The 72,089-nt window shown below is 37.4% G+C and overlaps 1 protein-coding gene across 1 annotated transcript; it reads left to right on the forward strand.

Annotated features, from left to right (window-relative positions):
* The first annotated feature begins 24,512 nt into the window (after positions 1 to 24,512).
* Positions 24,513 to 26,493, forward strand: LRRC4C (leucine rich repeat containing 4C). The gene has a single exon (XM_027114961.1). The coding sequence runs from the start codon at positions 24,549 to 24,551 to the stop codon at positions 26,469 to 26,471; it is 1,923 nt and encodes a 640-aa protein (XP_026970762.1). The 5' UTR covers positions 24,513 to 24,548; the 3' UTR covers positions 26,472 to 26,493.
* The last annotated feature ends 45,596 nt before the right edge of the window (positions 26,494 to 72,089 follow it).

Raw genomic sequence — 72,089 nt, forward strand, 5'->3', positions numbered from 1 at the left:
TAATAATAATCGTTCCTATTATCTTAGAGCTTACGATATGCCAGGCTTAGTGGTTTATGGCAACACCTCATTTCATGTTCAGAACAACCTTCTGAGGTTATCACAAGTATTATCACCCTCACTTTATAGAGATGAGGGAATTGAAGTCTCAAAAGACTATGGGACTTGCCCAAGTCACAAAGTAACTACATCTAATGACAGAATTCATCAACTTAACTTCTGTAGCCTATCACATGCACAGATCTACTGAATTCATCATCATTTCCATCTTTGTACTCTCCTTTCTGTTTGATAATCCCCATTTTTGCCAGAGAAGTACTCAGAGAGGCATTCAAATTTTCTGGGCTTTAGTTTCCTCATCTGTCAAATAGGACTATTATGGGGCTCTATCAATAAACAAATCATTCAAACTCCATGTCTTCATATCGTTGGAGGAGACAGAAAATAAATACATATACGTACAGATATATATATATACATACATGTGTATTTTCTCTAGTTGTGAGAAGAGTGCTAAAGAGAAATAAAGAAGAATAAGGGGAGGGGATAAAGAGAGGTGGGGAAGGGGGCAGTTATATTTTAGGCAGCATCTCCAGGGAAGGGAGGTCCCTCTGAGCAGGTGACCTGGAGGAAGTGAAGAAGCAAAGCATACAGGTATTTGGGTGAAACATGGAACAGTTGTCATGTGCATGCATGGCTACAGGTCTGTCTGGGTGAAGAACGTTTCAGGCAAAAGGAAGAGCAAGTGCAATGTTCCTGAGAAAGAAGTGTGCTTGGTATATTTGAGGAACAGCAAGGAACCTGTGTGTCCAGAGCGGAGTAAGAGTGATAGTGGTAGCAGGATAGGATGAGAGTAGGGGAGATGCAGAAGAAAACTCTAAGTTGCCTCCTAGGCCACTGGAAGCATTGTAATATTACTCTGAGTGACATCAGAAGCCATTAAGCATTGAGCAGAAAAATGAATGTGATCTGACTTTCATTTTGAGAGAATTCCTTCACGGTGTGGAGAAAAGACTGAAGAGGGGCAAGAATAGAAACAAAGACACCAGATACTGGACCAGGTTATTGGAATCATCCAATTATTCAGAGAGATAATGGACTAGGATGTAGCAGTGGAGGTGAGAAGTATTGAGACTCTTGATATACAGGATTTCCATTGTACAAGCAATAGGATGTAAAGGTGATAAGGTATAAAATGCAAATTGGGGATGAGACCAAAAAATAAAGTTTCAAGGGGGCTTTGTCCTGAGCTCTTACAAGGATGGTTCCTGGAACCAGTTTCTTGACACGTGGTAAGAGGTTAAAATTTTTTTTGAATGAATAAGTGAATGGAGTTGCTATTAGAAAAGTCTTTGTCAGGGATGGAAGTTGAGTTGGAATCAAGAGTTTTATTTTTGGACAGGTTGGCTTTTGATGCCTTCAAGTGGAAGTCTTGCATTAGCAGTTACATATGTATACTGCAAGTCTGCGTTGCCAGCTGGAGATAAATGTTTGGCAGTCTTCAGTTTGTAGACGGTGTCTAAACTCACTACGGGATTCACTTAGAGAGTGGTATAGACAAAGGAGAGGTGCACTAACTGAGCCCTGGTGCACTCCAAAGTTTAGTGGCCTGAGATAAGGCAGATCTAGAGATGAAGTTTGAGCAGAGTGACCAGTGAGGTAGAAGAAGAAGAGAGAGTGTAGTTTCCTAGGAGCCAAGTGCAGTGAGTGTTTCAGGAAGGACAGAAGCGTCACCATGTCAAATGTTGCTAATTTTTGCCTAGTTGAGAATTGAGAATTAGCTACTGGATTTAGCAATGAACATAAACTTTCCACCTCCCACCTCTTCTTTAACCTCTCTACACACACTCATGGTTACCCACTGCCTTCCTCTCACATTGTTATAAATCCCAGGCGTGTTAACTTCTAACTCAGATTTCATATTTCTTAGTGATGGGTTGTTAATGGTTCCTGGAACTATGAGATTTAGGGAAACTTCATCTAAGTTTGAGTTACATGTTTTTGAAATCCAATGATGGAAAATCCACACATCATATCTGAAATAAATGTTAATCATATTCAGTTTTATTTATATAGTAATAATACTATTTACTAGTGATGTATTGCTTTGAAGTTTGAGAAGGCCATTTACTTAACATTATCTGTTCCAAACAAAACTATCTAACACAGTAAAATGCCCAGCTTTGAAGCTTACACCATCAGACTATACCACCTGCTAACGCCTCCTTGTTGGAGTCAACCACAGACCCACACTTCCCTCCTCCTTATTACTTGAAGAGTTTAACACCTGCCTCCCTGATGTTCTCTCCAAACCTCCTCCTGATATAATTCTTGGTGATTTCAGTATCTGTGTCAGTCGCTTGATCTTGATTGCTAATTTCATGGGCTTTTCCCATCTGCATTTGCTAGGGGCTTCCTCTTTGTACAGTTCGCACCAACTGTATGTCTAAGCTTGGGTTGGAAAGATCTGTAGTTTGTTGGAATTAAAAATCATTTAGGTTACTCATTATGCTTTGCAAAACGCCAGCTCTATTGCTTTGCTCCAAATACTGTGTGGCCCTCAATCTTTGATTCTAATATTTAGTCTGCCATTGGCACAGGAGTGTTGGGAGGGGAATATTGGGGAGATGAGGGATGGGTAGGAGGAAGAAATGTTAGTATCTCTCCTGTTTCTGGATGTGGAAAAAAATTCCCAGTTAGAGTTTGTAGCAAATGCCTATGTCAGATTCTTAACATCCCATTTGATTTTAATAATTCAGAATGTTTCTTTAACTATTTCCTCTCCATCTTCAAAATACATGATCTCCTTTGATCTTAAGAGGTGGTTCTGAACAAGGCGGTAGATCAGAGAGAAAACATGACTTGCTTAAGGTTATGCATCTAATAAGTCAGAAGTAAGTGTAGACCACAGATCTTCTGACTCTAAATGCATTCTTTTTTTATTGGCATTAAACAATACATTGTTCGATATGGCCAGTGGTTAAAATAGCTGCCTTGGCTTTCAGCCCGGGAGAGTGTTAAAATACAGTGGCAATTTGATAAATATTGTCACCAGTGTTGTCTGTGGTGATGGTGGTAGCAGCAGATCGAGAAATGTGCTGAATTGTTCTAATGGATGCTCTCTTTCCCCTTAGCTTGGCAAACACATTGCCTGTTTACAGCATAGAGACCACAGTGGAGAGCTAGGTGAGGTGATGATTCGTGCTAAATCTTTGCCACGATATGCTGGACGCTACAGCAGCAGCTAATGTGAAGTGGCTCATTATACACTGTCAAATCCGATAACAGCCAAAGACTGGCTTTGCTACGGCACGAGCAACTGGTGGGTAGCCCAGCTACTGCAAACCACAACTGAATTGCAAAAATTAGGCTGCAGATGAGTAGGCAAGACATACTCCTAGTCCCTGAGTCATGTTTACAAATTTCGGGTAGGTTTATCTTTGCCACTTTAGAAACAGCCTTCATGGTCCCAGCTTGACACCAGAGATGACTCTCCTTGGGATCCTTCTCTTGTGAGTGCCTCTCCCTTCAGTCATATTTTATGGGCTAAAGATGATCTCGGGGCCACGGTGGCCCATAGACAGAGGTGGAAATGTGTGTCTCTTGTGGAAATATTCCTGAAGCTGCCCACCCTCCACCAGCCAGTGATGCCATTCACATGAACACAGTTACCTTCTACTGTAGCACAGCATCCGTGGGTGGTAGTTCTACCTATATAGAGAGAAGATTGGGAGGCAGGAGGCAGGATCACTGCTTCCTGGCTCTATGAGTTAGGGTCATGTGTCTTTTTGTCTCTATTAAATTGTAAGCTCCTAGAAAGCAGGATCCTAGATTTATTTATCTATTTAGTCTAGTGCCTATGAGCCACAGTTTCCCCCTTACAAATATCTATCAACACAATTAATGTATTCCCTTCTCAAAGGTCCGTAATTAAGCTACAGTTTAATCTCCTAGCCTCCCCTGTCCCTAGCACAGTGCCTGACAGTAGTAGGTGGAAACTATGTGCTTGTTTACTGAAGGAACAAAGATATGAATGAGTCCATCAATCAGATGCTTCCCTGAGGCCAAGTTTAAGTCTCAGCACACCTCTTCCAACCATCAGAGACAGAAAAGTCATGGCTTCCAGTCATTCTTTGACAGACCACCAGGAATAATGCCCTCAAAGTGGTTGCTTATTTTGGAAAGCAAAAACTAATCTGAAGCCTGTTTTCGTTACTTTTATATTCAAATGCCTATAAAACAGAATAACACCAGAGACCTATTCATTGCTCACAAATGATCTATGGGGTCATAATGTGCTTGCTCTTCCAGCTGTGCTGCACTTTGGTGCTATCCTGGGTTTAATTGAAAATATGCTGTGACCCTGGTTTTGTTCGCTGGGCATGCAGGAAGGGATAATTGGTCTGAGGCCTCCGAAGAACTCCCTCGTAACGAATGTCACTTGGCTAATTTGGGGTTCGCCAGCGGGAAATAACGTGTGAAGTCCTGGAAGAACGAGATGCATTTTATTTGCATGCAACTCACGTGAAGCTAATGATTTATTTTTAAAATTAACTTTTTATTTGGCCATACCTGTTCGTTGAATTCTAAATGCTGTGAGGATGATAATAGTATTGTACTTACAGCTTCAAGTCTCATCATAATTAAATAAACAGCTTATGAATTGCAGTCCAAAACAAGGTCTGTAGTTCCACTCTTAACTTAAGGGGTTTCCATAGAAACCGTGGGCAGTGAGTTTGACGTTTATTGGACTTGAGGCTATATGTAGCATTGACAGTGCTCTGTTTCCCTCTGCCAGTCTGTGTATATGTCTTTCTCTTCCCTTAACCTTCACAGCCATCTCTCCTCCCTCGGTCTTCCCCTCCTCCTTTTCCTCCCTCTCCCCCTCTCTTATTAGCAATGAGGAAGTAATCTGGACTCAGTTAGATTTAACAAATGCAATAATACTAAAATGAACTCTGATACTTAAGTGTAATTGTGTTATTAGCTGGAAATGTTTTTCTTCAAAAACAAAAGAATTGAGAGTGAAGTTTACTAAAGCGGCACGTGCTTGTAAGAAGGAACCTTTGGCTGCCAGTTGAAAGTCTGCAGCCGACATATCATATGGCTCTTCCCTGATTTAGTTACCCCGGACTGACTGATGTGTCTCTTCCATCATAATTTTCAGACTTCTAAATGGAACATATAATCATTGCACCAAGGAGGGGGAAGCGGGGGTGGGGTGGGGAGGTGGTGGTGGGATGAATATTGGGAGATTGGGATTGACATGTACACACTAATACGTATAAAATAGATAACTAATAAGAAACTGCTGTATAAAAATAAATAAATTAAAAAAAATCATTGCGCTGATCATGTTCCAAGAGAAAGGAGGAGTTTATTTAGAAAGAAGACAACACACTATCTATTGTGTACCTACTGTGTGTCAGACAATTTACTAGGTACTTTCATTTAGGTCATCTTAGTTCATGCCGCAAAATTTACTGCCAGGCCATGTGCTGGAAGGAAAATGGATCTGGAGCTGGTGGTTGAAGTTCAGGCTCCATCACAGTCTGGCTGTAAGCCTTGGATAGAGTGTTTAAATACTCTGTCTTGGTTTCTCAAAGACAAATGAATATGACCACTTCTAAGCAATGGCGTGTTATTAGGATTAGATATGATAATGCAGTCAGTACACCATTGTAGTGGTGCTTTTCTTCGTCCCTTTATAAATGAGGAAAATGAGTTGCCAAAAGAGTGAGTCAGGTATCCAAAAGGTTACACAGCTAGTAGAACGTGTGTTCATACAGTACAGTGATTAAAAGGGGTGGACTTAGAGGGACCTGAGGTCAGTAAATAACTGTGCGATTTGGGGTAAGTGACAAACTAACAGAGTATCTACTTCGTGCATTTATTATGAGGATTAAATAAAATTGTGTACGTAAAGTACTTAGAGCATCTGCCACATAGAAAGCTGTGTGCTGTTTTTTGCTCTGTCTTCCTCTCCCCTACAACTTGCTGATTTGTTTTGGTTTTAGTATGAATTCAAAATAAAAAATGATCTGTCTCCTAAGTCTGTGTAATACTTCTGGTTTTAAATTATCTCACGATTCATAAAGTATCTCAAGTTATCCTGATAACAGGGACTTCCCTGGTGGCACAGTGGTTAAGAATCCGCCTGCCAATGCAGGAGACACGGGTTTGAGCCCTGGTCCGGGAGGATCCCACATGCTGTGGAGCAACTAAGCCCGTGCGCCACAACTACTGAGCCTGCGCTCCAGAGCCCGCAAGCCACAGCTACTGAGCCCGTGTGCCACAACTACTGAAGCCCGCACACCTAGAGCCCATGTTCCGCAACAAGAGAAGCCAACGCAATGAGAAGCCCGCACACCGCAACGAAGAGTTAGCCCCTGCTCGCCACAACTAGAGAAAGCCCAGGCGCAGCAATGAAGACCCAATGCAACCAAAAAATAAATTAAAAAAAAAAAAGTTATCCTGATAACAATAAGGAAAGACAGATAATATCACATCCATTTTATAGGTTGAGAGAAATGAGATTCAGAGTTGTTATTTACAAGATCTCCGTATAGTGAATGAGGAAATGGAGTTTTTACCTAGTTCCCTAGGGTTCTTTTTATAATTAAAACTCTCAAAGTCTATTCTTCTTAATTTGGGTCCCATGTTCAGGAGTTTTAAAGCCTAAACCCAGCTAATTCTAACTCTCCATCTAATAAATGGTGAGAGGAGGAGCACTTTAGCAGGGAAGGAGGAAGAAAAGTAAGGGTAACTGCAAAGTCTGCAGACTGTTTTAAGGTCATTCTCCCAGGATCTGAAGGGGCATGCAGAAATATAATCCTGAGTCCCAGGCACAGATGAGGAATTGATTTTGCACAGCAATGTGCTTCAGTGTTGCTGGTTAGAAAAAAGGGCGTGAGTAGAAAAATGCAAAAGAAGCCAGGTATCAGTCAGAGCTGCTGGTGGGTACCTAGTGAGTTCAGAAGCGCGTATACAGCTAGGACAAGAGTGTGATGGGACAGGATTGCTGGAGAGAGCGATCTTTACTCTCCCTTCCCCACACACATGTCCACATGCACTCGCATGTATTCAAGACTAAACAGAACAAATATTTCTTTGATATCTAATCATTGTATGGCTTCAGAGAGCTCATACCAGGAGCTCTGCCGTTTTTATTTGTTGTGTGCTTATGCTTGTTTTATGACTAGAATATTCGTTCTGTGTTGTCTTTGGAAGAATCCCTTTAAGTCCCTTTCTCCATTTTGTGAGTGTTAGTTTAGTTAAAACTAAATAAAATAATCCCTGAAGTCACTGAGCTAGACACACAGAGATAGTAGTAGATCACAGTGTGCTGAAACCATAAGGACAAGTAATGGCACAACAGAAAACCCCTCTGTGTTGTGGAACACCCTCTCCTGCTCAAGATTCCCATGTATGTTACAGGACACATGGCACTGTTGCCAAATTAGCGGAACTTAATCTCTTATTTCTTAGATGAAAGTGAATTACAAATAGAAATTTTAATATTTTTCTTTCATGTCCTGATAGAGCATCCTGGTAGCTTTGGGATTGAGGAGAGTGGGTGAGAAAAAGAATCTCTCCACGTGCTCTGGAAGAGGGTCAACAAAGTTTTTCTATAAGGGGCCAAAGAGTAAGTATTTTGGCTTTGCAAGCCATATAGTTTAGCACCCCTGTACAATTTGGCACATTAATATGAAAGCAGCCATAGGAAATACAGACACAAATGGGTGTGGTAGTGTTCTGACAAAACTTTATTGACAAAAACAAATGCTGGGCCAAATTTTGCCTGTGGGCAGTTGTTTGCCAACTACTGATCTTAGAGTCTGGCCTACATCTCCACCCACCTTCTGCTTCTGCTCATGTGGCAGCTACACTTAAAAGATGGGACTGGGAAGTGTGAGAGTGACAACCGTATCATAATTGCCCTCATTTGTGGACTTTACTCTTGATCATACTTATTTTTGAATCAACTTTATCTTTCCAGTATTCCTTTGGCATAGTAAGAGCACATATTCTGTCTTCACTTTACAGAGGGCGCAGAAAGTTTAAGTGGCTTGTATCAGGTGTCACCCTGCATCTGTAATATCTATATTGGAATATGACTGTCAGCCCTGTGTTTTTTCAGTTGGACTATTCTTTCTAAAATGCGTTCTTTAGAGAACAAAGGAAGATGGTGGGAGAAATAACTGAGAAGCAATTTTCATTATCTAAACCAAAAACAAGTCGTTAAGTAATAGCTTAAACAGGGAGGCTTCCCTACTTTCTTATCCCATGGAGACACCATAGGGGATCCCGTTCTTTATTGCTTTTCATGTATATTCCTGAGTTTTTTTCATGGTATATTTTTGGAAATGATGCATTGTAGGCAACTGAATACAGGGAGTTTTGGCTTTGTGCAGTACTGTGTTAACGGAAGCTTGTGCATGTTGGAAACAAGTCCTCATTTTGCAAGGTTCCATGGTAACTGAGAGCAAATCAGTTGTAAAAGAACTGTGCAAAAAAGAGGACTTGGTTTCGATATGCATGACCTCTGGTTAACAAGCACGGTGCAAAATAAGGACTGCCTCAAGTAAATAAATAAGAATCCCATTTCCAAATGTCTGCATTTGCCATATAATTCCCCCTTTTGTGGTCATTAGGGGGAAACAAAGAAATCGCTGATTACAGTCATTTCCATTATCTGACATGTCATCTGCAAGGTTTCCTCATTATGCAATGTTAACAGTGTTGAGGTTACTTGAAACCAGTTCCAGGTCCAATTAGGAGGCCATCCCTGCTATCTGCATTCCGATTAAATGACATTGCCTGGAAATCAGAGAAAGAGTCTACTCTGTTTCCTTCCCTTGCTCAGAACTCATAAACACAGACTCAAAGAGTTTCCTTATCAGGTTTTTCTGGGTCATTTGGGTGAATTTATTAAACTCTTAAATCATGCTGAAAACTGGAAGGCGGTGGCCCCGAGATCTTCAGTAGGAGCCAGGACCAGATGTATAGGACTTGCTCTGATGTTTTCCATAGTCCAAACTATACAGAAGAGAAAGCAGCCAATGAGGGGTCAGGAATCAGGGGAGTTGGTGAAATGGAAAGGGAGTCTCACCAAGTTAAGAATTGCAGACCAGAGATAGGAAATCATGCTATCGTGTCAAGCTGTATTGTAGCTAAAAAGCAGAGCTTAGCCCAGACCTTCATTTTCTCAAACCTCAATTATTGAAATAATTTTGTAGTTGACCTTCAGGTCTCAGAGTGCCCTCTTTCCTATCCGTACCCCATATTATTGCAAATTTGCTTTTCCTCAAATACTCTTCTCACTGTCCTTTTCCCTTCCAACAAAAGGAGAAAAATCAAGTCCCCACAACCCATCCCAGGAATCAATATAGAATTTCCATTTCTTTGGTCTATTTTTCATAGTCTGGTGCTATTTTACTTATCCTACCTTATCCCACTGGTTTTCAGTATATATTCCTAGTGGAAATCAGGTCGTGCATCTCTTTGCCCTGTGCTCATATTCACTGCCATACATTTCCCACCTACCACATGCCTGTTTCCAATAAACTCTTTCCTCTCTCTCTCTCTCTCTCCCTCTCTCTCTCTCCCTCTCTGTCCCCCTCTCTCTCTCCCCCCTCTCTCTCTCCCTCTCCCCTTCTCCCCTTCTCTCTCTCTCTCCCTTCCCTCTCTCCCTCCCTCTCTCTCCCCCTGTCCCTCTCCCTTCCCTCTGTCTCTCCCTATCTCCCCCCCTCTCTCCCTCCCTCTCTCTCCCCCTCTCCCTCTCCCTTCCCTCTCTCTCTCTCTCTCTCTCTCCCCCTCTGTCCCCCCTCTCTCTCTCCACCCCTTCTCCCCCTCCCCCTCTCTCTTTCTTTCTCCCTCTCTTTCTGTCTCCCTCTCTCTCCCTCTCTCTCTCTCTGCTAGTATGTGTTTCCTATTACCTGCTCCTAAACCACACTGTGTATTCTTCCCTAGCACTTTCTGCTGTGTTATAGTTCCTTGTTTATTCACTTAAGAATCACACTAAACTTTAAGATTCTTGATGGGAGAACTTGGCCCTAAGTGTCAGGAATTGAGGACCCTGCTTGACACTCAGTAAACACTCAGCAAATATCACTGAAGGAATAAATGCCTATGTTTTTCTCTCTCTTGGAATGCCAGACCTTTTGCTTATCCAAATGCACATATCCTACTAAATCTCATGTCTGCATAACCTTCACTGACTGTTTAAACCTTATTGGTTCCCTCTGAACACCAGCCTCCTTGTAATTATCCACACAATCACATGCACGCTCAGGATACACACCGGCATTGGTTCTTGACTGTTGTTTATGTTAGGGATGTCTTAGCACAGTGTTTCAAATGGTCAGTGACAGGCAGTTACAGAGTGGAAATAGTTCCCTCAGAGGTAAAGTTCACACAGTGCTGGTGAGCATACTTAGAATCATATATTATTAGAGCTAGAGCTAAAATTACATTAGAGATTCTTTTTCCCAGCATCCTACTATGAAATGAATCCCAGATATTTTTACATATATATATACATACATATATGTTTGTGTGTGTATATGTGTGTGTGTGTGTGTGTGTGTGTGTGTGTGTGTGTGTGTGTGTGAGACCACAGTCTAGGAAATTAAGGCTTTGCACTGTTTAATAATAGCGAAGAAAGTACTTGGTGAAATATTAGAAGGTGATTTAAAAATCTGAATGGCTTTGTATATGTGATATTTATTCTTTTCAGAATAAATAAATAAATTAATAAACAAATCTGCATGTCAATTTAAATTGCATTACAATTAATTACAAAAATCCATATGCCTTTTGGATGCTATTGTTGGTTTGTTTGTTTTCAACCTATAAAGGCAATGATCACCTTAGCACAGGGCATTTCCTAAGGATTCATGAGCAGTTGCGGGTTAATGGCTATCAACTCTTCCCAGCTAGTCATCAATCCAAAGGAAGCATGGGAAGCAAGGTCATTAACTGTATTAACAACTTTTGGATATCAAATCCTTCCCTCCCTACCTTGCCAAGGACTTATGTTTAAGATGGACCTGTTAGATTTTCAAAAGCCTCTTTAGTTACTTGCCCTTTCATTAACCTGGACAGAAAATATATGTAAATATTAATGTTAATGTACAAACACATGTAGAAAGACAAAAGAATAAATATTAGCCTCCGTGGACCAACAGGAGAATGTCATGAGGAGAAAAATAAATTTTCATATTTTGACTGAGTATAATTGGAAATGTTCTCCCTCTTTTATTTGTTTTCCTTTTATTCCCTTTTTCAAACTGAAAGTCTAGAGAAAAACATCGTGTTGTGCATCTTGAGAGGCTAAAACATGTGTCTAGTTTTTGCAAGTCAACCTTATTTAACATGATTTTTTTTTGGCAGTAGGGTATTCTTATTGGGGCTTGGTTGTATTTGTTTTAATGGAATATTATTTTTTCTCATTCTTGTTATGTAGCTGACTTTCACTAATAATAATAAGCATGATATTTTTTCCTTTGGCATCTGTCACGATTACCCAAAATATTCTAAGAGATAGATAAACACAGCAATTCACCTACACTATCTCCGTGTATTCTCCTTTGAGGAATAAACTATGGCAAAATGAAGGAAAGTTCTGGATCAGAGAAGTTCCCGTTTCCTTTCTGTGGAAGAAGCTCTGGATCCCATTGCATCGTGCAGCATTCTGATTCTTACACTGACAAAAATTCCTTAAAGTAATGACATGGAGGGACAAATTTTCACTGAGTACCAAGTTTAAGGTGTGTGACAAGGCTCATCATCAAAAAAGAAGACTGCATTCCAAGAGTTTTCCCAATGTACATTTGTCTGGAAGAATTTATTCAAGACCTGGGTCTAGTCCTTAGTTTTCTAATCTCAGAAATTTGATTTTGGTAGCTCATCATGAGAAGGGTGTAGTCACACTTACTAAACACATACGAAATATAGAATATAGAACAGAATGCCAATTTGCTAAACTACAGCTAGAACTATAACAAATCCTTCAAATACTTTAGTCTGTCAAATCTTTTTGTGTGAAATTTAAACTTTTTTGGAATCATAAATCTCTTTGAATATGTGGTGACAAAACCAGTGAATAATCTTCTTATAAAAATACACAATCACATTTATACGAAAATGTGCATGTGATTTCAAAAGATTTACAAATGATTTGAAATCCATTCATGAATGTCTTAGGAACCCAAGGATTGAACTATGAATTTTCATGGAAAAGCAAATTATAATTAAATAAGGTGGCTGGTAAGAAATCAAACTAAGAAAATGTGATTGTATGATTCAAATTGCTTTAACATCAGATTATAATAGTCTGATGCATCAATCATTCTCCACAATTGGATTTCAACTGTCACCAGGACTAGACAAATAACAAGAAAAACAGCAACAAGCATTCATACAGTATTGACTGTGTACCAGGCACTGTTCTAAATCCTTCTTTATGTATTAACTCGTGTATCCTCACAGTAATAGAGTATATAAATCAAATTATCCAACCTATAGGCAGTTTTACAGACAAGTACTCTACATATTTGAATCTTTGATTTTTAAAAAGTCTCTACATTCCATTAGTGTTCACTTAGTTATGTAAGTAGTTGGTAATCTATACCAACCAACCTTTTCTTGAGCACATTTATTCTTCCTTCCTTCCTTCCTTCTTCTTTCCTCTCTCCTTCCTTCTTTCTCTCTCTTTCTCTCTCCCTCCCTCTCATTTAATACACAGATATTTAGTATATACCATGTGCCAGGTACTGTAACATCATATTTAGGATACAGTTTATTGCTGGTAAGCATAGATTTTTACCCTAATCTATTGTTTTTAATCACCCATTTTCATGCTGATTTTTCATAATCTACTTCTTCTCAATGTTAATTTATTTATAAGTTTTTTTTGGGGGTTGAGAGGGCAAGAAGTTATTGTTGAGACCCCTCTTTACCATATATACTAAATTGTGTACTATTTTTATTGTTTTGGTTTACATATGGGTCTTATCACTAGACCTTGATAAACTTAGCTAATCAACCTGACTCCTGACTATGAATTGAAATGTGAACTACTTTTCAGTACTGCAACTCAGCAAATATTTACTGAGTGCCTAGACATCATCCAGTTCCTGTCTTTAAGAAGCTTATGATTAACTAGATTGAATGCATTCCCAAACATTTGCATTCAAACACAGATTTGATAAATGCTGTAATCTTGACATTACAGATCCTTAGGGGAAGGATAAATTAATACTGGCCAGTAAAACCAAAGAAAATCTAGTAGAAATGGTCATTGTAACATTGTCTCTGAATTTGGGTACAATTTTGAAAGAAAAATCAGGGTAGGACATCCCAGGGCATGGGAAAAACAGGAGTAAGCCTTTGAAGAGGAAAAGTAGGGAGTATATTTTTAGAATCAGAAACAGACTGCAGCCGAGACTGTACTATGGAGAACAGTGGGAGATAAGACTGGGAAAGCAGTATGGCTCAGCCTCGGGGAGTGTCTTACGTATCGCACTAAGGCAGTAGTTTTCAAGAGGGCAAATTTGCCTCCCAGGGGACATTGGCAATATCTGGAGACACTGTAGATTGTCACAGTTGGGGGTGTTACTGGCATCTAGTGGGTAGAGGATGCAAGAGATTTAGGCTTTATTCTGTAAGCACTGGGAAACCATTGTTGGGTTATGTTTTCTTGGACAGTTATTGTCTAGGTTCCTGTGTGTTGTTACACAAAGTGTGTAAAGTGTTACTGTGCAAATCTCCCTCAGGAATAGTATAAAAAGAAAACACCAATTTTGGAGGTAAGGAAATGCATACATTAATCATTTGGTGGACCTTGAATCCAAGAAAAAAGAAAGAACAAAAAGGAAAGGGAGAGAAGTGAAGTTTTAATGCATTGGGAGGGCTCCAGCCTTAAAAATATTAGTGCAGACGAGAATGCAGGTATTGTTACAAACAGGCACATTTCCGATCATTGGTACTGTCTGATTTCGTTTCCTGAAGAGTGAAATATCAAATAGTATATGTCACTTGAGGTTTTAAGCTTTTTTCCTTGGCTATGCATTTCACTAAACCAACACAGCAAGCAACTATCATAAAAATGCAAACATAGCCCTGAGCACCTCAAATCCCACCCTTTAGTTCCAGAAACATGTAGTCAACTATATTTCATTTCTTCATAAATAATCAAGCACAGCAAGTGAACATGATCAAAAGAATTCATAAACAGCCAAAACTATGTACCAGGTATGCTTATCTCTCCTGCATCATGTGAGGCTAAACAAGCAGGGAAAAAACAAATTAATTTTATTTTTAGCCTTGCCAAGTCTTTAGCTATATTTCTAGGTCTGCTTTCCTAACACGAAGTAGATTTGACTTTCTGTAGCTAAGACAAAGTTGGAGCTGCCACCGCCTACCCCAATACCTTGCCTAATCCATGCTGTTCTTTTCGATTGTGATGGAAGAATTAGACATTTTTCACCCAAGGATTTTCTAATTAATGGTTCAAATGTGTTCTAGAAGCAGAAATGTGATGATCAAGAGACTCTTCCATTTTAAAGAAAATTTGAGGATGATTTGACTTTCGGTCTATAAGAATTCTTGTTCTCTGCTCTAAGTGGTCTGACCTAATGGAGGGACCCAAAAGCTGAGTCAAGCCTCCTTAGTTCTGCAGTACATGTGGGTATCATGTGAAGCAAATCATGGAAACAACTTAATGCATCATCTACTTGTAATTTTCAAGGCAATCGTGTTATTTTAGGCACATACAGTAGAGGGCATTGTCTGGCCAAACTTAAAACAGGGCTGCTATTGACAAGAATAGATAAAGAGAAAGAAATAAGGAAGGATTTTCCTTCCCAAAAAAATAAAGAAAATTTAAAAAGTAAAAATAAACAAAGAGAGCAAGAAGACAATGAAATGAACTTTATATTGCTTTGTTCTCTCCACCTTTTCTCTGTAGGAAGACTTCTATGAAAATAACTAAAAACTGGACAAGAATCATTCCAGAAATTAATGAAATTTCTATTATGTGAGTTGGACTCTACTAGATGCTAAGGATCAATTAGTAAATATGATATTATTTACGTCCTCAGTGAGCATATAGCCTTAATTATCTACAAACTGCTTCCATCTGCTTGAACACTCATGCATTCATTCATGCATTTAACAAATGTTTGATGAGTATTTTTCTGGAAGAATATCACTAGAGTAGATAAGACGCTCCTCCAAGGAACTTAACATTCCACTCAGGTGAGACAGGCAGTAAGAAAATAAACATTGAAATATATGAGGAAAATATTAAATTAGAAGTACTCTGATGACAGTTAAAATGGTAATCTGATTGATGGTGACGGAGGGTCTGCTTTAGGCTGGGTGATCAGGAAAGAATTTTCTGAGAAAGTAAAATTTAAAGGGAGTCTTGAATGAAAGGAATATCAACATGCAAAAACCAAAGGACAGGTGTTGCAGGCAGAGGGAACCTTAGTGCAAAGGTCCTGAGGAAGGAAAAGGCTTGGAGCATTTGAGGAACAAAGAAAATTCAATATGGTTGAAGACAGAAGGCAAAATGAAGAGAAGTTGAAAGATAAGAGAGATTAGGCAACTATCAGATAATCATATGTTGGAGGCCAAAACAGTTTACATTTTGCTCTAAAAGGGTATGAAGTCAATAGGAGCATTTTCAGCTGAAGAATGACATGAACATATTTATATTTGTAAACTTCATTCTAGATGCTGTATGAAGAATTAATTGTGGTGAAGCAATTGCAAAAGTAAAGAAACTGGTAAGAGGGTATTTCAGTGGTCCAAGTTAGAAATGAAGATGATTTGGCTAGAAAGGGACAATGAGGAAAAGTAGATAGATCCATTTATATTTTAATAGTAAAGTCAGTATTTTAATGAATAGGGTTGTGCTGAATGTAAATAAAAAGAAAAGTCGAGGAAGATCCTTACATTTTTGCCTTGAGCAATTGGATGTGTGATAATGGCATTTACGAAGGTGCAGGGCAGGTTTGGGGATTTTCTTTCAGTATATGGTACACCATTTAATTCATATAATTCTCTCAATGTCTATTAATGTTATCATCACTCCCACTTAGGAAGGTGCAGTTCAGAGAAAGCTAATTTACCAAAGAATGGTTATGCCAAAGAATACTTGGCCAACCTTCTAACTCACCTCATTTTACTCTAAATCTGGTTTTTGTTCCACTAGGTTTTGCTGATATAGATTGGGTGTCTTTCTATGCTTCAACATTGTTTCAAGTTGGAAAGTACAGTATGTCCTCAAGAAACCAAAACTGAATGTGTGTTTCATAGTCCTTTTTGTATAATTTACAATGTGGACATGAGCAGCATTAGAGATCAAAAATGCATCTTTCCTTACTTGTGCATCAGAGTTTCAAAAGTGATACCCTGCTCCCTCTGTGTAAACCAGTATTTTTTAATGAGACTACATACAGAAGCTAATTTTGCCTTCACTGGCATTTCATGCTCTACAGGATTTCAACTAGGGATGACTAATTTGAAGCTATACATGTCTGAGTAGTCAGATAATCAGACTGAAGATCAGTTCCATTCTGTTCTAAAGTAATGCTAGGGGTGTCGATTATTGAAGTCATCTGCCTTTTCCATCAACCACTCCTCTTTCCAATTTCTTTTATGCACAAGGATGGAGCCTTCCTAAAATAATGCTCTCACCAATGCCCTTCCTGCTTAAGAGCCTGGAGTGTCTTCCTAAGTTTCTTTATTGAAGCAAATCCAAACTCTCCTACCAGACATTCACTGCCCCTCAGTTGGGCCAACTTAACTATCTAAATTCTGCTGTGTAAGTCTTCTGCTTCCATTAAGTCATTTTTCTTTTATTTCACTCTCCTACTCCTCTTCTTTTATAAGTCATCTATGCCTTCCTCCATCACCTGCCTCAATGCAAGGTTATATCCCTTTAAGGACCTACATAAAATCCCAAACCCTCTTCTTAAAATTTTTCTGATTATCTACGACATTTAAATGTTTTATGGGATTTAAATATCGAATACACTGATTTACATTAGTACCTAGATACACATATGTACACTTTTTATTCTTGATAGGTATCTATGCATTTGTATTACAGCTCCAATAAGTTTGTAAAGTTCTAGAAGGCATGGTCACCTTAGCTCTTTTCTATCCCTTCTTATACTCTCCAGAACGTAGCAACATGTTAGCCACATGGGTTGTTATGGTTTTTTCTTCCATTAATACATATTTCTCTCCACTCACTGCTTTTTCTTATCTAATGATATTGTAATCTTGTCACTTCTAAACACTAAACACATGTATTCCTTTACTATAAGTTAGGTAAGTCTTCTAGAAAAGTGAAAATGCAGATCCAGGTGGTTTTTCCTTTCCTTAAAAATCAATTTTTAAAAATCCCAACTTTTTCTAGAAACATTGCAAGGTCAGTGTATATAGCCAAAGAGCCTCCTGTTGACTTGACAGGTTCAGTACCCAGGTTACAGCCATTTAAGCCTTGTATCACTTCCATTACATTTGCCTTGAGGGTCAGCCCTGGGCGTATTTACAAAAATTTTCTTTCTCTGTAAATGTGCAGAGCCATATATTCCTGCATGAGGGAGGAAAGCTCAACAGATTTGCAAAACTGTGTTTCGAATGGGAAAAAATAATGAACTATATTAGGAAATAGTTGTAAAATAAATTTGATTTGGGGGGTGAGCTATCTTTGATAATGATGTTATTTAGTTTGTTGCTTTTCCTTTTCCTGTGTATTCTAGCACTCTTTAAAATTTAAAGAGCTATCCAGAGAAATGATTACAATAGAAAGCCTTCTTAGCAAGGTGGGGATGAGCCTCGCCTCCTTTCTTATAAGCAAATCATTTTGCCTCATCTTACCTTGTTCTCTTTGGTAGGTCTCAGGTATATAATGGTATAAGAAATCAGAATTTTTCTGTATTATTTGCCTTTTCTTTGCTCTTGGTTTGGGGAAGTGGGAGATAGCGAGAAATAGAGATAGAGAGGAGAATGACTATGAAAGCATCAGGTAGGTCTGGCTGTAAGTAACCAGAAAAATAATGAACTGTTTATACTGTAAGGAATTGATTATTGCACATAATAATAAAATACAGAGGAAAAACTGTTACAGGATTCATTTATTTAGCTGCTTGTCACAATATCAGAAATGCAAATTCTTCCCCTCTTTCCATGTTTTCCTTCCTTAGCACATCAGCTTTGTCCTCAGGCTGCCTCCTGTCTTGGCCACAAGATGGCTGCAGCAACTCTCCGTATCTTATACCCACAACAATACCCAGAAACAGAACAAAGAACTACTCCTTCCCCTTGTCTTTCTTCATATTAGTGGGGAAAAAAAAAAAAAAAATCCCAGAACCCCCTCAGCTGACCTCTCCTCACATCTCATTGGCCAAATTGTGTCACGTGCCCAGACCTGATCAGTCTCTGGCAATAGGAATGCTACAACCAATGTTTATTTAGAAAAGAACTCAGCAAACTATAGTCCAAAGGTTAGTCCACCATCTGTTTTTGAATGCCCTGTGAGCTGAGAATGTTTTGGAATTTTTAAATAGTTGAAAAAATTTTTAAGAAAATTTTGAGACATATGAAAATTATATACAGTTCAAATTTCAGCGCCCATAAATAGTTTAACTGGAACATAGCCATGCACATTCATTTACCTTTGTCTAGAACTACTTTCAAGCTACAATGGCAGAGTAGAGTAGTTGCTACTGGAGACCATACGACCTATAAAGCATCAACTATTTACTATCTGGCCCTTTACAGAAAACGTTTGCCTAGTACTAGCTTAAACCAAATTCTATGAACTAATCAAGGTTGGGCCAGCCTCTCCCAAAGCAGATAATATAGTTTTGTGATTTTTTTTTTAGAATGAAAGTCAATCTTCCTGAACAAAATTTTCTAGGGAAAGAGTATGCGAGTAGGGTGTTGGGTTGGCAACAAATTCAGAGAGAGACAGACAGAAAGATTAGAGTTCAAGCATATTTTAGGTGAATAACTCATCTTTAGTTCTGTTTAAAAAGTTGATTCTGAAAATGTCACCAACACAAACTGTTGGTAAGACAGAGCTGAGTTTTTTGCTTACTAAGGGGAAGCACCACCCCACAGAGGTCCAGGAGAGTCTATGGGTGGAGTGGTGAAGATTAAGCCAGAATTTATCGAGAACTGGAATGTTGATTTTTAGGAGAATTGTTCAATGTGGGAACTTGATGAGGATCAGGTAAGAATTATGATACAACAATCCAGGAGTGGAGAAAACACCGAGGTGAAGCAGAAGATTCAAAAAATCCTAGAGCACAGACTTCTGTTAATGCTTTCCCTGAAAGAGTTGATAGATCTTTGGGCAAGTTTCTCTAAGGACAATGAAACTGTTTTGGCAGGAGAATTTCAGAAGAGGATAGAGATGCTGATAGAGACCATGGCAGAGCTAAGTCAATTTGATGTTGATGGTGAGGTATGGTGTGGAGGTCTCAGTCTCCTTTCTAAATGTGGGGTTTTGCTTCTCAATGTTTAGGGAGGTTTGTTGCAGATACATGTGATTGTGAATATGTGGTCTGTTGAGATGGGAGGGCTGATTGTGGTTAACTAAATGTATCTTTCTCCCACCTCGCTTGCAAACTAGTTCCATTGTCTAGACAACAGTCTATGCTGACTTAGCAATGGTACTGTGCTAAATAAAGCATCCCCATTAGCTACTCTCCCTCCTTCAGTTCCTTCTGTGTCCTGAAGCGTAGGTAAGGAAAGAAGAAAGGTCTGTTGACAAAAAGTCAGGATATCCTCTGGGACAAGGCTAAAAGTATTATAGTTTAATTCAAAACCCACCCAGATCCATTTGTAAATAAATGCTATGAGATGACATCGTAATGGAAGTGTGTACTTTTAAATTGATTTCCTTTTGATGTGATAAAAACATCTTCTGAAAGAGATATTGAAACCTGGCTTTCGATGGAAAGTAACATAATTCAGATTTTAAAATAGAAAACCTTTTGTTGATAGTAGTTTACTCGATTCAGCGCATGTACCAAGCTTTATTTGCGGCAGGTTATAAATAGCTTTGAACCAACTGTAATTCATAAATTGTTACTTATGACTGATTTACAGGCAATCTCATTAATTGCAATAGCAAAAAGACCTTGAAGTAAGCAAGAAATAGAAAATAAAACAACCCGGGGATTGAAAACGGGGAGACACACATACTCTACAATTAAGAGCAATGTATCATATTTCGGTATGTTTTACTGATAGTATGTTTCTGATAATTTACTGATAGTATGTTTCTGGTCATTCCAGTTCATCCTTACCACAACTTTGAATAATAAGTATTAGTGTTATTCCTATCTTATATGAGAGGAAGAAGCTCCCATCACTTTTTATTTTAAAATGTAGTAAATATTTATTACTTATTATGAGCCAGTAACTTTATCTGTTTTATGTGACAGTGCTAACAAAAGCCTTTTGAGTAAGTAACTCTTGTTTCCCTTTTACAAATGCGGAAAGTAAGCTATAGACAGGTGAAGTAACTTTCCCAATTGTAGGGTCATGGGGGTTAAAGCAGGCATATAAATTCAAAGTCTTCATGAGCCTTTTCTCTGACCACCGGACATGGCTGCCTTTGTTATTTCATATTTTAAAGGGTTAAAGGTAGCAAATGGCAGAATAAGGACGTATCTTTTTCACTTTTGTGCGATTTCCAGTCAACCAGTTATTTTGACCTCTGTTGCCAGAGACCCTAGGATTCTAGAGAGAGTCATGGGGTGGGAGGTGGGAGGAGGGATGGAGGAGTAGGGCCCTATGACCCCAATCCTAAAAGCGTCTATCAATTAATATATTAGAGATTTTATGTGCTGTTCTTTTTTCTTTCTTTCTTTCTTTTTAAAAATTCCCACTTACCTTCAGAAGTGTGTTTTGGGGAAAGGGGAACATATGCAATGAAAATACTGAATCACATGAATGACAGATTTTCTGTGGTCATGATCACTGGCAATTTAAATAAGATTCTACTTAAAATAGAAATCTACAAGGGTTTTTAAGGTTGTGTTTAAACTTACAATGAAGGAAAACTCCTAATGTAACTCAGGGTGAGAAGCCTGCCAGCCACATTGTTGTGGTATGAATAATTTCAGTGGGTTCTGGAACACAGGAGCTATCCCAGTTGCCTGGTATCTAGCCCTGGGATGATGAGGGCAGAGGGATAGTGGCTCAAGTGTAAAGAGCCCTGTAAAAACTGATAAAGGAAATGGTTGGGGTACTGGCTTCATAATGGTTGCCTTGAATATGAAAGGCATGCCTGTGAGCCCGTCCTTTACTATCTCTAGGAATTAGCTAGCCCTTGGAGGGGCAGTCTCTCCAGGATAAGCAAAGCCCCGTATCAAAACATCAGAAAATACAGAAAATAAAAGGCATGATTAAATACATTGGTACACACCACTATGCCAGGTACTGTGCTGTCAGGAGGCTAAGAAGAGACCATGAGACATGGCCACTGTCCTCAGGGAGCTCAAAAGGTAGTGCAGGGGGCTTCCCTGGTGGCGCAGTGGTTGGGAGTCTGCCTGCCGATTCAGGGGGCGCGGGTTCGTGCCCCGGTCCGGGAGGATCCCGCGTGCCGCGGAGCGGCTGGGCCCGTGGGCCGTGGCCGCTGGGCCTGCGCGTCCGGAGCCTGTGCTCCGCAACAGTGAGAGGCCCGCGTACCGCAAAAAAAAAAAAAAAAAAAAAAAAAAAAAAAAAAAAAAAAAAAAAAAGGTAGTGCAGGAAACAGACCCAGGGACAAATGATCATAGTACTGAATGGTGTGAAAAGTCAACCTAGAGCTGCAGGAGCCCGGAGAAAGGCAGCAAGTCAGTTTGCCACAGAAGGCTGGAAGAAAGAGTAACAACTCAGCACCCAGTGGTCAAATTTCTTTGCTGCCATAGGGAAGGAGACCAAAACAAGCCTCTGAAGCCAGAAAGCATCTATGACTTTAAACGTCACCTTCTTGAGATTCAGGTCCTTTTCTGCAGTTCTGTGAATGTGGGTGTATATTGAAGGGCTGCTAATGGCAGATACATTTACTGAGTGAAGAATCTCTTTTTATAGGAAAAGAGCCTCTTCTCTGTCTTGTGTACTCTATGAAGATGTAGTTATTTACAAATGCTAATTAACGTTGAGAATCTCACCACTGGTAGAAGGGTTATACTCCTAAAGAGGAGACAGACGGCCCTTCTCTCCTCAAGACCTTGAATGGTAGGTATGCAAGAGATGACCAAAGAACTCCACTTGTCTCTGGAATTGACTTTTCTCTAAGGCTCACTTGGAGCAGCTGGAGGATCTTCCTAATTTTTCTCCTTGCTGCTGGTTTCTTCCAAAACTTTTCTGTCTCCCTGTTAATCTAACATTATCATTCTTAAAAACAAAGCTGATGATAGCATTTCTTTGTATAAACAGAATATGTCGCCTGTAGGATAAAACGGGGACTCTTAAGTTTGGTGTAACCAACTCTTCAGTCTGGACCCGATCTCATCCCAGCTTCTTTCCCATTCTCTTCCCCAGGCTTTCCGTTCTCCCACCACAGAGGAATTTTTATGGTGCTTTGGTTGTACTAGCATCCTTTGTGTTTCCTTGTCTTAGCTCAGTCTGGTCCCTCTGCTCTTCTTTCTTTTCTTTATCAATTTCTTTTACGAAATCTAGATCAGGTGACCCTCCTCTTTGACAATCTCCTGATTTACCAGCACAGATTGAGTTACTCTGACTTCAGCTCCCTCCTACCAATGTGGCTTGGCCTCAGAGCAATGAACATACATTATTTTGTTTCATCTGTTTGCCTATCTGTCTTACCTTCTGAATTATAATTCCCTCAAGGATGAGGATTATATTCTTCACCTTTGTATGCTCAATACTTAGCAAAATGTCTGGCTAAGGGAAACAACAATACAGTAGTAGTAATAATAATAATATCTAATATTATTGAGTTCTTCCCATATGGAAGGCATTATTCTAAGCCCTTATGAACATTAACTAATTTTATTCTGACAGTAACACTAAGGGTTATGTAATTATGTCATTCCCATTTTGCAAGTAAGATTGAGCCATGGAGAGGATAAGTAACCTGCCCAAGGTGACACATAATAAATACTAAATTGTTGTCTTAGTGCCTTTTTGAATTGGATATGGTGAGCCTCCACACTTTTTTTTCTTCCCAGGAGATTCACAGAAGAGGCACTGTTTATTGAGATGAGAAATTTGGGAGAAGTCATTACACAGGTGCCCAATCCATGATAAGCCAGTTGAGTAGGGTTTATACTGGGTAACACAAGCTTTGGAATTCCTCTTTGTGCCAGAAGAGTTGCAGGAAGTGAGTTGTTTTATTTCCTTCCCAGAAATCTACTTAAAATCAGTAAGAGTAGGGACATAATACATATATAATACAGTTATACTAAGATTTTTTTCTGTGCGTAAACATTATGTCTCATGGGGTGTGATTTAATTTGTGGTATATCTACCTATGGGTAGCAGTTGGCTCTGTTGTCATGAGTTTTTGTATATGAACATCTCTAGAAATTTATGTATATTTGTGCATGTCATTATTTCAGTGTATTTTCACAGAAACTATATGATAAGTTGCCAGTGTTTACAGCTCAGGTCACCCCCAAAGGAAAGGTATTTTAACAAAATAAATTGTGAAAAATATTTTGCTTTTGCCATCATTCTTGCAGAAACTTTTTCATGGAGTTCTTGAGATCATATTCTCCTGGACTGAGGAGCTGACCGTCTAAGCCCTGGTTCTGTACTTACTAACCATGTGACTGCATGCATGTTACTTCCTCTACTATTAAATTTCTTCATCTTGAAAATGGAGTTCCTTCCTCAGAGGAATGCTGCAAGGATAAGAAAGGATCAGGGCATGCAGCCTGTGTAATTACAAAGGGCCCCATACTCAGAAGGGCCCATGCTTGGCTTCATGCCCTACTGTAACTGATTTGAAATTCTTACTAATTTTTAACAAGACATCCCACGTTTTCATTTTGCCTTGAGCCCTGCAAGTTATGTAGCCATTCTTGGATAGGATTGTTTGTGAACTCCATAGCCTGTGGTGCCTGGCACATAGACTAATCCTCAATAAAATGCCAGGTATTAATAATTTTGCGAGGGAATTTTTAGTTTATTGGTATAGCCCCTACCCCAATTTTATTTTCTGAACTTTTCCAATCTGGTATGGACATTGAGCCTAATTGTGGGGTACATTTCATATGTCCTCATGCATTCAGCTCAGACTTGGTTGGTAAACACTACAGTAAGGCCCTCTACCTCATTCTTCCATTGCTCTGTGATTGCACATCTGATGGAATATTGGCTGTGGATGGCTGCTGACTCAAAGTACAAAAACACTTCTCTATAAATATGAGCCAGATCACTTAATAAATGACACTACATACAGTGACTCCAGAAAGACATCTGGAGGAGATCTAATACTCTTTTTTGCTCTCATTGTATTGCAGATTATTAGAACTCCAGAAGGACCAACACCAGATAAATTATGAATGTTGAACAAGATGACCTTACATCCACAGCAGATAATGATAGGTCCTAGGTTTAACAGGGCCTTATTTGACCCCCTGCTTGTGGTGCTGCTGGCTCTTCAACTTCTTGTGGTGGCTGGTCTGGTGCGGGCTCAAACCTGCCCTTCCGTCTGCTCCTGCAGCAACCAGTTCAGCAAGGTGATTTGCGTTCGGAAAAACCTACGTGAGGTTCCAGATGGCATCTCCACCAACACCCGGCTGCTGAACCTCCATGAGAACCAAATCCAGATCATCAAAGTGAATAGCTTCAAACACTTGAGGCACCTGGAAATCCTACAGTTGAGTAGGAATCATATCAGAACAATTGAAATTGGGGCCTTCAATGGTCTGGCAAACCTCAACACCCTGGAACTCTTTGACAATCGTCTTACGACCATCCCAAATGGAGCTTTTGTATATTTGTCTAAACTGAAGGAGCTCTGGTTGCGAAACAACCCCATCGAAAGCATCCCTTCTTATGCTTTTAACAGAATCCCTTCTTTGCGCCGACTAGACTTAGGGGAATTAAAAAGGCTTTCGTATATCTCAGAAGGTGCCTTTGAAGGTCTGTCCAACTTGAGGTATTTGAACCTTGCCATGTGCAACCTCCGAGAAATCCCTAACCTCACGCCGCTCATAAAACTAGATGAGCTGGATCTTTCTGGGAATCATCTGTCTGCCATCAGGCCTGGCTCTTTCCAGGGGTTGATGCACCTTCAAAAACTGTGGATGATACAGTCCCAGATTCAAGTGATTGAACGGAATGCCTTTGATAACCTTCAGTCACTGGTGGAGATCAACCTGGCACACAACAATCTAACATTACTGCCTCATGACCTCTTCACACCCTTGCATCATCTAGAACGGATACACTTACATCACAACCCCTGGAACTGTAACTGTGACATACTGTGGCTCAGCTGGTGGATAAAAGACATGGCCCCCTCCAACACAGCTTGCTGTGCCCGGTGTAACACGCCTCCCAATCTGAAAGGGAGGTACATTGGGGAGCTTGACCAGAATTATTTCACATGCTATGCTCCTGTCATTGTGGAGCCCCCAGCAGACCTCAATGTCACTGAAGGCATGGCAGCTGAGCTGAAATGTCGGGCCTCCACGTCCCTGACTTCTGTATCTTGGATTACTCCAAACGGAACAGTCATGACACATGGGGCGTACAAAGTGCGGATAGCCGTGCTCAGCGATGGGACGTTAAACTTCACGAATGTAACTGTGCAAGATACAGGCATGTACACATGTATGGTGAGTAATTCTGTTGGAAATACCACTGCTTCGGCCACCCTGAATGTTACTGCAGCAAACACTACTCCCTTCTCGTACTTTTCAACCGTCACAGTAGAGACTATGGAACCTTCTCAGGATGAGGCAAGGACCACAGATAACAATGTGGGTCCCACTCCGGTGATCGACTGGGAGACCACCAACGTGACCACCTCTCTCACGCCACAGAGCACAAGGTCAACAGAAAAAACTTTCACCATCCCCGTGACTGATATAAACAGTGGGATCCCAGGAATCGATGAAGTCATGAAGACTACCAAAATCATCATTGGCTGTTTTGTGGCCATCACACTCATGGCTGCAGTGATGCTGGTCATTTTCTACAAGATGAGGAAGCAGCACCATCGGCAAAACCATCATGCCCCAACGAGGACTGTTGAAATCATTAATGTGGATGATGAGATTACAGGAGACACACCCATGGAAAGCCACCTGCCCATGCCTGCTATTGAGCATGAGCACCTAAACCACTACAACTCTTACAAATCTCCCTTCAACCACACAACAACAGTTAACACAATAAATTCAATACACAGTTCAGTGCATGAACCGTTATTGATCCGAATGAACTCTAAAGACAATGTCCAAGAGACTCAAATCTAAAACATTACAGTTATGAAAAACAAACAATCAAAAAAAAAAAGACAGTTTATTAAAAATGACACAAATGACTGGGCTAAATCTACTGTTTCAAAAAAGTGTCTTTACAAAAAAAAAACAAAAAAGAAAAGAAATTTATTTATTAAAAATTCTATTGTGATCTAAAGCAGACAAAATTATGTGTATTCCTCAGAACCTGTTTTTGCTGCACTTATTTACTATTTTCCCACATCTTGTCCCTGCCTTTCCCAATCGCCATATTTTTCATAGGAGATCTCAATTCCCTAAAGAACTGGTCTAGGAAATTTTGTAAGAATTCTGTTACACTTTGAGATTTTTATGGTGAATTCTAGTGGTGAGATCCAGTCTCTTTTGTCTTTCTTTTTTTTCCTCTGTCTTTTCTTTTCCCCCTCTCATGCCCTTATGAAGTAGTCCAATGGGGAATGCAATATTAGAAATAGATTTTTAAGAGAGAACAAGGAAAAAATGCAAGATCTTATATTTTTCATGTAATGACCTGTTCTGTATTTATGAGGAGGGCCATACAATGGAAAACAAAAAGTAAGCAAACAATAGATTAATTTACATATGAGCATCTATAAAACCCATGATCTTTTAAACAAATCTAGAACCCGAATTTGTAGATCAAAAGCTAAAAATAAGATTATAAATAAAATATTGTTGTTTTTTCTGTACCTGGACACAACTCATTTGTAGTATGGCTCAAATGTGAGAAACGAAGGTAATTAGATTTCCTACTTTCTAAGAAAGGTAATATTATAGTAATCTCCAATCACAGCACCAATCTCTACAGGGTCCTGTTTCAATGGATGACTTGAGTTTTTGATCTATATTCAAGGATGCTGTGGTGTTTTTTCCTTCTCATTAGGGTCACCCTTTGTAGAATGCTCAGATTAAAAAATGATGATTTTGTGAAGTAAATTCAATTCCACTTGAAAGAAAGTTTCAGTATAATTTATTCTCTGTCTCCTAAATAAAATTCTGCTGGCTAAATGAAGTGCAACCACAGAATGCAAAGGTACACTAAATTATCCAAGTTGAAAAATCATTTTTGGTGCTGAGTGTGAGCAAACTCAGTTCAATTCAACAATAATTATTACAGACCTACTATGTGTTAAACAGTGATGTTAGTGTGTGGACACACTATTAACAAGACCTGGTTTCTGATTTTGAATCACTCACAATCTATATAATATGATTAAAGAAATATCAGTTTATTACTGGGGGCTAGCTTTAATTTTACTGTTAGGTGGAAGGCTGAAAATCAGGACCTTAGAGTTTCAAAATATCAGGTTACTGTTATTACTAAAACCTCCTCAGGTTTTAGTAAAAGGTTTCTTCCATCCTTCTGGAAGAGCTGACTCTCTTCTTCCAAATGCAGATTGTAGGGCTGTAAAGAAGTGTATGGATTTGTTGTGACAGATGGATGCTTACCAAGAGGTAGCAAGGCTAATACACTGGTAATTCACTGAAGGTACTTCAAGGAACTGGAGGAATTTTTTGGTATGAAACATACACTAGCTTCCAAGTTAAAAAGGAACTTTCTGGTTACTGGCACCTCAGCACTCTTCTGATATTTTAATATAGTATGTGTCTGACTTCTGTCTTTATCTATGTGAAGCATAGTGAAAATATACATCTCTTATTACTGGCCCTTGAAAACTGCCACCTCATTGGTGAGACAAGAGTTGACTAAGCTAGGGAAAACTTCAGCTCCTGATGAATGAGCAGCTCGGATACTCACACATAACTCCGCAGGCTGGACCTCACACCAGGGTTTTGTGATCTCCAGGTGTAAAAAACCAATCATTACTAGCAAAATAGGTCAGAGAACTGGGAGGAAGAGATAGCAAATGAATGAGACCACACGAGATCTTGCCTCTATTTTTTTGATCACCATTTTTTAGGGGCTTTTTTCTCCCTCATTTCCTACCTCCCTTTGTTAGGAACACAGTTCACATTTGCTTTTACTGTGGAGAAGACTCAAGAAAAGGGAAAACCCATGCTGGCTGTCATTTGTCAAGCTATTCAATATTGAATGTACTTAATATATTTCTAAGCTGTAGATCAGCTTAGAAACCAACCAACCAAACAACTCACCAAGGAATATCTAGTGCTAATGCAAAGAACTGGTATAAATCCATAAGGGAAAGAATCCTGCCTTCTCTACTTGGTTTGTGTTCTCCAAGCTCTGTCTTTGCTGATTGGAAGCCTTCTTTCATTTGAACTTATAATTCTTAAGGAGTTAGCTCCAGCACACAATTCCTTTCAACTGTCAGGGGTGGCTGAGCAGTTAGATAAATTCTACCAGAATGAAAGGTGAACTTGAACTAAAAATTTAGGTAAGAAAGTCAAGCATACAATTCAGTCCTGTAAGAGATTATAGTTGCCCTAATGAATACATATTAGAAATTATTTTTAAAACTATACATATATTGATGAAAAATTGGTTAAGCCAAACTTGACTTTTACAGTCAATTTAGAAATCCTTTTGACAAAAGTTCCTCACTGCAGGTTTTGGGGATGGAAAGGTATAGTGTTATAATTGTATCATTTAAAGGACACTAAAACAAATTCTAAATGTGTATGATTAGCAGTGTCTGTATTTGCTCTCAATCATGTACTTGGCTTTGGGTGCCTCAATGAGGTAGCTGCACTAATTAGAGTCCATCACACAAAGTGGACTTCCTCGGTACAGCAGAAAGCCCATGTGACTATTTAAATATCTGGTCTATCCTTGTAGCAAAACACACTTCTATTTCTGTCGCTCTTTTTATTCTAAACAAAGGCAACCAAGTGGCAGTATTCTTAAATACTCATGTGCATCAAAAATATGCCATTTACAATTAACCAAGTTAAAATAACCTAATGACAATTTTAGTATGTATATATATATTTCCTACTAAACTTATGCAGTTTACTTTGGGAAAACATCAAAGAATGCTTTAGAAAGAAGCTTCTCCAACAGTTTTTTCTATTCCAGAATCTTACTCTTTTATACCTGGCTATCACCTCAATCTCCTAAATTCTTTTGAAAATGTCCAAACACATCTGTGGTGACAAAATATTAGAAGAATTTGGTATAATTCATACACATAGGCCCTGATATAGCTTTAATCATTTTCTCTCATATTCTGAATATTCTGGAATCAAATATCATCTTTTTCAAAGATTGAAATAGGTAATTAGAACTTTACATTGGAACATTGATCAATGCTTTTTTTGAGGAAGAAAATGTTGCTAGTCCATGATTGGTTTTAGGCCTTATAATCAAAGAGTTAAAAATCAGGATATTATTTAAAACCTACATACTATGAAATTCTGAATATAGATCTGTTGGGAAATAACTTGACAGTAGAAGGGTTATTTACATGGGAGAAAGAAAAGGAAAGAAACATTTATAGAACAGGATTTAGTGAAACATGAAAAAAAATAATTAACTGGATGGCCCCAAGTTGTCCAACATTTCCAAGGTAAATATTGATCAAGGTGAAAGAAAAACACAAAAAAACCTGAATATTTTATCCTCTTGGGATAATCTTCAACATACTTACATAAATAAAAGATTCAGATGAGTGCTTATGAGCAGTGTGGTGCTTTGAAGCAATGTAATTTTTATTTTTTATTTTTTTAATTTATTTTTATTTTTTAATTTATATTTTTATACAGCAGGTTCTTATTAGTCATCAATTTTATACACATCAGTATATACATGTCAATCCCAATCGCCCAATTCATCCCATCCCCACCCACACCCCCTGCCACTTCCCCCCTTGGTGTCCATACGTTTGTTCTCTACATCTGTGTCTCAATTTCTGCCCTGCAAACCGGTTCATCTGTACCATTTTTCTAGGTTCCACATATATGCATTAATATATGATATTTGTTTTTCTCTTTCTGACTTCCTTCACTCTGTATGACAGTCTCTAGATCCATCCACGTCTCAACAAATGACCCAATTTCGTCCCTTTTATGGCTGAGTAATATTCCATTGTATATATGTACCACATCTTCTTTATCCATTCATCTGTTGATGGGCATTTAGGTTGCTTCCATGACCTGGCTATTGTAAATAGTGCTGCAAGGAACATTGGGGTGCATGTGTCCTTTTGAATTACAGTTTTCTCTGGGTATAGGCCCAGTAGTGGGATTGCTGGATCATACGGAATTCTATTTTTAGTTTTTTAAGGGACCTCCATACTGTTCTCCATAGTGGCTGTATCAATTTGCATTCCCACCAACTGTGCAAGAAGGTTCCCTTTTCTCCACACCCTCTCCAGCATTTATTGCTTGTACATTTTCTATGATGCCCATTCTAACTGGTGTGAGGTGATACCTCATTGTAGTTTTGATTTGCATTTCTCTAATAATTAGTGATGTTGAGTAGCTTTTCATGTGCTTATTGGCCACCTGTATGTCTTCTTTGGAGAAATGTCTATTTAAGTTTTCTGCCCATTTTTGTATTGGGTTGTTTGTTTTTTTAATATTGAGCTGTATGAGCTGTTTATATATATTGGAGATAAATCCTTTGTCCTTTGATTCATTTGCAAATATTTTCTCCCATTCTGAGGGTTGTCTTTTCGTCTTGTTTATGGTTTCCTTTGCTGTGCAAAAGCTTTGAAGTTCCATTAGCTCCCATTTGTTTATTTTTGTTTTTATTTCCATTACTCTAGGAGGTGGATCAAAAAAGATCTTGCTGTGATTTATGTCAAAGAGTGTTCTTCCTATGTTTTCCTCTAAGAGTTTTATAGTTTCCGGTCTTACATTTAGGTCTCAAATCCATTTTGAGTTTATTTTTGTGTATGGTGTTAGGGAGTGTTCTAATTTTATTCTTTTACACGTAGCTGTCCAGTTTTCCCAGCACCACTTATTGAAGAGACTGTCTTTTCTCCATTGTATATCCTTGCCTCCTTCGTCATAGATTAGTTGACCATAGGTGCATAGGTTTATCTCTGGGCTTTCTATCTTGTTCCATTGATCTATGTTTCTGTTTATGTGCCAGTACCATATTGTCTTGATTATTGTAGCTTTGTAGTATAGTCTGAAGTCAGGGAGTCAGATTCCTCCAGCTCCTTTTGTTTCCCTCAAGACTGCTTTGGCTATTCGGGGTCTTTTGTGTCTCCATACAAATGTTAAGATTTTTTGTTTTAATTCCGTAACAAATGCCATTGGTAATTTGATAGGGATTACGTTGAATCTATAGATTGCTTTGGGTAGTATAGTCATTTTCACAATATTGATTCTTCCAATCCAAGAACATGGTATATCTCTCCATCTGTTGGTATCATCTGTAATTACTTTCATCAGTGTCTTATAGTTTTCTGCCTATAGGTCTTTTGTCTCCCTAGGTAAGTTTATTCGTAAGTATTTTATTCTTTTTGTTGCAATGGTAAATGAGAGTGCTTCCTTAATTTCTCTTTCAGCTTTTTCATCGTTAGTGTATAGGAATGCAAGAGATTTCTGTGCATTAATTTTGTATACTGCAACTTTACCAAATTCATTCATTAGCTCTAGTAGTTTTCTGGTGGCATCTTTGGGATTCTCTACGTATACTATCATGTCATCTGCCAACAGTGACAGTTTTACTTCTTTTCCAATTTGTATTCTTTTTATTTCTTTTTCTTCTCTGATTGCTATGGCTAGGACTTCCAAAACTATGTTGAATAATAGTGGCAAGAGTGGACATCCTTGTCTTGTTCCTGATCTTAAAGGAAATGCTTTCAGTTTTTCACCATTGAGAATGATGTTTGCTGTGGGTTTGTCTTATATGGCCTTTATTATGTTGAGGTAGGTTCCCTCTATGCCCACTTTCTGGAGAGTTTTTATCATAAATGGATGTTGAATTTTGTCAAAAGCTTTTTCTGCGTCTTTTGAGATGATCATATGGTTTTTATTCTTCAATTTGTTAATATGGTGTATCACATTGATTTATTTGCATATATTGAGGAATCCTTGCATCCCTGGGATAAATCTCACTTGATCATGGTGTATAATCCTTTTAATGTGTTGTTGGATTCTGTTTGCTAGTGTTGTGTTGAGGATTTTTGCATCTATATTCATCAGTGATATTGGTCTGTAATTTTCTTTTTTTTGTATTATCTTTGTCTGGCTATGGTGTCAGGGTGATGGTGACCTCACAGAATGAGTTTGGGAGTGTTCCTTTCTCTGCAATTTTTTAGAAAAGTTTGAGAAGAATGGGTGTTAGCTCTTTTCTAAATGTTTGATAGAATTCACCTGTGAGGCCATCTGGTCCTGGACTTCTGTTTGTTGGAATATTTTTAATCACAGTTTCAATTTCATTACTTGTGATTGGTCTGTCCATATTTTCTATTTCTTCCTGGTTCAGTCTTGGAAGGTTATACCTTGTTACGAATTTGTCTGTTTCTTCCAGGTTGTCCATTTTATTGGCATAGAGTTGCTTGTAGTAGTCTCTTAGGATGCTTTGTATTTCTGTGGTGTTTGTTGTAACTTCTCCTTTTTCATTTCTCATTTTATTGATTTGAGTCCTCTCTATCTTTTTCCTGATGAGTTTGGCTAATGGTTTATCAATTTTTTTTATCTTCTCAAAGAACCAGCTTTTAGTTTTATTGATCTTTGCTATTTTTTTGTTTCTATTTAATTTATTTCTGCTATAATCTTTATGATTTCTTTCCTTCTGCTAAGTTTAGGCTTTGTTTGTTCTTCTTTCTCTAGTTTCTTCAGGTGTAAGGTTAGATTGCTTTTTGAGATTTTTCTTGTTTCTTGACGTAGGCTTGTATAGCTATAAACTTCCCTCTTAGAACCACTTTTGCTGCATCCCATAGATTTTGGATCGTCATATTTTCATTGTCATTTGTCTCTAGGTATTTTTTGATTTCTTCAGTGATCTCTTGGTTATTTAGTAACGTATTGTTTAGACTCCATGTTTTTGTGTTTTTTACGTTTTTTTCCCTGTAATTCATTTCTAGTCTCATAGTGTTGTGGTCAGAAAAGATGCTTGATATGATTTCAATTTTCTTAAATTTACTGAGGCTTGATTTGTGACCGAAGATGTGATCTATCCTGGAGAATGTTCCATGTGCACTTGAGAAGAAAGTGTAATCTGCTGTTTTTGGTTGGAATGTCCTATAAATATCAATTAAATCTATCTGGTCTATTGTGTCATTTAAAGCTTCTTTTTCCTTATTTATTTTCATTTTCGATGATCTGCCCATTGGTGTAAGTGAGGTGTTAAAGTTCCCTACTATTATTGTGTTACTGTCGATTTCCTCTTTTGTAGTGGTTAGCCATTGCCTTATGTATTGAGGTGCTCCTATGTTGGGTGCCATATATATTTATAATTGTTCTATCTTCTTCTTGGATTGATCCCCTGATCATTATGTAGTGTCCTTCCTTGTCTCTTGTAACATTCTTTATTTTAAAGTCTATTTTATCTGATATGAGTATTGCTACTCCAGCTTTCTTTTGATTTCCATTTGCATGGAATATCTTTTTCCATCCCCTCACTTTCAGTCTGTAGGCATCCCTAGGTCTGATATGGGTCTCTTTTAGATAGCATGTATATAAGTCTTGTTTTTGTATCCATTCAGTGAGCCTGTGTCTTTTGGTTGGAGCATTTAATCCATTCACGTTTAAGGTAATTTTCAATATGTATGTTCCTATTACCATTTTCTTAATTATTTTGGGGTTTTTTTGGTAGGTCCTTTATTCTCTTGTGTTTCCCAGTTAGAGAAGTTCCTTTAGCGTTTGTTGTAGAGCTGGTTTAGTGGTGCTGAATTCTCTTAGCTTTTGCTTGTCTGTAAAGCTTTTGATTTCTCCATTGAATCTGAATGTGACCCTTGCTGGGTAGAGTAATCTTGGCTGTAGATTCTTCCCTTTCATCACTTTAAGTATATCATGCCACTCGCTTCTGGCTTGTAGAGTTTCTGCTGAGAAATCAGCTGTTAACCTTATGGGAGTTCCCTTGTATGTTATTTGTCATTTTTCCCTTGCTGCTTTTAATAATTTTTCTTTGTCTTTGATTTTTGCCAGTTTGATTACTATGTGTCTCAGCCTGTTTCTCCCTGGGTTTATCCTGTATGAGACTCTCTGCACTTCCTGGACTTGGGTGGCTATTTCCTTTCCCATGTTAGGGAAGTTTTCGACTATAATCTCTTCAAATATTTTCTTGGGTGCATTCTCTCTCTCTTCTCCTCTGGAACCCCTATAATGCAAATGTTGTTACATTTAGTGTTTTCTCAGAGGTCTCTTAGGCTGTCTTCATTTCTTTTCATTCTTTTTTCTTTATTCTGTTCTGCATCAGTGAATCCCACCATTCTGTCTTCCAGGTCACTTATCGGTTTTTCTGCCTCAGTTATTCTGCTATTGATTCCTTCTAGTGTAGTTTTCATTTCAGTTACTGTATTGTTCATCTCTGTTTATTCTTTAATTCTCCTAGGTCTTTGTTAAACATTTCTTGCATCTTTTCGATCTTTGCCTCCATTTTTTCCCCAAGGTCCTGGATCATCTTCACTGTCATTTTTCTGAATTCTTTTTCTGGAAGGTTGCCTATCTCCACTTCATTTAGTTGTTTTTCTGGGGTTTTATCTTGTTCCTTCATCTGATACATAGCCCTCTCCTTTTCATCTTGTCTCTCTTTCTGTGAATGTGGTTTTTGTTCCACAGGCTGCAGGATTGTAGTTCTTCTTGCTTCTGCTGTCTGTCCTCTGCAATGTAAGTTTTAAATAATGTGTTAAATTGTTTATTTAGTGCTTTGTCTTACTGGTTTTAATAATAATATTGAAGATAATTATGTCGTTAAATATCACAGATGTAACGTGAATGCCTGAGTGAGGAGTCATAGTCTTTTAGGAAGCCATTTGTCCTTTTCTCATAATATGGATTTTCACAGAGTCAAATCTCTTATAAAGATATCTCTCCCCCCAAAAATATACACATTCTTATATTTGATTAGGAAGTGATTTCTGTACAAAAGCTACTTCAGATAAAAATGAGTCTAAACAGTTGCCTTAAAACATCAATGTACCTCGTATTTTTTCTCCTCTGCCATAAGAAGAAATATGAATTCCCACAAACTCTGTTTTAGATAGAAATCAGCTGTGATTCTGTTGTCTTTCCAGGACATAAAATAAGATACATCTGGCTCTAGGAGAGAAAAAAGAAACTTCCTAGAATTACTGATAGTGCACTGTCAATTAAGATCCAAACTGAGGTACTGAATGAAGCATTCTTACAACACATACCAGTTCCTGTCATTTTGTTTTTTTTAAGTGCTGCCAACAAAACTTCTGAACTTTCTGGGCTCCCCTTGTGGTGCATTGGTTAAGAATCTGCCTGCCAATGCAGGGGACACAGGTTCGAGCCCTGGTCCAGGATGATCCCACATGACCCAGAGCAACTAAGCCCGTGTGCCACAACTACTGAGCCTGTGCTCTAGAGCCCATGAGCCACAACTACTGAGCTCATGTGCCACAAACACTGAAGTGGGTGTGCCTAGAGCCCATGCTCTGCAACAAGAGAAGCCACCACAATGAGAAGCCCGCACACTGCAACAAAGACTAGTCCCCGCTCGCCGCAACTAGAGACGGCCTGCGCGCAGTTACAAAGACCCAACGTAGCCAAAAACAAATAAATAAATAAACTTATTTAAAAAAAAAAACCTTCTGAACTTTCAACCTTTCTTAACATTGAGAAAATATACAAATTACATATAAAATTATATAATTAAATTGTATAATAAGTGTTTAGCGGCAGTGAGAAATCTACTGTTCTTTTTTGCTTCTGCCCAGAATAAATAAAAAGAAAAAAAGAAGGGGAGGGTGTTGCTACAGGACAGACAATGTATTAATCTATTTAAATGGAAGCACATGATATTGGAAAATCTTTTCATTTCATAAATTTTGTTAACGCACACTAAATGAGGATACTCATATATGTCCTGAGCAAAATACAGAAAACAAACCTTCACAAAACTCCAGACCATGAAGACTTATCTTTCAGTATTTGTTCCAGTAATTTCATTTCATTTTTCAGGTTATTAATGCTACCTTTTATTAGATATTTGATGCTGAATTTGAATTTGTCCCAATGGCATCAATCCCATCTTTATCTGGTTGGCAGAAGTAGTTAATATATGGCTTTTTACTCGGATAAAAGAGAAGATTCAATGCTGTTTGAAGGAGAGGGGCTGGTCTCTGTGGTGGCAACAAAACCCATTCTGATTTAAGTTCTGCAACCCTGGGAACTTAGCAGAATATCCACCCAGCTCAGCCCTAGGAGATCATGACCGAAGCCCATCCATTATGGGAATCCCTACCATCTATTATGTCTATGTATCAGTAAAGTTTCTGAATGACAATTAGTAAATCTCCTTACTTTGCAGCCCTTAGTTCCACGTTAAAAGTGATAAAAATAAACTGGAACTTAATTTCTCTCTCTTCTTTATTTTTTTTATGGCCACACTGCACGGTAAGCGGGATCTTAGTTTCCCGACTAGGGACGGAACCCGCGTCCCCTGCAGTGGAAGCATGAAATCTTAACCACTGGACCACCAGGGAAGTCCCCCAAGTGGAACTTAATTTCTGTTTAAACACAGTTGCTAGTTTTGTACAGTGTATAATTCTGAGAAAAATAAATGAAGCCTCAATTGAACTAAATATATTAAAACGTACACAAGAGTAATTATGATGTATTTTCTGATATATACTTTTTTATGGTAGCTACTATAAAATTTTAAATCAAATAATTTGTAATACTACAGAAATCAAGGGTTTCTTTACTAATGGAATCGTTATGAAAATAATTAACTATAACAGAATTTGTAAATTGCCTCAAAAGTCAAATGTTGAATTGGACTTCCTCGTCCTATGGCTAGTTCTATTTTAAAAAAAATAAAGTTTTACAAAATGAAAGAGAGAAGTAATAAAGTTTCTCTTTCCAACAGCTCTCAAGCAGACTAACTCATGCTCGTAAAGATATTTCTTACATAAGTGAACTTTTAAAAAACAATGAACTTTTGTTAATAAAAATGTTAATAAAAATGACCATAAAAATGTCATGTAGCTATGTATTCTCACCTAAAAGTTTTTCAAGAGTCTTGCAAATAAGTCACTCTTACAAAGTTAACGCTAGCCTTTATGAGCTCAATTGCACTTTTGTTTTTTAGAATAGAAAATAGGATACTCTATTAGAATATAGATATTCTAATAGAATAGAATATCTTTATTCTATGTGGAAGTATATTTTTTCCCTGGCTTTCTTTACTCAGCATGTTTACAAGTTTTCTAGAAGTACTATAAAATGAGAATCTGTCACTTCTACACAACATTTAGTTATGCAATCTGGAGTTCAATCCTATCAATATTGGGAGCAACTCATATAGGTGAATAAATTATTTCCTAGGCATTGTAGGGGTGGTGCCTCTTTTTATTTCTATTCTTGAACTCCACTTAAGAGATCTGATATTTTATTATGATTAATGTAACTTCTACCTTGAAGAAAAAGGAAGAAAGCAGGAAATTCACAATATTGAAAAATGCTTAAAAAGATATAGAATATATATTTATATCTATATAATTTTATGAAAGTAAACTTGTTACCCAACTTCCTATGAAAGACAGATAGATGCCAATATGTATATATATATAGGTTATTCATCAGACAGTATATGCTAAAGAGATAAAAATCTCATTTATTGGCCAACATCGTTTCAATTTATTGACATTAACTTTAAACTCTTATAAAATTCAATTTGTAATAAATACTGAAAGTGACTTTTGATAGTTATTTAAAAGCCATATTAGTAATCAGAGGAAGCACTGATGTTAAGGTGTAAAAATCTACAATTAGATTAATGTCAGAAATAAACTGGGTTTGTGGAAATTAGTGGGATACCATTAGGTATTCATAAGATAATTCAAAAATAAAAACTCTGTGCTTTATAGCTCAGAAAGTGCTTTCACCTGTTTTCTTATGTGTTGAGCCTAGAAAGAATTGTATGTGACTGTTTTAATTAATGAATTAAATATTCCCTGAATAGTTCACTTGTCTGCATGTAGAACTATTAATATTTTGAAGCCATAAACATAAAATAGAAAGAAAACTAATCACTGGGAAAAAAAAGTAAATGGTAAAAGTGTAAAACATAGATTATTTTTATGTTGGAATGGATTCATGCACATAGTGAATATCATTTGAGAAACCTACTTAATTCCAGGCTGTATTCAAGACTCTGGTTATACAACAGTGAACAAAACAAAGTTAAGCCCTATGTGATTCAATGACCAATTCACTTTGGTTTGCCCAGACTTTTCTGGTTTTAGCAGTGGACATCCTGTATCCCAGAAACCATTTAATTCAAGGCAAACCAGAATGGTTGGTCACCCCCCTCCTACAAAACTTATCATCTGGTAATATCACCTTGATTCCATGATTCGTATTAATGTTCTTAGCTCCTTGTTAATGGCAATGCCAGATAACATTGGCCATTAATAAGCAGTGACCAGAACATTTGCTTCTAAGCTGGGCAAGGTCATAACAAGAAGAAATGCTTGTAATGTCAAATTCCCTACAAGAGTTTCCAGATAGCACTCTGTAGAGTGCAACAGAAGTACAGAAGGCACAACTTGCCCTCCAGGAGGAATTATTGTCAGGGGATGGCAATGATCATGTTACTATAGTTACCTTATCTACACTCATCTTCTCCAGTCCTTACAAAGCCCTATAAAGTAAATACTATCTCCACTTTAGAGATGAAGAAATTAAACTCTTTCCAATGCACAAAAATTAGAAAACTAAGAGTGAAAGAAGAGAATTGTAGTTTACAGGTGATTTAGCAATGACATGTATTATTCAGAATAGAAAATTGTTAACAGTCTCCTCAGAATATTTCACCTCTTATGTTCTAGTAGGTCATGGTCTGGAAAACAGGCTCCTCTTTGGGGATACAATTTGGTAATTGGGTGTTAGTCTTATTTGTCCCTTCGAGTGGCCTAATGAAATGGGTAGGCCAATGCCTTTGAAGCACTGGATTGGTTAATATGGCAATGTTTGAATATTGACATATTGAATTTCACAGGGGCACTTCATAGTGGAAAGCGTTATAGATCAGCTGGCATTCAAAGTTGAAAATGAATCAATCAAACTAGTTTTATCATAATCAATCAGGTTTAGTATTTTATTTTTAAGGTTGCATTATGATTTACTTTTATATTCCAATCAAATGTCATTGATGGATATACTTATGAAAAACACATTAGCTAAAAAATCATGTTCCAATCCCTTTCCACTAAAATAAATCCCGGTTAACAATCTCAGTTGTTGTACTTACATGAAAAGGTATAAACTGCTTTCATGAAGTCACTTTTATCTTTCTTAGAATACACACACCAAACTGTTTACATGAAAACATATAAACTGTTTTATAAAAACAGTTTAAACAGATAAAACAGATAAAACAGATAAAACAGATAAAAAAATATTTATCTTTCTTAGGATACAACACACTAAAGCTGTCTAAACTACTTAAGAGGTAAACACTAGGCAATAATATTTTGCTTGCGAAGTAGAAAAAAGAGAGAAAAAAACATACCTGCAAAATCTAGAGGCTTAACTTTTGAAAATTGGAGTCTCAAGTGAACAATCCTGAATTTTAAAAAGATAATTAACCAACCAAGTACTCCTGAGAAATTTAAGCATCCATCCTTCAATTTTCATTAGTTATTTTTCATACTTAATAAAAGCATTACCATTAATATACAACGAATGCAGCCAAAGTGAAGATATCAGAAGAAAATAGATGGGTACATGAGAGAATTAATGGTTAATATGGACCAGCACTGAAATACAGTGGGAAAGTTGTCTCGCCATATAAAGGCATGAGTGATAGACTTGAGAATAGGGTCTTAGTTGTAGACTTTTTAACATGACATGAGTGGTTAGTTTTAAATCTTTGACCCTTTTCAGTATCTTTTCATTCCTAAATACATTTGTTTATTTGTAAAACATTCATTGAGTGCTTGCTATCTGCTGACAGTGAGTAAAGTTGTCAGAAATATGAAGAATAAGAACGGTCTTTGCCTTCAACAAGTACTGTATTACAGTATTGCAAATGTAATATGATGTATTTAATGGAAGAGACAGTGCATACAATATAAGCAGAGATAAAGGCAATAGACCTGGGCAGTGTGGTTGAGGGAGGGGTAATCACATTTGCTTCTTTTATGAAGTGAAGCCTGGGTTGAGCTCTAATAGATGAACAGGAGTTAGCCAGGTAGAAGGAGGGGATCCATCAGCTTTTCCATCACAATGTACAGCAAGGTCAAGGAACAAGCAACATCACATATGATGGAAATGCAAGTGGTTTGATGGTGCTGGAGCAAAACAGGGAATTTGGAGATTGCTAAAGACAAACTAAGACAATGATTAAAGACCTTGTAGAGCTTGTTGACCTGTTGAATTTAGCTTATAGATGATGATGAAGTATTAACATTGTCAAGTAACTGAGTGGACTCAGATTTGAGCTTTGGATAGGTTGCTTGCATGCCAGAAGACGAAAAAGTTAAGGAGGGTGCTTCATTACTGCAGTGAAGAGAGGATTAATGGAAATTATAGGTGGGATGTGTTGAAGGATCCAATTTAAAAAAAAAAAAAATCAAGCTGAGTTATCTGGACTTGGTTTCTCACTGGATGGTGGGAGAGGAGAGGGAGTCCAGATTTCTTAGATTTGTTAACTAGTAGAAATATGGAGGTGGATGAAGTTTAGAAAATAATGTTTATAGTTAGCAGCTGAGGTAGAACATGCTGTTCTGGAGGGGGGAGTGGCTAGGGGAGGAAGGTTATATCTTCACTAAGTGTTAGATATATGAAGTTCGAATACTGTCAAAAACCAAAATCTGCACACTGAATAATGCAAAAGTGGAAAGATGAGTTTATTGCAAGACTTTCAAATTGCAAGCTGGGAAACTCAAGTTCTGAGTTGCGCACACACTCAGGGATTTTTATGGGGTAAATGCAAAACTTATCTGGCTTTTTTAGCTGATTGGTTGCCTGCTGTTCTTTTTATCTTTTTGGATTAGGGTAACTGAGTCACGTGAACAAGTTCAGAGATGGTGTGAACAGACTTAGTGTTTGGAGATTGGCTGGTAATCTCTGCTGACTTCTTAGAATAGACCTGTAAATTTCTGTAAGGTTAGGTTAAGTTTTCTTCATGTGCCTTGTGTTGGCTGTCTCCATTTTGTCCTTGACATAAGTGACTCCCTTTCAGTTTGGTTCTACAATACTGATGAGAAATTCAAGTAGAGTTCTCCAGCAGGAAGGATTTCTGGACTAGCGATATTTATCTTTCTGTAATCAATATAAAATTTAGAGTGAAAAGTGAGAGAGTGGGACCACCCAGTACTCAGTGGGTAAAGGATAGGACTGTGAGAAATAACAACATTTGATAGGTGTGGCAAGGAAGAGAAAATTATTTGTTCAAAAATCCATTAAAGAAATATACCTAGAGTCTTTATGATGTGCCAGGCTCTATGCTAGACCCTGGCGCTATCACTTTGAAGATAAGTCTCAGGCTAAAAAGGGAAGACAAAGGACAAATAATTGTTTAATTGCAGTTGTGATAAGTGCTATCAAGTAAAATTTCAGGATCAGATAATTGAGGGACTTTTTTCTAGCCTGGGAGGCTTCTTTATAGTAGTGGCTTTTAAAGGGAGAAGAGAGGAATGAATTTCTACCACACAAGGAGGGGTGAAGGCAGAGCCTTTGAAATAGAAATTGGCATGGGTTAAGTTCCTGAGGTTTAAAGAAGCAGATGAACAAGAAGATAAAGAAGAAAAAAATGAAGAGGAGAACCAAGAGAAGATTTACAAGAGTCAGACAAATAGAGTTTTACAAAGGGCATAAATACAAATATAACCATCTAAGAAATTTAAAAATAGTCACTGAATTTGGGAATTGGGAAGTTAGTGATCGCTCTAGCAAGAACAGTTTTAGTGAATGATTGTATATGTTGGTGTGAGTGCAGTGAAAAGGGAAGAGGAGGCTGTATTACCATGGAGGGAGAAAATTAACCAGCAGGGCAGGAGGCAGTGGCATAGATTATTTTGAGGGAATTTGAAATGAAAAGTGGTAGTAGAGAGATTCATGGTGATTGATATTAACGAGAAAGAGAAGAAGACAGAGGACAAGGGAAGCTGCTAAAGAATTTAGACTTTATTTCATAGGCAATAAGGTACCCATGGAAAAGAAAAATACATATGGACAGACATTTATATCAGAATGATTAATTTATGAGAATGAAATGGTAAATCAGTGAGGTTATCAATCCCAATCTAGCTAGGCTTGAAGAAATGACAGGGAAATGCCTTAGATTTTAAAAAATTAACTGTACTTTCTTATCTATATCACATGAGGGGACCACTATTAGTGGGAGATAAAGAAAATTTCCTGAGGAATCATGGACTCATGACTTCTATATCCAGACTTGTTTATAATTCACAACATTTTGAGAGAACAAGAAACAGATACTTTTGATAAGTTTCCTGAATAACTAATTAATCCATTTTAGGAGGTTCTTTCATCTCTTGATATACAATGAAGTAATAAAATTTGCACTTAATGGAAGAACAATGGAACATGAAGTTCAAAATACTACGGAGTCCATTATGGGAATGAAATTAGGTTATCACCTAACAAATAACTTATTAATTGATGTCATAGTAGCTCAGAGCAAAAGAGCACAGTTGTCATTTTCTAATGTAGTAAGATAAGAATTGTGGTGAATGGGAGGGATGCAGGCTTTTATAGTTGTGAGTAGAATACAGAAGATAATTTCAAAAAAAGGAAGTGGAAGCTCCAATATGAAATGAATGAAACCTCTAGGGACCAGATTGCAGGTAACCATCTTGCTGTGAACACCAAGACATAGACAAGAAGTACTATAATACACCTCTTCCACCTCAAGGGCCTCTCATTTAATGTTTATTTTCATCACATGTATTATTAATCTAAGGATCTGAAAGCTTTTCAAAATTTGGGGTACTTGTTCCAAGAGGAATGATATTAAATTGGTAAGTAAATGACAATGATTTCTAATTTATTTTCCAGTCAAACATTATCTACAAGCTATCTGTTCATGCTGGCTTAGCAATATACAGCAAGATGTATTTATCACACAATAATAATTGACTTTTGCGTTAATAAGTAACATTTAGAAAAGGAGACTCGGATCCTTTTTGCTGAGTCATGATGCCTGGATTTGCCATGCTTGGGGTGCAGATCAGAGTGAAATATTTCTGTGCTAACCATTAGACCATTAAAAAAATCAAGAATCATGAGCAGGTAACATCACCTGGATCAAGATGATAATTGTTAGAACTAGGGACACAGTAGAGGCAAAAAGGAAAAAGGAGTTTTTAATTAGACATAGGGTCTTTAAAAAAATTACAGTCTCAGTCTATAAATGTAATACTAATGGTTTGAACTCTCCATTAGTTTCTTTATGGTTCTTTGGATGTTTACGAGCATGCATCCATAGAAGTCCATCATCATTTCATTTCATGCCTTCTTAGTGTGTCACAAAATGGAAAATTTAGTGTAGAATTTAGAGGGATTCCCTGCCTGGAGTTGATGATCTTTACTTTCCATATTTTAATTGATTAATTAAAGTTCATTAAGCATTTAAACTCTGTATCCAATGAAACAAATATATGTATTAAGTTTTTGTTTTTACCCTTTATCTTTTTATTCATTGATCCTAAAAGCATGACCACAAACATGTTTGCAAAACAAATGCTTTTTATGGTTCTTTATCTTATTTGATACCTGGAAATTTTTGTCCAGCTATTCCATGGCTATGGAAAATGTCCTACATTTTAAAATATTTGTTTTATAAGCTTCCTTTAAGCATTTGGCACAAGTATTATTATTTAACCATACTTTCCTTGGATCAAGTCACCTTGTATTAGAATTGCCCATTTGTCCTTGAGTTCCAGTCAAGAAATTTATGGAATAGAAATATCAGCCTAAAGGAAAAGGACAGAATATCATCAAACCATTGCATCTGTTCTAATTGCAACTATACAGGTCTTCAATTTCAAATATTTTTATTTTCTTAGTAGCCACCCAATCACTGGTTATAATATTTTAGCTTTTATTTTTGGGTTCCAAATTTCCATACATTTTTTACTTCTTTTCAATTGCAAGACTCTAATATTTGTGTGTGTGTGTGTGTGAGTGTAAATCCATGTGCTGCTTTCCCATGCCCATATTCTTCTTTCTTTTTTTGCTAAGGGACAGAAATTTTTAGTGAATGCATAGAAGAGTTGTTTTCCTCTACTAGCAGTTTCATAGCTTAAACTCCTCAGAGGAGAAAGCTGAATAGTGTGTTTTTACTTCTTTATCAATTAGTGTACTGGTTTCAGACAAATTCAAAATAGTGAAGATACAATGGTTTTGACTTTAAAGCCACATTATTTTACATATATTTTCTTTTCCTTCTGAGAAAAACAGTTCTTTCCCAATATGTCATTTGTGTATCTACATTATTGATAAAAATAATTAATATTATTATGCTTTTAATAAAAATTTTAATAGCTAACGTTTATTGAATTCTCAGTTCAGACCACTCATGTTCACAAATTTGATTTTGTATTCCTCAACTTTCCCAATTGCCTCCATTATTAAGACTAAGTGATATGTTTTATTGTTTGTTTGTTTTGAGAAAAATAAGGGATGAGTTTGAAGATTCCACCCCAGAAAGGGAAAACTAGAACCAGAATTGTGTATCCTTTTTATTCCTCTTGTCCCAATTCCTATTTTGGGGAATAGGCACTCTACCACTATATTTGTTGTTTACATAAAAAAGACTGCTTTATTAAATCCTGTTTGACAAATAAGTTCCTCAAAGAAAGAATTGAAGAAATCAGTTAATAATATAATTTAATTTCACTCAGCCTCTCTTTTACGGGTCCATAAAAGGGAATATGCCCCACAAAAGATAATCACACACAAAAACTCTGGTCCTAAACCATTTCTGTCTTGGAAATGCGTTTCAGCATTACAGAACCCTTTCAGTGACCTGAAACTGAGACTTTGAAAATGTGGCCCTGAAGAAATCCATTAGGGATGTAAAAGGAATAATTTAAAAAGCAGAGTTTATGATTTTGCAAAGTCTATGCCAAGTCCTTCTCTCTTCTTGATACTTCTAAGAACTAGCTTACTCTACAGAGCTGAGTTAATTTGGGCTCTTGGGATCTCACCTCCTGGCCTCAATCATATTTCTGTCAAGCAGTGTGTTTTCAGTCTGAAGACATTTAGAAAATGTCTAACATGATGCAGTTTTAGAATTTTGAGTTCACTTTGTTTTTCTCTAAATTCTGGGGGCGTGGTCCTTGAGAAATGGAAAATTTGATTACATTATACTAAAACACAAAGTTGTCACAAATGAAAATGCAAAGCATTTTGAAGTACAAGGAGTGTGCCAGTTACCAAACACCATAGAAATGTGTCAGTTAATTTTAAAGGAAACTTTTGCAAAACTTAGCTATTTTTGTTTCGTGCTTCAAACTCTTTCATATAATTTGTGGTTAGTGTTGCCCAAACAGTCTCCCTACTCTTTACTCAGTTTTTAAGGGGTTAGAAGCGACCTTAAAAGCCCCACACTTATTTTAAATGTGGCCTCTTTTCTGCCAAATTTCCTTTTAGCATTATCCCATCCTTTGATTTTTCTAAAATATGCTAGCAGAAAGTTTTGGAAATCTCAAATCAACTGACCAGAAAGCAACAGGTACATCAGAAATCTTGCCAACTGTGTAGAATCAATCTCCAGATCAGTGATGTGGGTCCAAGAGGCAGAATTTCACTTTCAAAAAAGTTTATTTGAATCAGGGTCAGTAAACTACTACCCACCTGTCAATGAGCACTGCCAGCAAATAAAATTTAATGGAACGCAGAGAAGCCCATCTATTTATGTATTTATTGTCTATGATTGCTCTCACACTACAATGATAGAGTTTAATTGCAGATGGGACCATATGGAACAAAAAGTCTAAAATAGTTACCATTTGACTCTTCACAGATAGTTTGCCAACCCCTGGTGTAGGACATAGAAACTAGTCTCTGCAAGCATAAGTAATCACTTATGTGGTATTAAATAAATTGTAATAGTTTGAGTCTGAAGTCCCATATCTGCATTCTTTAGAACTTTCTTTCACTATCCGATTTCTACACTGCCCATTAGTATATTACAGGTTGAAACAGAATGCTATTTATGCATAAGTAAAATTTTGCATTGGACCCTTGCCCATGACTGAAAATAATGTCTTTGAGATGCCTTTAGTGCTTCACTGGTTGCAGAATTTATTACCACCTTCAATGTTTTTCACTGCTTCAAAGCGAATTAACAAGAATCTCATTATCAAAAGAAAACAAGCAAATAGGTTTTGATCAAGAAGCCTTTCTTTTTCTAAAGAAAGGAATAAAGCCAATGCCTCTTAAATGTGAGTATTCCCTAGAAACTTTCGTACTATTCTATGCTGAGCTTATGTGTTGATTAGACGCTTCAGTTAAATGCTATTTTCTTGAAGAAATATTTACTTTGCTGTGTTGATGATTCCTTTTCAACTAGAATTATTAGGGGGATATAGTTAGGCCTAAAAATAAAAAACGACAGGTGTTCAGGCAACCATGACAAATTTAAATGGCTTGATTACTTCCCTGTGGTAGATGATTTGTTTTATTGTCTGAAATAACACAATTACATTGCATTCTACTTCCATCTATAGTTACATCAAAGAGAAGATAAAAGAATAAATTAAGCTGGTTTCAAGTACATTTTGGATAATAATTGCAGAGCAATTGAAAGTTGGCAGGCCAGTTGAAATGTGCCCAAAAATTCACTAAATCTAATATCTAACATTTTGAGGATTCTGACTTGACATATATTTCAACTTTCAATCTATCTTCCAAGTGCTTTGGAGCAAGTTCCAAATCTCCTTGTGGAATAATGAATCTCTTTGCCTAGTAATCCAAGATAAGAAAAGCTCCTATCCAGATCATTTTCCCATAAAGATTCTATCCATAGCCTCTGCTTCCCACTTAACTGTCTAACTCAGCCTTTCTCAATTCTGACTACATTAGAAGCACCTTGGAAGATTTTTTTAAAATAGTGATATTCAAGCTCCATATGTATTTCAGAGATTCTAATTGAACTGATCTAGGGTGGAGTCAAAGCGGCATTTTTTTTTTAAAGATCTCCTTATAGTTCTGATATACACTAGAGTTGGAAACTGCCAATCTAAATGCTTTAGTAACCACAGGCAGATTGATCCTATGTAATGGCAAACCCTACAGACTGTCAGTAGAAGCAAAGAATAAAGTTTCTGATGGAGGTTAAAATGGACTTGAAGTGGCAAAACTGCATGGAAACTTTGTTTTTAACACTGCGTGGAATCAGATGACTAGAACTTACTTCCCGGATTAATAATAATACCATACATATATATGGTACACCATTTGCCATGTGACTTCATTTTCGACCAATACTTGCTGACAGCTGAATGGATATAAATGTGTATCCATACAAACTGACTATTTGTGCAAGGCATAGTATTAGTTGTCAACTATGTACTTTTATCATAAGAATGAGTTTAAACGGCCAACATAATTCCTGAGGCTCAAAGGAGTTAATACATTTCAAATTGTGAGTATAGATGGAACCTGGGATGGAGGAATAAAGAAAGTTGTGATTTCCCATCAGTGGACATTTTTAAGGATGTGGCAGTCACATGCCTTATTTGGGATAAGAAAGATAGAAGCTTCACAGAAGACAGGAAGTTGAATTTCATGGATAACCAGTCAAGGGTTCCTCCTATCATATATCTCTCCTTGGACAGAGGAAGATAAATGGAGGGGGGGCAGAATGAAGAGCTTCACCTCCAGCTTTAGCAAGATGGGGTAAGTTTGTGATTCTGCCCCTGAGCGTTTCTATTGAAACCTATGGTGAAAATAACATCTTAAGGTGATCACAGGCTAGAGGATGAAAATAGGAACACCTCAAAATAGCTTTATTCTTTTTCAAATGTAATTAAATGTGTTCTAACACCTCAATCTTTTTATTGTCCTTTTTTATTAGAAAATCATTCAATCTATATATCTTCAAAATATTATATTTTATGTCACATATTTATTTCACTATCAGTGTTGACATTTCTTACATGCTTAATCCTGTTCGTATTCTTCTCTTCTTCCTTTCTTCTTTTTCTTCTTTGTTTTCTTTTTCATCTCCTTTTCTTCTTTCTTCTATTTTTTAAACTACAAAATCAACATATACTCTTTTAATAGGAAAAACAGTACAATACAAAATTATGTGAAGATGACACTACTCATGTGTCCCAGGTAACCAACATAAAAGTCTGATATTTTTTTTCCCATGGTTAGTCTGCTTAAGCTACTGCTATGAAATATATATCTATATAATAAACTATTTTACTATATAATAGTATATATTATATATGTGTTTTCTTCAGGAGAAAGAATATTTCCTAGAGCTGCAACTAAGTAAGCAGCTTTATAGTGAAGTCCTTATAAGTTTAAGTCCCTAGATTTAAAATGCCTGTTTGAATCTTGCCTCCACCAATCACTAGAAAGGAAACAATTTAAGCTCTGAAGCCTCAGTTTATTCATCTGTAAAATGAGAATAATAGGCTAACTACACCATGAAGTAGTTGTGAGGCATTATGTGAGGTAATATATGTATGTAAAGTATTAGGATGGGGGTCTGACAGCTAGACAATTACCAATAAAGTATGGTAATTATCTATTAGTGGTCAACTATTATACTGATCAACTTATACATTTTAGAAAAGAGAAAATCCATAAGTTGTTTGTCTCCAGTCTGCACAAGAGATATTTTCCAGTGTCCTAAGATAGGACAGCCTACAGCAAGACCCCACAGAAGCCAAGTGAGGCCAGAGCTGTCACAGATTTATTTTAGGGAATTGCTTCGCCTAAGTTGGGTGTGATTGGATATTTTAAAATCATTTCATAGAAACGACTATTCAAACCAAAGATAGGTATTGGTGCCAATGGAATTACTCAGTGATTATTTTTTGGATGTTTTGTTTACAGGGGAGGGGTTGTGTGTGGGTAGGTGAGGTCAGGCTTGTAGCTCACCTGAGTAAATAAGCAGATCCAATAATTTTTCATTTTCTTAAGCCCTTTCCTGAGAAAAGCTTATACTCCTTTAGGAGAGAGAGGCACCCATTGTTAAAGCACTAGTTAGTCTGTTTCATGTGGCTAGGTGTGTATCCTATCCTCAATGCTAAATATAGAATAGGTTCTTAACAAACATGGAGGAATGGGTAGATGGACAGTAGGATGAATGGATAGATGAATAAAAGGCATGGTCCTCCCACTCTACTTCTGCTTTCTACTGGAAACAAACAAACAAAAATTCAAGAAAGCTCACAGAAGGCTGTGCTTAAAAAAGCATGTCTTTGGGGTCAGTCAGAATGTCTCTACAAAATTCTCATTCTTGTATTGACTCTAAGTTTTCGCATCTCCTAATTGGGGCTTATATTCCCTCAATGATATGATGCAGGGATTACTTGAGGAAAGTGTGTGTGAAAAAATATTTTCCCATATAATAATTATTATTAACTGGGTAGTTTTGTTAAAAAGAAATGGACAGGTATGATGCATTAAGACTCCCAGAATGTGATGGCTTAGGGATAGTTATGCTGAAGCTTCATCCCCTTCTCTTCTCTCTTCCCTGTTCCATCAAGCTCTTCCAGGGACCACGAAGACAATAAACCTCCTAAGTCCACCATGCTGCATCTTGGCCCTCCCTCAGGCCTTGAGGCACACCATATTCTGCCTTAAGTTGGCCCAGGGATGTTTGGGTAGGGAAATCTGGGGTTCTGGCTCACTGGAGTATGGATTAGAATGTGGGTGCAGACTTTAATGGTCATGCTCTCTTGAACGTGTTCCCTGTGACTTCCTTACTCCATGGGAAAGCAGAGTCAGACGGCCAGAGTGAGCCTCTAAATGCATGGAACCCTGGCATGTGCTCCTCTCGAGGTTGGTACTGTATAGTGCAATGGAAGGAATATTGGCATTGAAGTCAGCGGTAGGTTCCAATCTCAATGCTGCCTCTCATTAACATTCTGACTCTAGTCAAGTTACCCAAACTCTCTGAATGTAGTTTTCTATCTGCCAACTTTCCTATGAGTTTGTTGTGAGTTGCAATCTGATAATGAATGCAAAGCATTAACACAGTACTGTACGTCCAGTAAACATTTTTAAAATGTGAGTTCCTTTTACTATTGTGCAATTATAAATATTTAGTAAATACCTGTAAAATGCCCAGGCTTGTGCCAGGTGCAAAATAGTATACAAAGTATTATAAAGAAGTAGGTGGTAGCTTTAAAACAATAGAGAGTGCCTGACGTGTGCTGTGCTAAGCATTTCACCTAAATGATGTCCAATCAACCCTATGAGTTAAGTGCATTTGTATTCATTTTACAGAGGAGCAGACTGTAAGGACATATGGTTGAGTTAGAAAGTAATAGAGCTGGGACCAAAATCCAGGTCTAATTCCATATTCTATGCTTCTAACCATTCATAACCTCAAGGAGTTTGGCATAGTGGGACTAACATAAAGCCAATCACCAAGAGAGCATTCAACAATTATGAAATTTCGTATAGCAAAACCCAGCTATCAATTACTAGCATGTGATGACAATAGAGGCTTATTAGAAGGCATTATTTTCCATTTAAAATATAGGTTTTCTGGAATGGATTCCATCCCCAATATAATTAGCTCATGGCTATTGTGAAGGCATTGCCAAACTCTATTACCCTTTTAAGTGTTGAATCTGGGCTTAGCGGTACACAGACACATTATGCAGGAGACTAAACCCAGCACTGCCATGTCAACATGAACGCTAACGATCACAAGCTAGAGGGTACTTCTTTAAATGAAGATCCCAAGGCCCCACCTAAGTATAATGAATCAGGTTCTCTGGCTGTATGGCCCAGGAATCTGAATTTTAACAAGCAGTCCAGGATAGTTCTTAGACTTGCTTGTCTTTGATCTTTTAGTCTTTCTCTGATTTCATTGGTGTAGGGGATGAGCCAATTTGTTTTTTTAAAATTGTTTCCTAGGTGATTTTAATTTTGCAGCCATGGTTGAGAATTCCTGGCCAGAGAAATGTCTCTCTTTAGAATGGGAAGATCTCAGGTAGAATGAAGTTAAAGTAAAAGGTTGCTTGGATATAATCAGCGAGTCTATGCATTAAAGCTTAGATGTTTACTAAGCTTTGTGAGTTCCTTTTACTAAGCTTTGTGAGTTCCAGGCCCTGTGCATGAAACTGGGCATCACGAAAAAGAAGCAGCGCGTCTGCTTTCACGTACTGTGAAGGTGATAGAAGAGGCTTGTGAATAACTAACAAGTAACAAAATGATACAAAATTGAATTAGCTACCTGTGTTCATAGAGGGAAGTCCTTATTTTTAAAAGGGGTGAGGGCAAGTTAGTTATGCCATTACAAATCCAAAGCCCTAAGGATAAAAGTTTAGGACACAGAAACAGTAGTGGTACTCTGATTTTCAATAGATTTGTCAATGGATTTATTAATTCTTGACATTAATGACTTTAATTTTTGGTTGATTTTATTTTATTGACTAGAAAACTTTACTCACACTCCCCTGCATAATTCCCCGTAGGCAGCTTAAATTAGGGGGCTTCTTCCATTTTTATGATGATATGAACAGAAAGTTCTTCAAGAACCTTAGCATTCAAGGCTGAAAGTACATGAGCCCTGCATTTGACTGGTTTCGTCTTGTTGCTTCTCACTTTTTAATCAATCGATACCTTGTTTAGATTGGTATCTGGCTGAGTTGGGACATGTTTGATTTTAGAACCAGGTTCCAATAATAAATAAATATCCCATGATGCCTTTTAGGTTTTATCTAGGTGAAAAAATCTCTTTTATCATCAAGGATTCTTTGATGTAATTGACCCTCTGGTCTTTTAATGTGCCAAGTGCTCAGAGTGGTAGATTGTCTTAACAATCTGCAAGTCCAGTTTTGGCTTTGTATGTGTATGTAGTTCCCTGTTGCCTCAATGACTTTTAGGCAGCTGGGAACTACGTACACATGCAAATCAAGACTAATGCTCCTTCCATTATATTCTCAAATCGCTGTCAGCACAAATCAGCTCATACGACATTGGTTCTAGATCTGTTCCTTGTAGTCTTTTTTTTTTCTGTATCATACAACTCTCTTTTATACATTTTGTCATGGCTAACAAAATAATCACTTTTAATTTTCAGCAGTCCTTTATACATTTTTAACAATAATTACAAAAATAACGAATATACACTATAGACTAGTGTATACAAGGTATGCAGATACAGCTGTAAAAATACATAGAGATGTGGTCTAGTGGGGGATGCTGCCGATGTCCATATTAGGAAAAATATACAGGAAAGGCTTCTCATACTTAGGGGGACAGACGAGACTGGAGAAAATACTTCAAGAATAATAGGTTGAGGGCTTCCCTGGTGGCGCAGTGGTTGAGAGTCCGCCTGCCGATGCAGGGGACACGAGTTCGTGCCCCGGTCCAGGAGGATCCCACGTGCCGTGGAGCAGCTGAACCCGTGAGCTATGGCCGCTGAGCCTGCGCGTCCGGAGCCTGTGCTCCGCAATGGGAGAGGCCGCAAGAGTGAGAGGCCTGCGTACCGCAAAAAAAAAAGAAAAAAAAAAAGAATAATAGGTTGAGATAAGATGGTGGCCATTTAGAGCACTGGAGTGGGAATGGAAAGAAGTGGATGGATTCAAGAGATTGTTAGGTTTTCAACAAGATATAGTGTTGGATATATTTTAGGTATACAAGAGAAAGAAAAAAATGGTTAAACTTAATCTCTAACTTGGGGATATTACTGCGGTGTGGTTCCATTCCCTGATTTAGAGAACAAAGAAGAAGAAATAGGTTTGGGTGGTAGAGAAGGTGGAAATTCTTTGCGGTCTCTTTGAATTTGAAAAACGGTGCGACATTAAACTGAAGAAGACCAGTAAACATTTGAAAACATGGTCTGGAGCTCAGTTGGGAAAACTGGGCTAACAATAGGGTTGTGAAAGTCTCCAGCATAATGTTACTAATTGATGGCATCGGATTGGATGAGATTTCAGGTAGCAGGATTTGCCCCAGGCAGAGGCATGCCAGTGTAGAGTATTTTTACAATGTGGTAGGTAACCAGGGAGGAGACTGGAGAGGGACCAGGTTATGCAGAGCTTTGAAATCAGCGTTAAGAGGTTTGAACCATTTTCCTTTATGAATTGGAAGCATCTACTTATTTGTTTGTTTTTAATTACACGTATATTGTAGATCTACGGTTTGTGAGTATGTGGTGTGTGTGTTATTGTGTGGTATTGTGGATTTCTGCTCTTGCTTATGAGTCAAAGAGGCAGATAATGGTAAAATTTTAGGCAAGAGATATAAAAGACTAAATTTAGTGGTTATGGGACGTGGTGAGGAAACACTAGTGCTGCAATCTCCTGCATTTGACTAAATGCCTATGTTTGTTTTGGATAGTAATAAGAGGGAAGGAAGAATCCTACTTAGCAGCTAAATTATGTAGGTGGAACAAAACAGTTGCAGTGAGGCATTCCTTCCCTTAGAAAGACTGGATCACATTTGTATTCTCTTTTGATGGTTCAAATGTCTGAATAAGCTCACTGAACATTGTTTTTCTAATTATTGACTGTTTCATCGAAAGTGGTCATTTTCAAAACAAAACCTGTCACTAGGTTTGAAGCAAACATTTGCAAATGTAGTGATTAAATGGCATCATAATAATGAATAATTACATTTTCCTTTAGCTCACGAAGACAAAATTGCATTTTAAATTATGTTGTAATGTACAAGATACATTTTTTCTTTAGATACAATCTTCTTTTTTTTCCTTTAAGCAAATAAATTCCAGTAGTATACAAGTGACTTGTTCTAAATAGAAGTCTCAGAAATAGGGGTCAATTACCAGGGCAATTGCTAAGAAAACAAAGAGGTAGGGATAATCCAACAGAGCCAACCGCAAAATATGCTTAGGTCTTTAGATTTGGTAATACGGGAATGGTTACTACTTTGAAAAAATGAGAACAGTGATTCCAGGAGGACACTGATTTGGGCAAGAAAATGGAAAAAATTGGAAAAAACCTTCTGTCCCAGGTTTTTGCTTCTCAAAATCGTTGTGCTCTTTTTTTAAACTTTATTCTTTCATTTTAAACTTTTGATTTTGAAATAATTTCATATAAAATATCATAAAAAATAGAACAAGGGATTCTCATCTACCCTTTACCCAGTTTTCCCAAATGATAGTATTTTATGTAAACACAATGGTCAGAAACTTATGAAATTAACATTTCTTCAATACTATTTCAAATTTTGTCAAATATCTCAGTAATTTCTTTTTTTTTTTTTTTTCCTTTTTAAAGTGGATCCAGTTCAGGACCCCACATTACATTTAGTTTTCACATCTCCTTAGTATCTCTTTTAATCTAGGAGAGTTCCTCAGTCTCTCTTTGTCTTTCATAACCTGTATGTTTTTAACTGGCCAGAAATTTTGTAAAATGTTTCAGTTTGAATCTGATGTTTTTTCATGAGTAAGTTCAAGTTATGAATTTTTGGCAAAAATATACCACAGAATGATGTGTGCCCTTAAATGTTGGGGCTTCTGATGGATCTCATTTATTAATAATGATTAATTATTCTCTTTACTGTCAGATTTTTTTTAAGTGGAGAAATAGAATTTGGAGTTACGTAGGGATTAAAATATATACTTTATTATTTATAAAGCTGGATTAGGTAATAGACCTTAAACTTGAGTCCTCTCTCTCCTAAATTGAACTACTCACTCAGGCAAAAGCAGACCCAGTAGACAAAACTACAGGGTTCCCCTTGCAGAGGTGGGGACTGTTTAGGTATCCTTATTCTATGGAGGAGAGAAAACTCACATTATACTTGCCCAGTTAAACCCATGGGTCAATACAAGTTACACCATGGTAGTCAGCAGGAATGTTCACCAAGTACAATTTTTTCGCTTTTAGGCACATGGTAAAATTGCACTTTTCTGCCCCCATAGAGTTAGATACAGCTTTAGCCAACGGCATGTGAGAGAAAGTGCCATTTCTTAAAGGAAAATTCCTTATCCTCTGACACAGAGATAGTAACTACCGGGTCAACCTGGGTCCCTGAATGGAGCGGGTATGGGAGAGAGCTGCCATCTGATCTGAAACAGTCATGTAGGATGAGTGAAACAGAAACCTTTGATGGCTTAAACCTCTGAGGTTCAGGGTAAGGATGTGGATGGCTAGTGTAACGTGGGCTAGACTCTGATAAATAACAGAAATCTTCCCCATCTTCTCAACAAGATAAACCAATTTCCAGCCTATAGGAAGTAGTTTTCTCCCCAACTAAAGGAAGAAAAGCATTGATGGAAGTTCTAATTCTATGGGACAGAAGGAACTTTGAAAGAGAGGTGTTAATCCTTTCTCCAGGAGACAATAATGATACATAATAATAATTATAGTATAAAAAATAACATCAATGCAGCTAGCGTTGTAGTGTGCCTATTATGTACCATTAACCGAGGAATTTTACATGCATTATCTCTTTCAATTCTCCCAAGAACCTTATGAGATAGCTCTTGTTATCTCTTGATTTTGTTAATAAAGAGCTGAGGTTTAAAGATGTTAACTCTCTTACCCAAAGACTCAGATAATAAGGGGTGAAACTGGAATTCAAATCCAGCTCTATTTGACTACACAGCCTAAGCTTTTATCCACTGTTCTGTACATTAAAAAATATATATGTGTGTGTGTGTGTGTGTGTGTGTGTGTGTGTGTGTGTGTGTGTGTGTGTGTGTATGGGGAGGTCAGTTGGTGTGAAACATTTGCATTATTAGCACCTGGGATGTTTTCTTTTAAGCTTTTCTTTAAAAATGTCATAGAAGAATTATATGATTGCCCATGACACTTGAAAATAGAATTTCTGTGAAACATTAGGTAATGTATTTATTTCCTAGGGCTACTGTAAAAATTACCACAAAGTTAGTGGCCTCAAACAAGAGAAATTTATTCTTTCACATTTCTGGAAGCTAGAGGTTCAAAATCAAGGTACGTCCAATGCCACACTCCCTTTGAGGAGCATGGAAAAATCCTTCCTTGATTCTTTCTAGCTTCTGGTTGTTTCCAACAATCTTTGGTGTTCCTTGCCTGTAGCTGCTTTGCTCCAATTTCTGCCTCTGTCGTCACATGACGTTCATCTCTCTGTGTGTCTTTGTATGTTTTTCCTCTTTTTATAAGGACACCAGTGATCAGATTTAGGGCTCACCTAAAATAATACCAGCTATCGTTATTCTTATTTTTACACTAGAGTCTGACTTCCCAAGCTTCTATTGGTGGCTACTTTAGGACAAAGTAGACCATGAGAAAAACTTCTGTTTTATTAATTGTGGTGGGCTGAATAGTGTACTCTAAATAAAACAGGCTCACCCAGAACCTCAGAATGTGGCCTTATTTGGAATATGGTCTTTGCAGTTGTAAAACAATTATTGTGGGGCTTCCCTGGTGGTGCCGTGGTTGAAAATCTGCTTGCCAATGCAGGGGACATGGGTTCAATCCCTGATCTGGGAAGATCCCACATGCTGCAGAGCAACTAAGCCCCGTGCGCTACAACTACTGAGCCTGTGCTCTAGAGCCCGCGAGCCACAACTCCTGAGCCCGCGTGCTGCAACTGCTGAAGCCCACGGGCCTAGAGCCCATGTTCTGCAACAAGAGAAGCCACCACAGTAAGAAGCCCACGCACCTCAACAAAGGGTAGCCCCTGCTCGCTGCAACTAGAGAAAGCCCGTGCGCAGCAACAAAGACATGATACAGCCAAAAATAAATAAATAAAATAAATTTATTTTAAAAAGTTATTCTGGAATTCTCTTAGGAGTCATTATTTGTAGATTTTGGATGTTGAGGCAAATCTATTGCTTTGAGACATTTTAGAATGACTCGGGCTGTCTCAGAGGGCATTGCAAAAAAAATGCTAAGATTCTGTAAAATATGTAAATTTGCTTTGGGATGACTTTGTCATATATAAATGCTATAATGGAGATGCAATGGCAACGTTAAAAGATGAGAAGACGGTGATTTTTTTGTTAACTTTTAACTGAAACATTATTTCTTTAATATTTTTTTGTTATCAATATAGGCAACAAACCTATTATTTATTATCTGTAACTTAGGTGATAAATCACAGAAGTATTAGTGACACAGGTCATTTGTAAACTATGTAACTAACAGATATCTTCATATACCTTTACAGTAGTTGCAGATATCTCTCCAAAACATTTATACTCATCACTGCTTCAAACTTAACAGTTGTTTTGAGATCTAGGGCCAGATATTGTTGTTTAAGGTGCTCATGAAGAAACTTAGATTTTTCTAGACCCTAAGAAACTTAGGTTGTTCCTGATATTTGATTAACTGAATTTCAATACATTTGGTCTCCTTGTGAAAAAAATGACATCATTCAGAATTTTCAGGATAGGGTAAAAAACATAGAAACTGAAATTGTAAAAAGATTGGAAACCTCTCACTAACTTTTAGAAATCTTTAGGCATACTCTTGTTCATATTCCTTGTTTCAGCGTACTTTTTTCCATATACATGTAATGAGTGCTTATTCATTATGGTACCCTATGCAAGAAGCCAAGGAGGATACAAATGCGGATGAAGCAGTCTTTCCTGCCTTAATTGGAGTGGCATGAGGATATAAAAAATACTAACAAAGGATCACACATATTCGACAGAGGTGGGATACAACATTTTTTTTTTTTTTTTAATGTTATTTATTTATTTATTTTTGGCTGTGTTGGGTCTTCATTTCTGTGCGAGGGCTTTCTGTAGTTGCGGCGAGCGGGGGCCACTCTTCATCGCTGTGCGCGGGCCTCTCACTATCGCGGCCTCTCTTGTTGTGGAGCACAAGCTCCAGACGCGCAGGCTCGGTAGTTGTGGCTCACGGGCCCAGTTGCTCCGTGGCATGTGGGATCTTCCCAGGCCAGGGCTCGAACCCGTGTCCCCTGCATCGGCAGGCAGATTCTCAACCACTGCGCCACCAGGGAAGCCCCTGGGATACAACATTTTAAGAAAATAGTAATATGTTAACAAAGAGATTCATGTGTGAGATTCCCAGGTAGAATTTTCACAGGCAAAAGAGTTAAGGGAGGACTTTCTAGCTAGAGAATGTATCGTGAACAAAAGCACTAATGTTGGAATGTTAAGGGGGTTTTGCCACAGTTTGGTCTCTGTGTTTGGCAGCATTTTGGAGATGCTGCTGGAAAGGTAGTTCAACAATGTCTCAGAGGAACTGAATGCAAAGAGAAGAAATGCATCCTTAATTTGGTAGGTATTGAAGATTTGTGAAGTATGTGAGCAGATTATCATCAGAGCTATAATTTAAGAAGATTAATCTGGTTGCAGGATGTTGCCTTGGAGAGAGAGAAGGTGGTAGACCAGTGAGAAGGCTATTATAATGACAAAGTAGAGATGTCATAAAGTCCTGAATGGGTAATGTAGGTGAAAATGAACACCATATGAAGGACTCTGAGAGTATACGGTAGTCCCTCCTTATTCAAAAGGGATATGTTCCATGACCCCCAGTGGATGCCTGAAATTGTGGATAGTCCCAAACCCTAGATAGACAATTTTTTTTCCTATACATACTTACCCATGGCAAAATTTAATTTATAAGTTAGGTACAATGAGATAAATGACAATAATAACAAAATAGAACAATTATAGCAATTCACTGTAATAACTGTAATAAAAGTTATGTGAGTGTGTGTGTCTCTCTCTAAATATTCTACAAATGTAATGCCTTTTCCATCTAAGTACTTATCACAGATAAGTGATAACATATGGCCATAACATATACAGTTTGAAGTGCAACAGCAAAACTAGAATGAATGATTTTGCTTCACAATTTCATGAATAGAAGATTCATTCTTACCATAGATCTTAGCAACCTCAGCATACAATTTTTTCTTCTTTATTAAGTTGAGAACTTTTACCTTTTCACTTAAAGGAAGCACTTTACAGCTTCTCTTTGGAGTATCTGAGTTGCCAACATTACTGCCATTGTGGTTTGGGGACATTACTAAGTAAAATAAGGATTACTTGAATACAAGCAGCACAATACCACAATAGTTAATCTGAAAACCAAGCCAGCTACTAAGTGACTAATGGGCAGGATATGCTGGACAAAGGGATGATTCCTGTCTTGAGCAGGCTGGATTAGGACAGTGCCAGATTTCATCATGTTACTCAGAACGGCACCCAATTTAAAACTTATGAATTGCTTATTTCTGGAAATCCCCATTTAATATTTTCAGACCGTGGTTGACCATGGGTAACTGAAAGTGCAGAAGCAAAATTGCAGAAAAGGGGGGACTGCTGTAAAATTTTGTGATTTTAGTGATTAGATAGTGGAAGTGCAGGTGGGATCAAATCTGTGTGGCTTGTGCTATTAACAGGCATTTTAAGGGAAGGTGACAAATTCTATTTTGGACATGATGGGTTTATGGTGTCAGTGGCCTTTGGCCAAGATTTCCAAATGGAGATATCAAGCTGTCAATTAGAAACGAGGTCTGAGTTTCCAAAGAGGGGCTGATATCAAGAAAGACAGATGCAAAAGTCCAGAGATGTAGACTTTGAATTAATAAACAGCCCCCATTCTGATCATCAGGCTTTCAACTTGATTAAAATGTTGTGAAGACTTGGTTTCTTTCAATTTGCTGTGATTGCTGGTCATGTATATTTGTGGTCTCTTCACAGCTTGGATGTGGTTTAATAAGGACCAATATTGCATTATTCTAGTATGACCAGGGTTAGGAAGTATGTTCAGCAGGAGATCTGTTCTTGGGCAGTTTTCCCATCCAATTTGCGAATCAAGAAGTTCCTATTTCTTTTCTAAACTTTAGGCGTTCATCGTAGCAAACAGAAATAGATACACTGCCTGTTAATCTTCCTACTCCACTCAGCTGTTCTTTCTTCCTTAGAGCAAAATGATTTAGGGTAGTAATATGAAAGGAAATGAACTAACGTGATATAAAAAATGGTGCATAACTTGGAACCTTAACTAAGTTCAGAGTTGCTCCTGATTACTTTCCGATCTCATTCTTTATTTGCAAATGCCACTGCCTCATGGCCACTGAGTTCTTATTATATTATTGCATCATTAATCATTATAGGAATCCCAATATAGCTCTAGGATAAACACAAGCATGCTCTATCTTTCACTTGTGTCTTACAATGCCTCTCCTTTCCTTCATTATCATATTGGAGATTGCATTTAAATAGCCAATTGTTTCTGAAATATTTTTAAAGTGCTTTATGATCACTGATGTGAGACTCTCTGGGAAGAAAAGCAACAAATATTTGGAATTGCATTGGAAGGTGAGTTTCCAGTTAGGAATAGAAAACCTCATATCCATTTGAATGGGGGAAGATTCAGTAGGTTAAATGAAATCAGGTTTGTGTTTAACAAAGCAGCGAAAAGAGCGATATCCCAATGGAAAATAAAGTTTATTATTAAATGAAGTCTTCTGGTCACTTATGCACTTCAAGTGTAAGAAAATTAATACTTTACAAATCTGACCTGACCCCCCCCCCCAAAAAAAAATACAAACAAGATGCCACGGACAATATTTAGTAAACAAATAGTTATTGAGAGCGTGCTATATACTAGGTACTATATTAGGCGCGTGAGATAGATCAGCAAACAAACCAGGCAAAGATCATTTTTATTAGGGGAAAACAGGCACTAAACTATAGATAAAAAGAATAAATATTTTATATATTAAAATCTAAGAAATACCTTAGAAGAAAAAAATATAGAACAGAGAAAACAGGTTCTATCATGAGATAATGGCAGAAAAGTTGTCATTTTAAATGGTTTGATCCAGGTAGGAGTCACAGAGAAGATGAGATTTAATGATAAAGTGAAAGGAGAGAAGGTGTTAGTAGTGTAGATATGGGAGTTGGAGGGGAGCAAGGGCTGCATATCAGGAAGGGAATAACCAATGGGAAGTACTAGTATAAAGTCCAGTTCATTATGAGTTACACCTTCCATTAAGTCTTTACCTACACATAGAGAATAATCTCCATTCAGCTAAACAATTTCATAGATTTCCCTATACTTAAGCTCTTTTATTCTAGAGCAGTGGTTGGTAAACAATATGTATGGGCTAATTTTGGCCCACTGCTTATTTTTGTAAATTTTTATAAGTTTTATTGGGCTGCTTTCACGCTACAATGGAAGAATGGAGGATGAACAGAGAACATTTGGTGTGCAAAGCCTAAAACATTTACTGGGTGGCTATTTATAGAAAAGTTTGTCAACTCCTATTCTCTGGTGTTCAATATATAATAAAATTAATGGATCAGAAGCCCTCTATGATCCTTGACTACAGTATCTTAAATAGGAGATCATAAACTTTTGAGCAATTTCTATGTGACTTTGAGCAAATTACTTAACTTCCTTAATAGTGGGTTTCCTTTAATACTACTTCATAGAGTCAAAGGCATTAACTGAGATGGTATATTTAGTGTGCCAGCCCAGAGATTAGTTGAATCATGCAGTAAAACTCTTGAATCTAAATATAGTATAACCAAGGGTATTCATTTTCTATTACTGCTATAACAAGTTACCACAAATATAATGATTTAAAACAATACCCTTGTGATCATATTCGGCCCACAAGGATTATACAGTATAACTCACCATCTCAAGGTCAGCTGATTAGCAGCCTTTATTCCATCTGCAGACTTAATTCCCCTTTGCCATATTTACAGGTTCTGGGGATTAAGATCTGGAGGTATTTGGAGGATGATTATTTTGCCCACAACCCTTTAAAGACCACAGTATATCTTGTCCAAGCCCATTCAGCTAGTCACCTGTAGAGTCAAGAATAGGAGGAATGTTTCCTGACATTTGTTGAATGTTAAATGTCCTTTCTATTTTTTTATGCTGCTTTCAATAGTAGAGGACATTTGCCTAATTTGACAGAAGGCACTGAAGCTGCAATACATTAATAGAAAATATTTTATTTAAAATATCTGAGTATTTATTGTAAAGCTCTCATCCATCAGGACCTCATTAGCAGCTGGAGAGATGGCACAGTCAAAAAAGAAGAAATGTTTACTGATGCTGTAGGCATCTGTTCTAATCTTTGACATAAATAAGCTTTCCTTATTAAATTCTAACCACAGATTAGGTGAACTAGGTCAGGAAACAGCATCAAGGTAGAAAAAATAGAACTGTACCTCTTCTAAACACTCATAAATGTTTACCTACTAAACAATGGGGATCTTCAAGATGGTGGCAGAGGCTGCCAGTTGCCTTCTCCTCCATTTTCTTCGTATATAGTAATATAAGTCCTACCTAAGTGCGTGGTTGCACATCTAGCAGTACTGTACAGTCTCCCATGCACCTAGGTGTAGCCATGTGACTAGGTTCTTTCCAATGCCATAGGAGCAAAAGAGATGTGAGCAACTTTGGGGTCACAGCATTAAAAGAAAGAGGTGCACTTCTCCCTCCCTTTTTCTTTTCACATTGGCTTTACTGCAAGTCTGGGTAAGTGGTATCCTTAAACCGTGATCTGTGCACCACATGTGGAGGAAGGCAAAGACCAAAAGATAGAAGAATCCTGGATGTTTGATCTCTTTTACCCTCTGTAACAGCCCTGAATGACTTTGTAAAATTTTTTAAAAATGTGTATTGCATAAACCACTCTGTTTTTGGGTCTCTTGCTGCAGAGGTGTGGTCAGCATCCTTACTAATGCAAAACTAAAAATTCCCCTTGGTAACTATAACTGACCTTTCACATGTAATTCTAAGTCCATATCATCAATAGATCCATGTTCATGTCTGGAAACTAGCAAGTAAGTTAAAATGGAAGTCAGCAAATAAAGACCAAAAACAACAACAACAGGAAAGGTGCTTGGATGCATTAGATTCTTTTGGTGATAAGTGGCTTTCTAAAAGGAAAGGGGCATTTGCTGTTGTTCTTGTTTAGAAAGGAAAAAAAAAAAAGATAGAAAGGCTTTGTGAATATTTCATAATTCTTAAAGTTTTCTAATTAGTTCTAAAATGTGTAGGTAATTCTAAAAGCTACAAATGTGTTGACACTATAAAAGGAACAGAGGAGGAATTGAGGGGAATCTATTCATAATTTCATACGGATTTATAATTGGAAACACATTCCTTACCCGTTGCTCAAAACACGATCATTTAAAAAAGAAGAATGTGCTCAAATGGTTTTAGTTGTTATGGAGCTACTGAACTCCACAGGAAAAAAAATTAGAAGAGTGTCTGTACAGTGTTTTAGAATGGATGGTATAGTATACTATTGAAGATTACTGGGCTAGTTCTGGAGTCAGAAAGACCTAAGTTTGCAGGAAGACCTAGGTTTGGGTCCCAGCTTTGGCATCATCCCACTCTATCAACTTTAGGGAGTTACTTCACCTCTCTTCCTATTTCCTAATTTGTCAAATGAGATTAACCTACAGCTCTTCCTTTCTATGGTGGTTACAAGAATGTGTCATATATCACACATAGCAAAATGCCAGGCAAACCATAAACACACAGTAAAAATTAGCTCTTAAAACTGGTATTAATATCAGCAGTTTTAACGTGTGTTTATTCACTAAAATCCAAATTTGGCCAGCTATCAGAATTACCACGGGAACTTTAAAATAAATTCAGATTCATCTGCAGAAGTTTTAATTCAGTAGGTCTGGGTTAGACCCTCTGAATTATATTTTTCCAACTTCAAAATTTGAGTAGTTACTGTGATCATCTTTATGCCATCCATCTGGCATTTGGTGACCTCTTGTTTGACTATCAATCCAGATAGAGCTTTACATCAGTGATTATAATAATGGCATGCATTGCATTTTGGACAACACTTAACAAATTTTTTGGTTCACAATCACCCTTGAAGTGAATTAATATCATCCCCATTTCACAGATAAGAAAATTAGAAATGTTGCTTGCTTATTCATACAGCTTTTATAAGCTATACACTTTTTTATATCCATGGTGTTTTCGAAGATATATATAACATTTAGATAGACCTAAAGGAAGAACCCACTTAAGTACTTTTAATTTTTTTCTTTTTTAACTCTTCTTTTCATTGACATAAATCTTGAAGTTTTAAGAAAGTTAATTTTGTGTTTACTGCTCATCAGGAATCCTTTAAGTCAATGTGAATTTCTTTTTTTTTTTTTAAGGAAAATGGAAGAATACAGATTTTATTGCAGTTTTCTGACTTCAGATCATTTTAAATATTGCCATTTGTGCTCACATATGTTTCTGTACATGTACATTTACAGGATTCTATTGAGGGGTTTTTCTTTAAAGTTTCATCTGTAAAGAATATACATATAAGCATTCCATCTTTGAGAGGTACTTTCTTATAAACTCTTATATCCCTAACAAAAAATAACAGCTGTCCAGTCAAGCTCTGGCCAAGTGTTTCATTTTTTTTCTCTCTGCTCTCTTTGTTGGTGTAAGCCTTAAATTTATTGTCACAGATGAATGCAGTTGAAAGACTGGCTTTCATAGGTAAATATGGTCCACTCTATGGCAACCATTCTATAGAGCAGAAGGAATTCCCTCTGCATTTTTAATTTTTTTGAATTTTATTTTATTTTTTATACAGCAGGTTCTTATTAGTTATCTATTTTATACATAATAGAATATATATGGCAATCCCAATCTCCCAACTCATCCCACCACCACCAACCCCCCACCCCCCACTTTCCCCCCTTGGTGTCCATATGTTTGTTCTCTACATCTGTGTCTCTATTTCTGCCTTGCGAACCAGTTCATCTGTACCATATTTCTAGATTCCACATATATGTGTTAATATACGATATTTTTCTCTTTCTTCACTCTTACTTCACTCTGTATGACAGTCTCTAGGTCCATCTACGTCTCCACAAATGAACCAATTTAGTTCCTTTTTATGGCTGAGTAATATTCCATTGTATATATGTACCACATCTTCTTTATCCATTTGTCTGTCGATGGGCATTTAGGTTGCTTCCATGACCTGGCTATTGTAAACAGTGCTGCAAGGAACATTGGGGTGCATGTGTCTTTTTTGAATTACAGTTTTCTCTGGGTATATGCCCAGTAGTGGGATTGCTGGGTCATATGATAATTCTATTTTAGTTTTTTAAGGAACCTCCATACTGTTCTCCATAGTTGCTGTATCAGTTTACATTCCCACCAACAGTGCAACTGGGTTCCTTTTTCTCCACACCCTCTCCAGCATTCATTGTTTGTAGATTTTCTGTTGAAGCCCATTCTAACCAGGGTGAGGTGATACCTCATTGTAGTTTTGATTTGCATTTCTCTTATAATTAGTGATGTTGAGCAGCTTTTCATGTGTCTGTTGGCCATCTGTATGTCTTTCTTTGGAGAAATGTCTATTTAGGTCTTCTGCCCACGTTTTGATTGCATCATTTGTTTTTTTAATATTGAGCAGCATGAGCTGTTTATATATTTTGGAGATTAATCCTTTGTCTGTTGATTCGTTTGCAAATATTTTCTCCCATTCTGAGGGTTGTCTTTTCATCTCGTTTATAGTTATCTTTGCTGTGCAAAAAGCTTTTAAGTTTCATTAAGGCCCATTTGTTTATTTTTGTTTTTATTTGCATTACTCTAGGAGGTGGATCAAAAAAAGACCTTGTTGTGATTTATGTCAAAGAGTGTTCTGCCTATGTTTTCCTCTAAGAGTTTTATAGTGTTAGGTCTTACACTTAGCTCTTTAATCCATTTTGAGTTTATTTTTGTGTATGGTGTTAGGGAGTGTCCTACTTTCATTCTTTTACATGTAGCTGTCCAGTTTTCCCAGCACCATTTATTGAAGAGACTGTCTTTTCTTCATTGTATATCCTTGCCTCCATTGTCATAGATTAGTTGACCATAGGTGTGTGGGTTTATTTCTGGGGTTTCTATCCTGTTCCACTGAGGTAAATTTCTGTTTTTGTGCCAGTACCATATTCTTGATTATTGTAGCTTTGTAGTATAGTCTGAAGCCAGGGAGTCTGATTCCTCCAGCTCTGCTTTTTTCCCTCAAGATTGCTTTGGCTATTTGATGTCTTTTGTGTCTCCATACAAATTTTAAGATTTTTTGTTCTAGTTCTGTAAAAAAAAATGCTATCGGTATTTTGATAGGGATTGCATTTAATCTGTAGATTGCTTTGGGTAGTATAGTCATTTTCACAATATTGATTCTTCCAATCCAAGAACATGGTATATCTCTCCATCAGTCTGTGTCATCTTTGATTTCTTTCATCAGTGTCTTATAGTTTTCTGAGTACCGGTCTCTTACCTCCTTTGGTAGGTTTGTTCCTAGGTATTTTATTCTTTTCGTTGCAATGGTGAATGGGATTGTTTCCTTAATTTCTCTTTCTGATAGTTCATTGTTAGTATATAAGAACGCAAGAGATTTGTTTGCATTAATTTTGTGTCCTGCAACTTTACCAAATTCATTCATTAGCTTTAGTAGTTTTCTGGTGGCATGTTTAGGATTATCTATGTATATTATCATGTCATCTGCAAACAGTGACAGTTTTACTTCTTTTCCAATTTGTATTCTTTTTATTTCTTTTTCTTCTCAGATTGCTATGGCTAGGACTTCCAAAACTATGTTGAATAATAGTGGCGAGAGTGGACATCCTTGTCTTGTTCCTGATCTTGTTCCTGAACAAGATCTTAGATCTTGTTCCTGATGCTTTCAGTTTTTCACCATTGAGAATGATGTTTGCTGTGGGCTTGTCCTATATGGCCTTTATTACGTTGAGGTACTTTCCCTCTATGCCCACTTTCTGGAGAGTTTTTATCATAAATGGGTGCTGAATTTTGTCAAAAGCTTTTTCTGCATCTGTTTAGATGATCATATGGTTTTTATTCTTCAGTTTGTTAATATGTTGTATCACATTGATTGATTTGCATATACTGAAGAATGCTTGCATCCCTGGGATAAATCCCACTTGATCATGGTGTATGATCCTTTAAATGTGTTGTTGGATTCTGTTTGCTAGCATTTCAGTGAAATATTCATCACTGAATTTTCATCAGTGATATTGGTCTGTAATTTTCTTTTTTTGTGATATCTTTGTCTGGTTCTGGGGTGATGGTGGCCTAGTAGAATGAGTTTGGGAATGTTCTTTGCAATTTTTGGGAAGAGTTTGAGAAGGAGGGGTGTTAGCTCTTCTCTAAATGTTTGGTAGAATTCACCTCTGAAGTCATCTGGTCCTGGACTTTGTTTGTTGGAAGATTTTTAAACACACTTTCAATTTCATTACTTGTGATTTGTCTGTTCATATTTTCTATTTCTTTCTGGTTCAGCCTTGGCAGGTTATACCTTTTTAAGAATTTGTCCATTTCTTCCAGGTTGTCCATCTTATTAACATAGAGTTGCTTGTAGTAGTCGCTTATGATTCTGTGTATTTCTGCGTTGTCTGTTGTAGCTTCTCGTTTTTAGTTTCTATTTTTATTGATTTGAGTCCTCTCCCTCTTTTTCTTGATGAGTCTGGCTAAAGGTTTATCAATTTGTTTATCTTCTCAAAGAATCAGCTTTTAGTTTTATTGATCTTTGCTATTGTTTTCTTTGTTTCTATTTAATTTATTTCTGCTCTGATCTTTATGATTTCTTTCCTTCTACCAACTTTGGGTTTTGTTTGTCCTTTTTTCTCTAGTTCATTTATGTGTAAGGTAGATTGTTTACTAGAAATTTTTCTTGTTTCTTGAGGTAGGCTTGTATAACTATAAACTTCCCTCTTAGAACTGCTTTTGCTGCATCCCATAGGTTTTGGATCATCGTGTTTTCATTGTCATTTGTTTCTAAGTATTTCTTGATTTTCTTTTTGATTTCTTCAGTGATTTCTTGGTTATTTAGTAATGTATTGTTTAGCCTTCATTTTTTTTTTTTTTTTATGTTTTTCCCCCCTGTAATATACTTCTTATCTCATAGCATTGTGGTTGGAAAAGATGCTTGATATCATTTCAGTTTTCTTAAATTTACCAAGGCTTGATTTGTGACCCAAGATGTGATCTATCCTGGAGAACGTTCCTTGTGTATTTGAGAAGAAAGTGTAATCTGCTGTTTTTGGATGGAATGTCCTAAAAATATCAATTAAATCTATCCGGTCTATTGTGTCATTTAAAGCTTGTGTTTCCTTATTAATTTTCTGTCTGGATGATCTGTCTAATGGTGTAAGTGAGGTGTTAAGTATGATCTGTCCAATGGTGTAAGTGAGGTGTAAAATTCCCCCACTAGTATTGTGTTACTGTCGATTTCCTCTTTTATAGCTTTTAGCATTTGCCCTATGTATTGAGGTGCTTCTATGTTGGTTGCATATATGTTTATAATTATTGTATCTTCTTCTTGGATTGATCCTTTGATCACTATGTAGTGTCCTTCCTTGTCTCTTGTAACATTCTTATTGTGAAGTCTATTTTATCTGATGTGAGTATTGCTACTCCAGCTTTCTTTTGATTTTCATTTGCATGTAATATCTTTTTCAATCCCCTCACTTTCAGTCTGTACGTGTCCCTAAGTCTGAAGTGGATCTCTTGTAGACAGCATATATATGGGTCTTGTTTTTGTATCCATTCAGCAAGCCTGTGTCTTTTGGTTGGAGCGTTTAATCCATTCTCATTTAATGTAATTATCAATATGTATGTTCCTATGACCATTTTCTTAATTGTTTTGGGTTTGTTTTTGTAGGTCCTTTTTTCTCTTGTGTTTCCCACTTAGAGAAGTTCCTTTAGCATTTGTTGTAGAGCTGGTTTGGTGGTGCTGAATTGTATTAGTTTTGCTTGTCTGTAAAGCTTCTGATTTCTCCATTGAACCTGAATGAGATCCTTGCCGGGTAGAGTAATCTTGGTTGTAGGTTCTTCCCTTTCATCACTTTAAATATATCATGCCACTTCCTTCTGCCTTATAGAGTTTCTGCTGATAAATCAGCTGTTACCCTTATGGGAGTTCCCTTGTATGTTATTTGTCATTTTTCCCTTGCTGCTTTTAATAATTTTTCTTTGTCTTTAATTTTTGTCAGTTTGACTACTATGTGTCTTGGCTTGTTTCTCCTTGGGTTTATCCTGCCTGGGACTCCCTGTGCTCATGGACTTAAGTGGCTATTTCCTTTCCCATGTTAGGGAAGTTTTTGACTGTAATCTCTTCAAATATTTTCTTGGGTTCTTTCTCTCTCTCTTCTCCTTCTGAGACCCCTATAATGCGAATGTTGTTGTGTTTAATGTTGTCCCAGAGGTCTCTTATGAGAAAGAGGCTGTCTTCTTTGCTGTTCCTTCTTTTTTCTTTATTCTGTTCTGTGGCAGTGAATTCCCTCATTCTGTCTTCCAGGTCACTTATCTGTTCTTCTGCCTCACTTATTCTACTATTGATTCCTTCTAGTGTATTTTTCATTTCAGTTATTATATTGTTCATCTCTGTTTGTTTGTTCTTTAAATCTTCTAAGTGTTTGTTCTTTATTCTTGCATCTTCTCTATCTTTGCCTCTATTCCTCTTCCAAGGTCATGGATCATCTTCATTATCATTATTCTGAATTCTTTTTCTGGAAGGTTGCCTATCTCCACTTCATTTAATTGTTTTTCTGGGGTTTTATGTTGTTCCTTCATATAGTACATAGTCCTCTGCCTTTTCATTTTGTTTATCTTTCTGTGAATGTGGTTTTTGTTCCACAGGCTTCAGGATTGTAGTTCTTCTTGCTTCTGCTGTCTGCCCTCTGGTGGATGAGGCTATCTAAGAGGCTTGTGCAAGTTTCCTGATGGGAGGGACTTGTGGTGGGTAGAGCTGGGAGTTGCTCTGGTGGGCAGAGCTCAGTAAGAATTTAATCTGCTTGTCTGCTGATGAGTGGGCCTGAATTCCCTCCCTGTTGGTGTTTTGGCCTGAGATGACCCAGCACTGGATACTACAGGCTCTTTGATGGGCTAATGGCAGACTCTGGAAGGGCTCATGCCAAGGAGTAAGTCCCAGTACTTCTGCTGCCGGTGTCCTTGTCCCCACCGTGAGCCATAGCCACCCCCAACTCTGCAGGAGACCCTCCAACACTAGCAGGTAGGTCTGTTTCAGTCTCCTATGGGGTCATTGCTCCTTCCTCTGGGTCCTGATGCACACACTACTTTGTGTGTGCCCTCCAAGAGTGGAGTCTCTGTTTCCCCCAGTCCTGTCAAAGTCCTGCAATCAAATCCCACTAGCCTTCAGAGTCTGATTCTCTGGGAATACCCCCTCCCATTGTGGGACCCCCCCAGGTTGGAAAGCCTGACATGGGGCTCAGAAGCTTTGCTCCAGTGGGTGGATTTCTGTGGTATAACTTTTCTCCAGTTTGTGAGTCACCCATCCAGCAGTTATGGGTTTTGATTTTATTGTGATTGCACCCCTCCTACCATCTCATTGTAGCTTCTCCTTTGTCTTTGGATGTGGGGTATATTTTTTGGTGAGTTCCAGTGTCTTCCTTTTGATGATTGTTCAGTAATTAGTTGTGACTCCAGTGCTCTCGCAAGAGGGAGTGAGTTCACGTCCTTCTACTCTGCTGTCTTGAACCCTCAATGTGAATTTCTTTCTATTATCCAGGCTGAACATAAATAAATGAGGATGAACGTGAATATTCAGTGTGAGTTGGCAATGTGGAGGGAACCAGAGATATTTCTGAACTTAGATAGGGAAAATCACAGAGGGTGTGTGTGTTGGCTGTGCCACAGCAAGTCTGTTTTAGTGTATTCTTACCATTTCTATTTTAATGAGAAAGTCAAATTCTAAAGAGGCATTTAGAAGAAACAGAATGAGACAGAGCCTTTTCAGACTAATTTGAAACTTGATAGGTTGACTAAAGAGCAGCATTTTGTTCTTAAGTTTTTAGGACCAAAGAATGTATATCCCAAATGGAAAACAGCTATTTAAGAATTGTCATAAATTTTAACATATATATTTATAACAACCCTACCTTCCTTAATCAACAAGTGAAAACTGTAGTTATTCTGAATGGTGCACCATAATCACTGTGGTGTTATATATCAAACCTACTCAAAACTAATCACAGCTCTCAATATGCCTAGACTCAGATCTCCAGGGGTCAATCTATAATTTTTTTAATCACTACTGTCAGGAGCAGCCTGGGGCATCTAGTAATTTAAACGACTGAGACCAAGAGGTTATTCTACTACTTCAAAATGTCCTTGGCCAGCCAAAATACCTTTAGAACTTCTTCACCCTAGGACCATATTAGTTAGAGTCTCCAAGGAAACAGAACCAATAAGATATAGATAGATAGATAGATAGATAGATAGATAGATAAAAGAATATTTATTATGAAAATTGGCTCATCCAATTATGGAGGCTCAGATATGCCGCAAAATGACATTTGCATGCTGGAGAACTAAGAAAATTGGTGGTATAATCAGTCTGAAGTCAAACCAGGAGAACCAGGAACTCTAATGTTTGAGGGAAGTATAACGTTGGATAGCCCAGCTTAAGAAGAGAGAAAGA

This window comes from Aethalodelphis obliquidens, unplaced genomic scaffold (genome assembly GCF_003676395.1).
Source record: "Aethalodelphis obliquidens isolate GAN/ISIS:26980383/991018 unplaced genomic scaffold, ASM367639v1 scaffold14, whole genome shotgun sequence".
Taxonomy (NCBI): Eukaryota; Metazoa; Chordata; class Mammalia; order Artiodactyla; family Delphinidae; genus Aethalodelphis; species Aethalodelphis obliquidens.

Excerpts from the sequence above, each read along its gene's own strand:
- LRRC4C (XM_027114961.1), top strand. The coding sequence starts at position 24,549 with ATGTTGAACAAGATGACCTTACATCCACAGCAGATAATGATAGGTCCT.